This window comes from Stegostoma tigrinum, chromosome 17, assembly GCF_030684315.1.
Source record: "Stegostoma tigrinum isolate sSteTig4 chromosome 17, sSteTig4.hap1, whole genome shotgun sequence".
NCBI classification, from domain to species: Eukaryota; Metazoa; Chordata; class Chondrichthyes; order Orectolobiformes; family Stegostomatidae; genus Stegostoma; species Stegostoma tigrinum.
The window spans coordinates 5236071-5293616 of record NC_081370.1 but is presented as its reverse complement, the minus strand read 5'-3'; the positions used below and the strand labels follow the sequence as shown (position 1 = coordinate 5293616).

Genomic DNA, 57546 nt, shown 5'->3' with positions numbered 1-57546 from the left:
ATGGCCTGCTGATAAATGTTGATACAGTCGCTTGAAAACATATTTTGAAAGTTCAGCTACTTTATTTTCTCAAATCTGAACAGGTATTCAGCCCAAGTTTTCAAAACATAAGCGATATTACGTAGTCTATTGGTCACTACCCATGTCTACCTAACCGGTATATTGTGAAATTCTCGGTCGCAAGAACCAACAAACGAGTTATTAGTGTTTTGATGGTTTGGCTCTTAGTGTAAATCAATGTCTCAAGGTGCATCTTGACGGTCAGCCAGAGGAGGGTGACTGCTCAAAAGCTTGAATCAGAAGTAGAATTATGGGTGTCCTAAGGGCGAGAGAAAACAGGAAGTGTAGAGAGAGAATTCCTGATCCTAGCACCTAACCGGGCCGACTGTGGGAATCGTGAAATTCTCGTGAAGGAGCTGTACAGGAAGCTAGAATCGTGTAACGCCGTGTTCTCAAATAGTTGTATGACAGTTACACTTCACTGAACAAGTGGCGAGTTTTCCAAGATTATTGTTTTTGTTCGGTGAAAGAGGGAGGGAGTTTCAGCTAATGCATAGATTGCTCGTTGCACTCTGGGGAGGAGCATAGATTCACGTCTCCTTCCAGACTTCTGCATTTGCGTGGCCTGCGGAAATTGCTGTGAGTTTTGTGGTAATGGTAATTAAACACTCAGATTGCTATCAGTCCAAGTGCAATATCTGTGTCATTGCTTACTTGGCGACTGGCACTGAAATCGAGCACCTGGAATGGAGTTAGGAGCTGCGGGGTCCCTCCGTGTCAGCAACTTCGTGAGAGGAAATATGCGTATGATAAAACGAGGAAGTAATGATAAATTCTTCTAAAGTAAGTTTCACTTTAAACAGGTTGGACAGAAGTATGTCATGAGACACATGGAGGAGAAACGAATTTAGGAATAATTTATCTACAGTCCGGGGAGATACCTGCACATCCAATTTTAACCTCTTGGCCACTTCCGATTTTAATCCTTTCCGTGTTGGGCCTTACCTGTAAAGTCTGGAGTGTTTTTTCCTGACCAATTTCCTCCTGCAACCTTGGAATCTACTCATGCCTTTGGCTACAGAAAAGTCACAGCACGCAATGAGTCTATTGGGCTTGCTAACTTCAGGCAAGGGAAATCTCCTCATTCCTTGCACAGCAGTCCTTGCAATTCTCTGTTCAGTTGTTCGTCCAGAAATACCCAAAGATGATAATATCTATATCGGGAGCTGAATGCACAATTCTGCTTTGTAAACATCTCTGTGAAGTGATATGGGACCTGCGTATTAGGTTCCGGAGGGAGAACAGCCTGGTGGTATTTTTACTAGAGTGCTAATACAGAGACCCGGGTAACGATCTGGGTTCGAACCCATCATGCCAGCTGTTGGAATTTGAATTCAATAAAGAATCTGGAATTAAAAGTCCAATGGTGACCATGAATCCAGTCGATCGTGGTGAAAACCCAGACGGATCACTGATGTCCCTTTTAGGAAGTGAAACTGCTAACTTTGCCCAGCCTGGCTAGTGACACCCACCCCTCCTCATCATCTTGTGAATGAATGAATTAAAACAAAACGATATAATATTGCTGCAAAGTGACTTGGATCATTGCACTGTGGGTTCCAAGTGCTCTGTGAGTCGAAATGGTTGTGGGCTGACAGGATTTCAGGGAGGGGCGGTAACAGTAATTGGTGGAGGGGGTGGGGAGAAGCTGCTGTCAGTCTGGGTGTACAGCAGAGCTGATTGGAACAGAGGACAGAAGAAAACAGACGGGATAGCGGGGTGGAAGCAGAGGAGATGCTGCTGGAAAATGTGAAGCAGAGCGGTTCCTTGTCTTGTCCCGCGAAAACGCTGTTGAGTGAGATGCTGCTTCCCGAAGACTCGACCTCCTGGAGCATCTCGTTCGCCGGCTGCGGGTTCCTGGGCATTTACCACATCGGCGTCGCCAGCTGCCTGTTGGAGCACGCCCCGCAGCTGGTCCACAACGCCAGCAACATCTACGGTGCATCGGCCGGAGCGCTGACAGCCTGTGCCCTGGCCAGCGGAGCTTGTCTCGGTAAGTGCTCGCTTCTCTCTCCCTTAAGAAAACACAAACGGCCCGGAGATCCCCTCCCCGAGAGCCACCGGCGTAGGAAGGAAGCTGTCAACTCACGGAAGGGAAGGAATCCAACAACAACACCTCTTGTTTTAAGGTAGCGCCTCTCGTCATTGCGGGGACACTTCCCAAACTCTCTACAGGCGTCCCCTTTGAAGCTGTTGTTCCCTGGCGCGCACAACTGCAACTGCACAAACGATATTGCTGAACGATGTGTGGCACCAATGTGAGATCCTTCCCCAACTGAGAGGACAGACGGGGCCCCCTGTCAGTGTCCTTTGCCGTATGGGGACCATATCTACCTGTTAATGTGAACGTGGTTATGGTAAACAGTGTTATTCCTTATCAAATTAGTGAAATGTGTAGAATCACGGTTATGAAGTTGGAACGTCCTTCCTTAAAACAAGCGTAGGGTTTGCTAGCCAGTCAGTTAATTGTTCAGGCGTTCAGTGAGATTTTGGATCTGCACCTTGACTGCGTGCAATTGCCCTGAATTTACATAACTCTTGATTGAGTTGCAGATTTATTATACTCTATTCAATTCTATTTAGTATACATGACTTATGGCCTCGTTAAATGTAGCCAGTGTTATTACTGAATTAGGTTTGTAGAAGTGCAAACTCGAATGCTGATAGACTGTCATGGTGCAGATGAATATTGTTAACCAATTAACTTAATATAACAACTAAAGAGGAGATGTCATGAATGGTCAGCTGGTGGGAAAGAGATTTTCTAATGTTCTGAATTTTTTATGGTTGCTGTTGTGTGCGGGCTAGAAATGTTTGATTGTCATCGATAGCATTGTGGCTACTGTGTCAAGATTACTGTCATTTTGTTGATTTGTATGTTTTGTCTCATTAAATATAATTTTTTATGGTGCTGCTTCATAAATGATTTATTGTGACATTATTGATTATGGTTATTCAAGGGGGTTATTCAAGAGGATTGGAATAAAAAAGGGAGAAACATCCCCTGTTTCAATTGTTTGTAGCCTTGAGCAGACCACCTTGCAGCATTCAATTTTGGCAAAACGCATCAGCAAGGGTGTCATGATTTCAGGAGAAGAGTGTAAATTCGTAAGCCCAATGGTGAGGCATAAAGTTTTTTAAAATTATTTAAAAAGAATGCATTATTGTGACTTGAAGGCTATGTGGTGATCTAATCAACCACCACCTCAAGGGCAACTAGGAATGGGTGATTTTGGCTGGAACAGCATTTGACATACACAGCCCATGAGTGAATTTAAAAAAGTCTTCACAACATGAAGGGATTCAAGGACCATGTGGACATTATAAGGACTAGAAACAGGAGTAGACTATTTGCCCCTACCAGTCCTCGCCACTAATCAACTAGCCCATGTCTTCCGTTACAAATCCAACTTGCTGCACCATTTCTTCACAGAATCACAGAACCCCTACAGCGTGGAAACAGGCCCTTCGGCCCAACAAGTCCACACTGATGGTTGGAGCATCCCACATAACTCACCTAATCTACAGACCCCTGAACACTACGGGCAACTTAGCTTAGCCAATCCATCTAACCTGCACATCTTTGGACTGTGGGAGGAAACCTGAGTACGCAGAGGAAGCCCACGCAGACGTGGGGAGAATGTACAAACTCCACACAGACATTTGCCCAAGGGTGCGATTGAACCCGGGTCCCCGGCGCTGTGAGGCAGCAATGCTAATTCATAGCATTTGTCTTGGTTCTTAATTCTATTTCTAGCCAAAACTCTATTGACTTCTGTTTTGATTTTGCTCAATAGCTGAACATTCACAACTTTCTCAAGCAGAGAAGTTCAAAGATAATGACTGTGGACTTGAGGCATTTTTCTAAATTGTAATCCTAAATGGCCAACTCCTTTTTATTCTGAGAACGTGACCCTGTGTTCCTGATTGCAAAAATACCAAGGGAGTCCATTTCCTGTGATAGAATCCATTACAAAAGGATATAATCTTAAAAACTACAGTTAGAACATTCAGGAGTGAGATCAGACAACACTTTACACAGACAATGGAGATCTGCAAAAGACTGCAGTTGCTGGGTCTTTTGAATAGTTCAAGACTTAAATCAGTTTTTAAACAAAACAAATTGATCCATATTTCTTATGAAATCTATGGGTGGGTAAACAATGATGACCATATATCGGTCATCATCTGGTGAATAGTGGAGCAGACTAAATAGTCTCCTGTTTAATTACAGGGGAAAGGATCACAACATCCTCTTCTCCATTTATGTATTTTAATTTAACCTATTTAGACTTGTTGTGACACATATATCTGGGCAGGTGGGATCTGAAAGCAGAACTTATTGTCCAGAGGTAGGGACACTACCACTCTGTCACAAGACCTGTTCTTCTCTGTTTTGAACAATGCTAGTTGACTCTTGATCCTTCATACTGGCCTTGACTGATAACTTAGTTATTCCACAGTTCTTTTATCCTTCATCTAATTTTGGGGAAAAAAAAACGCAATGATTCAAACTGCTCAATTTCAACTCTGGAAAATGATTTCAGTTCCCCTCTTTTTCAGCATTCTTAACAAAACTTTAATCCTCATGCCTTTATTGATTCAGATTACTGTATAATTGTAGTATAAAATCATGTTCATTATCCATTGTACTGTATAAAAAAAGTGTTTGTACAGCACCCTTCAGTCTGTTTTAAAATGGTGTCTACAGCCGACAAAACATTGAAGTGTAATCATTTTCAACATAGAAAGCTATGGTTTCAACAGTGAATGAATACTTCTCTGAGAAAATCAGTTTGCCACGATTGATGTATTTTAAGTTTGTGGAAATCTTGTTAATCTGTCTCCCAGACAGATAGTAAGAAATTTCTTGGTGTGGTAATAATTTTAGCCTGGATTAAAATTAATGTGCTGTGCATAAGAAATTGAGAGACTGTTAATCTGTTTACAGAACTTGAGCAAAGACATATTATTTTTCCCTTATCATTTGTACTCAGTATGATTTAGCTGCTCCTACTATGTTTTATTAGCCAAAACTTTATAGCAGATGATATATTTGAACATATTCAGCTGGATACAAATGTACTTCGGCATTGTCAGCTACTGGCCAGATAAGTCAGGAGCAAGATAGTTTTTGTGCCCCTTTTGCAGCAAAGCACACTTTTTAAATAAAGCATTTTCATTAGGCAGCATCTTCCCAGATGCTTCTGATTTGGAATCTAGAATCTAGATTTCTTGAATGTGCCTGTTTAAATAACTCCACAGAGGCCACTGTCCTGTCACCAAGCCCCACTTTAATTACACACAAATAGACCTTGATTTCAGTACTGCCCGTTCAGAATCAACTATCAGTGTGTCAGTATCTCTGATCAGGGAGATCTGGATAGTCAGCCAGGGCTCCCTGACTGGGGCTGTTAATCTGTTCTAATCATGGAACTCATATTTTAGGATTTCCAGCTGTCTGACCTTGTTACAATCGCTACCAAATGATGTGCTTTGAGGGTGGCGCTGAAGCTGTACATGTTAGTAGGTTAGTGAAGGGGATTTATTGTAAGGGAAAGGTAGCAGAGGATCTGCTACTGATATAAAACGGTGGAATTCTGAAATGCAGTTGTTTTACATTTGAAACAGTCTTAGAAAGGGGAAGTTCCGTTGGTGATGCATTTGTTGCAATAAGAATTTTAACTGTGTTTAAGTGTGTGGGTTATGAGTGAGTAAAATCTTGCTTTCTGCAGTTTTGTGGCGATGGTGCTGTCACAATGATGTTGAGTAGGGCATTTTTGAGATTTTGCTCGGCAACACTAGGCAGTAATTTACTGGATTAGATGGTCCATTTTCTTTTTCTGATTGGACATACCTTACACATTATTGGGGTGATGCAAAAGGCTTTGTTGCAGTGATACCTTTCTTCACGAAGCTAGCTCCATCACCAAACTCTCGAGCATTACAGCTACGATGATATTGATATCATACTCCTTTCCAGGTGGTGTGATCTGAATAAACAGAACACTGACACCCATCATGGTTGGAATTTCACGCAGACCCCAAACAGGATCAGATAACCCTGCATTATCATTATGGCTTTACTAGTTTGCTTCCTGATTGAAAGGTAAACCTGGGAAGAGATATTCTTATTTTAATGCTTTGTAGCTATACTTTTCTGTTCAAATACAGCATTTTGTATGCATATGGTTTTTGGTGCCTCCTGTTTTTCAGTTTTGAATGGTCACCTGTAAAATTTGAGGTGCAGTTTGATTCTTTGATCTGATAGGCCCCTGCTGGCCACTTGGTTGTTTTCTCAATCCGCAACGAAGCATGGGCACTGCATGCGTACAGGCACAAAGATTACTTTTGGGATTTGTACCACAGTCTAAAATGTGTACTGAAGCACAGTTCTTTTTGATTCAATCATGAGGTTATTTTGAATGACCCTTTTATTGGCAAAGGTTATTATTTACCAGCTGGTAAACATGTCACACAGGGTGGAAACAGACTTCTTGGTCCAAATTGTCGATGCTGCCCAAATATTCTAAATTGATCTAGTCCCATTAGCCAGCATTTGACCCATATCCCTTTGAAACCCTTCCTATTCATATACCCACCCCAATGCTATTTAAATGTAATAATTGTATCTGCATCCACCACCTCCTCTGGCAGCTCATTCCGTTCACACTGCACCCTCTGTGTGGAAAAAGTTACTCCTCAGGTCCCTTTTTAAATCTTTCCCCTCTCTTAAACCTATGCCAACTAGTTTTGGACTCCCCCACCCTGGGGAAAAGACCTTGGCTATTTACCCCATCCATGCCCTTCATGATTTTACAAACCTCTATACGGTCCCCCCTCAGCCTCCAATGCTTGTGTGTGCCCTCGAATTCTTGCACAATCAGTAACTGTGCATGCAGTTGTCAAGGCCTGAATGTAGAATCTTCTCCCTAAACCTTGCCTTCCCCAACTCTTGCATTGTTTTTAAGAGGCTTTTTACAACCTACTCTTTGACTCACCTGTTTGAATTTTACCCTGTGGCTCACATTGTGTTGGATAATCAGTTTTGTGGAGCACCTTCTGGATATTTTGGTGCTATATAGAAATGATGGTTACTGAACAACAGCTCCAGGAGTATGTAAGTCTCACGGAACACGGGCAAGCAAAGTGGGTTAGGGCATTTTTCAAAGTAAACCTTGCATGTGGTTGAGTAAACTTTTGTTATTTCTGGTTTTCAAAGCGCTTGTACCATCCACTCCCAGTTCAGTGGTACTAGTGATTTGAGCTATTTTATTTCTCCTGTACCTGTCCCTTATCTCCTTGCCATCTCATCAAGCATACCATAAATTAATGCACTTTGTTGCTTTGCCCACTTTCTGATTTTATAATGTTCTCATGTTAGTGGCCTATTTGTGCTGACCTCTTAGGGAAGAGGGATTAAAAAGGCAATAAAATGTAATTGTTTCATTTGCTCATTCAGTTTTACAGTGCGTCAACCTCCATGGTTACTTAGCTGTTTACCTTCGCCGTCAAAATGTATTCATGTGGCATAACAGGTGTGACTCTAGCCAATAATAGCCAACCTGTGTTGGTGTGTTGTAAAATTAGCAGGCATCGTGCAAGCACTTGCTTACTTTGGGTTCAATTTGATTGCTTTCTAAATATTTAATTCTCGTCTCCCTCCCATTCCCACATATTGCGTGACCTGCCTCTGCCATTCACTGTTTGCTGACATATTAGGAATGATTTATAGTTGCTTCGGTGTTTTGGTTTTGGTTTTGGTGATTCAGCAATTCTGGCCTGGCTATTGCCATTTACTCTATCAAGTCTGTTTTCTGTATTGCAAGAGAAACCAGACTGAAGAATTGTTAGGCGGCTTCAGATAAATGGATTTCGTAGCAGAAACATGAGACGATAGGTGGAATAGGAGATGCTGGGTTTCTTGAAACCGTGTCAAATCAGCCTTTGTTTTCTGTTTAACAGAACTTTTTGAAGTGAGCAGTATACATGCATGTTTCTGGAAAAAAACTGGATAAATTGCCTACTGTTAGCAGTGCCTCGTGTTTACTGAGCAGAGAAATTCAGTGCGCAATATAGTTTATCCACTGGGTCCAACAGACAAAAGAAAATGGCAGTACTTGTTATACAAAATATTTTCTGAACAGATCCATTCAAAAGGCAGTGCCACATAACTTGTAGATCAATGTTGTGTTGATGTAGAAGTCTGAGTTTAAAAATAGATATCAAGGGGCATGAGTCCATGCCAGACTACAGTTTCACAGCTGGTTATTCTTGGAATCAAGCAAATTAGAGGCTTTCAAAGATGATAGCCATTTTGCCGGTATAAGCCTAGAACCATAGCTGGCCAAACTAATTGAGCGTGGAAGGCCGACGGTCATTCTATTTTCAAAAACTTGTACAAATGTAAGTGATTGAAATGAAATTTGATACGCCGTGGTGACGTTGGACGACACGGAACAGTTAGAGTTCAGACAGAAAGCTGCTGTTGATGAGATCACAAATATTAGTCTGTTGTCCACTTTAATACATTTGCGTTTCCACCAATTGACTGATCTGGTTCTGAAAAGTGGGCAGTTTGCCACTCGGTGGGTACAGCCCAATGGCAGCAAGGAACATAATGTGCTACAAAGCATGGCCATGCCCTGTGACCTCTCTCTGTCGTTTTGCAATGTGCTTTCATCTTGGGTGAGAAGGGGGTGGATGAGGGAGGGGGAGAAATACGTTCTCTTCAAAGAGAACACTGAGCAGATAACATGCAGTAAACAGCTCAGAATATCCTATTTACTGTTGAATCTATGCCAAGCATTGCACTGGTTGAAATGTGCAGTCATTAGATACTATACTGGCTGGTTGGGGCCAAGATTTAGTGGAATTTTCAGTACTTCTAAGAATTGCATTACAAAGAAGAAACATTGTACTGAATAATGAAGATGTTGCTAAATACGACATGTGGAAACCATGCAAAAACGAGCGGCCTTCTGAATACCATTGCAGAAGATTGAGTTTGTTTTTGTTTTAAATTCCCAGACACAGGAATGTGCAATTAGTGTGGATTCAGTGTAACTTTAAATGATCATTCAGCTCATTCAATACCACCAATGAGATAAAGGAGAGCAAGTACCTTGTAGTCTGTTCTCCAAGCTTAGTTGCTTTATGCCAACTATCAGCTTGGCTCGAGGGTAGCACACTGTTCTCAGCACCATGCCAAGACGTGAATGTATAGTTTGTCAATTCCGGTGTGATGCTGAGGCACTGCTGCTGAGCCCAGGGTGCTTTCTTTCAAATAACTTATTTTACTACCCCTTTGGGTGGATGTAAAGGATTCCAACGCACTTTTAGAGGAAAGTTAGGGAATTTTTCCTGGTTGAACAAAACCAAAAGTGCTGGTTAGTTATCTCCTTGCTGCCTGTTGGATTTTGCTCTGCGTAAATTGGTGTCACTGCTAACCAACTAGCAGTAGTCACACTTCAGAAATAATTTGGCTGTGAAATGCTTTGGGACATCAAAAACATCATGCTCTTATATGGGGAATTATTGTTGATATCTGCCAAAGGTAGTGTAAAGAGATCAATCCTCATATGCAGGGGTAGGCACTGTGACTAGAGACATAGAGCTGTCCAGCATGGAAACATACCCTTTGGCCCAACCCATCCACGCTGATCAGATATCCAATGGTTCAACTTTCTTTCAAGTGCACCTGCTCTTTCTCATGAGTTGTGCCTTCTGGTAACTTCTGGAGAGCAGGGGAGGAAACCACAATAACGTTACCTTTCAACTTAATCAATGTGTCAGAACTGATGAGACTATGAAAAAAGGCCTTGTGACTCGTAGAGCAGCCTCTTTGTGAGTGAAGGGGAAGAGGTCTGTAATTGGAACTGAAGCAGTAAAGGATCATGTGCCAAAGGGTTTTTGAAATCTCCAGCTTTCAAAGTGCCTCTCCTTTGTCAGGTGACGAAAGAGCAGCGCTTAGAAAGCTTGTGGTTTCAATTAAACCTGCTCGATTATAAGCTAGTGGTGTGTGACTTCTGATTTTCCCCACCCGAGTTCAATGCTGGCACCTCCACATCATGGGCTAAAACACGTGTGATGCTAACTGATGAATAGACCTGCAAGTATTCAATGCTTTTATTTCATGCTTGTGGCTGCTGGACTTGTGTTCTGAATTAGGTACTGTGTCTTAGGTTTATTATGTACTGACTGCACATGACATTTTGTCAAAAGAAATTTCTGTCTCCACCCACCCCAACACCAACATTTGCTGGATAAAGGGATATCTATACCTTTCATGAGCTGGAACAAAGCTGAAGCATTTATTTAGCTCTGAAAAGTTCAATAAATGACACAGGCGTATAATAATGGGTTTACATTATAAACAGAGATAGGAGGAACTACCGATGCTGAAGAATCTGAGATAACAAGGTGTAGAGCTGGGTGAACACAGCAGGCCAAGCAGCATCAGAGGAGCAGGAATTTCTGAAGATGGGTCCCGAACCAAAACGTCACCTTTCTTGCTCCTCTGATGCTGCTTGGCCTGCTGCGTTCATCCAGCTCGACACCTTGTTATCTCTACATTTAAAACAGTTTGTGATAATTTACAGTAGATGCTAGTGCGTCCTATTTATTACATTAACTTCAAACTTGTACTGTTGCAAGTGGATACTGTTTAGATTGGACAAAGCTAGATTCTGCAACCAGCAGGATTAAAAATAAGTTTTAGAGGTCTGATGAATTGACAACGGAATTGAATATTTATGAATGATTGATTTTTTTTTAAAGGCACCAAGCCACAGAATACACATAATATATTATTTTCTCAGGCTTTTTTTGCTTTCTATGATCTACTTTTCTGATGAAGAGTTATCTAGACTTGAAACATTAGCTTGCCATGAATGCTGTCTAACCTGCTGTGATCTCCAGTATTTGTTGTTTTCTGCAGTTCTTTTATTTTATATTGATGTGACACAGGTTAGCTGTATCTTTTTGAGAATTTGTGAGCCTGACATTGCTGGTGGACATATTGTTGGAGAGAATCCTAAGGGACAGGATTTACGTGTATTTGGAAAGGCAAAGACAGATTAGGGATAGTCAATGTGGCTTTGTACGTGGGGGAAATCATGTCTTGTTAACTTAATTGAGATTTTTGATGACGTAACCAGGCAGATTAATGAGGGCAGAGCGGTGGACCTGATCGATTTGGGATCAGTAAGGCGTTCAACAAGGTTCCTCATGGTAGACTGCTTAGCAAGGTTAGATCAGATGGAATACAGGGAGAACTAGCCATTTGGATAGAGAACTGGCTCGAAGGTAGAAGACAAAGAGTAGTGGTGGAGGAGTGCTTTTCCAACTGGAGGCCTGTGACCAGCGGTATGCCACAAGGCTCGGTGCTGGGTCCACTGCTTTTTGTTATTTATATGAATGATGTGAACATAGGAGGTATGGTCAGTAAGTTTGCAAAATTGGTGATGTAGTGGACAGCGAAGGATGTTACCTCAGAGTACAATGAGATTTTGATCAGATGGGCCAATGGGCTGAGCAGTGGCAGATTAGATAAATGTGAGGGGCTGCATTTTGGAAAGACAAATCAGGGCAGGATTAATACACTTAATGCTAAGATCCTGGGTAGTGTTGCTGAACAATGAGATTTTCTGAAGAAGGGTCTAGGCCTGAAACATCAGCTTTCCTGCTCCTTTGATGCTGCTTGTTCTGCTGTATTCATCCAGCTCTACACCTTGTCATCTCAAGGAGACATTAGAGTGCAAGTTCATAGTTCATAGGTAGATGGGATAGTGAAGACGGCATTTGGTATGCTTGCCTTTATTAGTCAGTGCATTGGGTAAAAGAATTGGGAGGGTTATGTTGTGGCTGTACAAGACACTGGTTAGCCACTTTTGGAATACTGTGTGCAATTCTGGTCTCAATGCTATAGCAAGGATGTTGTGAAACTAGGTAGGCTTCAGAAAAGATTTACAAGGATTGCCAGAGTTGGAGGGTTTGAGCTATAGGGAAAGTCTAAATAGGTTGGGGCTATTTTCACTGGAGCATTGGAGGCTGAGGGGTAACCTTTATAGAGGTTTATAAAATCCTGAAGGGCGTGGATAGAGTAAATGGACAAGGTATTTCCCTGAGGCGGGGGAGTCCAAAAGTAGAGTGTTTAAGGTGAGAGGGGAAAGATGTAAAAGGGACCTAATGGGCAACTTTTTCATGCAAAGGGTGGTGTGTGTCTGGAATAAGCTGCCAGAGGAAGTGCTGGAGGCTGGTACAATTGCATTATGTTCCAAATGCTGGTAAACGGACCTAGATTGATTTGGGATACCTGGTCGGCATGGAAAAGTTGGACCAAAGGGTCTGTTTCTGTGCTGTACGTCTCTATGACTCTATAACTGAGAGGTGCAGTTGACAGAGGGGTGGAAGAGTGAATGGAGCAGATTACAACAGTGCCCAGAGCACAGCAATCTGCCTATCAGACTTTGAGACCTGTGTTTACTGTCAGCTAGGCTCTGCACAGGCAAATAACCTCAAAAGTTTTGAAGTGTACACTTCGATCCATTGTTGTATTTGGGAACTTAAAGCACTGTGCTAAATAATTCTGCTCCAAACAGTCTCTTTAAAAGAAAATCTATCAGGCATGTAAACTCTAAAATGTGTCCCTTTTAATTCTGTTTTGAACATCTTCCTCTCGGTTGCTTTGGCTTTGAACAAGTGAACTAAGCTATTGTTATGATTGCTGAAGTCAAGTATGAAAATGCTGTAAGGAGCTGACAGGATATTGTGCAATGATTGTTAGCAGCTGAGGGGAAATTGTGGAAAACAAAGGAACAGTTTTGCCATCAGATGTTAAGGAAGTGAAGGCACAGTGTTCAGACAGTTGACAGACTGGAATGTGAACAGAGTATAATAAAATTAATTTGCATGTCATGGTGCTTTCGTGGTTATGAGAAAAGTACTTGTTACCAACCTAGATATGACACTGAGCTTGCACAGTGTTTGCTTTTATTTTCCCAATCGATTTCTGATTTCTTTCTTTAGCTACAGTCTTATGGGTGGTGTGGTTTTGGTTAGTACAAACTGCAGTCAGGTTGTCATTCCCTAATGTACATTTTGTTTTGATTTGCTCCGACTGAAAGGTCCATATAGAATAGAGATAAACCACGTGGAGGCTTGGGGACCGCTTTGCAGAACACCTCCGCTTGGTTCGCAATAAACAACTGCACCTCCAGTCGCGAACCATTTTGACTGCCCCTCCCATTCCTCAGACGACATGTCCATCATGCGTCTCCTGCAGTGCCACAGTGATGCCACCCAAAGGCTGCAGGAACAACAACTCATATTCCGCTTGGGAACCCTGCAGCCCAATGGTATCAATGTGGACTTCACCAGTTTCAAAATCTCCCCTTCCCCACCGCATCCCAAAACCAGCCCAGCTCTTCCCCTCCCCCCACTGCATCCCAAAACCAGCCCAGCTCGTCCCTGCCTCCCTAACCTGTTCCTCCTCTCACCTATCCCCTCCTCCCACCTCAAGCTGCAGCTCCATTTCCCACCTACCAACCTCATCCCACCTCCTTGACCTGTCCGCCCTCCCCACCTATACTCTCCTCACCATCTATCTTCTCCTCTGTCCATCTTTGGTCCGCCTCCCCCCCCTCCCTATTTATTTCAGAACTCTCTCCCCATTCCCCTCTCTGATGAAGGGTCTAGGCCTGAAACGTCAGCTTTTGTGCTCCCGAGATGCTGCTTGGCCTGCTGCGTCCATCCAGCCTCTCACTTTGTGATCCATATAGAATAGAGTTGTGTCGCACAGGCCAAGCCATTTTGTCTGTGAGCCTGTGCTGACTCGATGGTAGAGCAATTCAGATCATTCCACTCTGTTCACTGAATGCAACCCTGCAAATATTGTTCCGTATTCAACAAGTCATCCAGTTTTGACTTGAAAATTATTATTCTGCCATCCTTTCAGACTATGAATTCTAACTAATTTGCTGCATTTAGAAAAAAACACACACAACCTCATCTTCCTTCTGTTTGAATCATATCATCTTAAGTCTCAAACAAGAAACAGAAATTGCTGGAGAAACTCAGCGGGTGTGGCAGCATCTGTGGAGAGGAATCGGAGTTAATGTTTCAGGTCCAGTGATCAGTCCTCAGAACGGGAACTTGTGACAGTTCTGAGGAAGGGTCAGTGGACCTGAAACGTTAACAGTGCTTTCTCTCTGTAGATGCTGCCAGATCTGCTGGTGAGTTTTTCCAGAAATTTCTGTTTTTGTTTCTTATTTCCAGCATCTGCAGATTTTTTTGTTTTTTTAATTTTAAATCTGTGATCTCTCCTTTTTTGTATGACAGATCCTATTAATTTTAAACACCTCAATTAAATTTCTTCTTAACATGTGTTTGAATGCTTTTTTGCAGCTACTTTTTCCGCTGGGCGTGGTCTTGTTTCTCAATGGCCACCACTTCCTCTGGACTCCAGGTATCCTGTCTCCAGAGGTTCTTCACCTCCGGATCCACTTGGATCATATCCATCCATCTCTTTGATCTTCCTCTTTCTTGGTAAAGTCCACTCTGATATCCTTTTTGTAACACAATCTTCTGATCTTTGTCAGGCATGCCAGTAACATCCCAGTCTGTCTCTCAAGCCTTTCTGGCAACTCTCTTAAATAATCTATATGCCATTGCTAATAGTTGGTGTCCTCAAATGGGTGTAATATAGTTGTTCCTTTCATCCTTAATATGGATTGTAAATAGTTGAGACCACAGTCCTGATAATGTGGCACTTCAGTAATTGTATTTGCCGTTGTGGAAATAACTAATTTGTCCAAATTCATTCTTGTCTGTGAGCAAGTCTTTTATCCATGATAATTTTCACCCTCCTGAAGCTTAAGCTTTTCTTTTGTGTTGTAACTTTTTGACATGATGCCTTATCAAGTAGCTTTTAGAAATGATATCACATCACACTTGTTCTTCCTTATCCTACTGTGCTTATTTACATCCTCTACTAAATTTGTCAAGTACAATTTTCCTTTCACAAAACCATGTTGATTGGGGAAAATCCTTACACTACCTGGTATAATGTCCCATTGCTATCCCTTTACTAATAGATTCTATCATTTTCCCAATGATGGGCTTTAGGTTAATATGCATGATGTAGTCCTTCAGGTCCAGGGGATTTATCAGTGTTAAGTTCCATTTAATTTTCCCATTACTTATTCTATAATTATTTTAATTTTGTCCCTTCCTTGATCTTTTTGCTGTTAATCTACACATACTTTTAGTGTCTTCTACAGTGAAGATGGATAGAAACTATGCACAAAGTCCATTCCATTCCCTTTCTTCCCATTTATTGAGACCCCAGCCGCATCCTCCGAAGGATTGAACATAATCTTTAACGACTGTTTTAATACTTGCAGAAGCTTTCACTTTTTTTTATATTTCTTGCCAATTTTCTCTCATTCACTAATCCTTTACTGGTTTCTGCACTTTGTCCCAATCTTCTGACCTACCACTAAGTCTTGTAGTATTGTATGCCTTTTCTTTCAATCTTGTATTATTGTTCTTAGAGATATCTTCATTGGTGTGTCTTTGTTAAGAATTTATGAATTATCTCATTAAGTGTCTTCCAGTATTTCTCTACCTTCTTCCCTTTTAACCTATTTATACAGAAGATTTTAGCCAACTCTGTCTTGTATATTAGACTTAATTAAAGGCATTTATTAGTTATGGGCCCACTATTGTCACCATCAAACTGAATTCTACAATTATTTTTGTCTAAAGGATCCTTTACTCTGAAGCTTTCATTTTAATTCAATCTCATTACGCATAACCAGTTATAGTCTTAAATTGACACTTTCTGTTGGACTGTAACCCTGTGTTGAATGACTTCTGACTTTGAACTCATCCACCGGGCTACCTTTGGTAATTAGATTTTTCCAGTCAATGCCAAGGTTGAAGTCAGGCATGATATTGTCACACCGTTCTTGCAAGTCCACTCTATTTCGTGATATATATCCTGCTTGACTGCTGGGGCCATGTAAATGCTCACAACAGTAACTTCTTTCATTTTCCAATTGCTTATCTCGACCCAAACTGATTCTGCATCTTGAATTTTGTGAACTAAGATTCTTTGTCACTATTGCACTGATCTAATCCTTTTATTAAGTGAGCCAGCCCACCTCCTTTTCATATTCCACCCACCCCTCTGAAATGTCAAACACTCTTAAATTTTGAACCCAACTTTGTTCACTTTGCAACACAGTCTGTAATGGCTATCATGTCATATTCACTTATTTTCAGTTTGCTATCATTTCATCCATCTTGTTCCAAATGCTGAATGCTTTCTCATAATGAAGAGACTTTAATTTTTTTTTACTATTGATTTGCAGCAAAGCTGAAAAATGGGGGTCCCCAATGCTGGTCCACTTGTTTAGTTGAAATTGTTCTGTAGCATTCACTTGTAGAATGTACTCAGTTGATCTTACAGTCTTTACTGAATGCTAAGAACCAGCTCCTGGGTATGTTTCAAACCACTTCCCTGAAATTACTAACAGAAAGCCTGGAGATTTAAGCTAGGGTTGTGAATTTATATTGTTTTTTATAATTTAATGTAGTAACTGTGTCTAGACTCAGACTGAGCTAGTACTATGTTGGGATGTGTAGAATTATGTGTGCAATAAATCAATCATGAGCATCACCCAGGCCTATTTTGAATAGTCCAAACAAGGGTTGGAAACAGAAGCAAAGTGCAGAAAACTATGAAAATGTAGTTGAATGTACCTTATTGAATTCAGGCAAGCAAATTTGTTGAATCAGCAGAAAAAGAACACCAGAGAACTAAATTTTATTTATTACAAAATGGCCTCTTACCTGTGTTCTTTAAGTATTGTTGATGGGACTGAATCAAGGGCAAGTGTTTTGTTTGGTTTCTACTGCTGTTTGCAATTATAAATGTGCGCTATTACACAGATCCTTGTTGCATACCACATTAACATGCTAACAAGCCGCAGCATTTATAGGTAAAATGCAAGCTTGCACCTTAAGGTCACACATATAAACTCATACTGAGTTGGGTATTTGTGATCCTTGGTTGACCCTGTTAGCAGTGCAGAGGGAAATGTAAGCATTGAGTTGAATCAGTTCATTAGTACACATTGCATTTACCAAGTAGCAAAGCCTCGAGATAAAGTAATCCACTTGAGTGACTCATGGCACATTTGAAGGAGAACACAGAGGAAAACAAAAATTGGATAGAGATGCGAAGATGCATCATTTTGAGCTTTCTTTATCTTTTATATCATCTGTCCTTATTGAACAATTATTTATGTTCCAGAAATAGATCAATCAAGGGAGCTCATAAGAGTGAGCAGCCTAGATTTTTTAATATTAAGAAGGGGAATTTAGAGGCAGAAAGGAGTTTCAAACTAAAACATCGTCTGCTAAAGGCAAAGTTGAGAAATTTCTTCCGTCAGAAGGCTGTCAATATTGAAATTCTGTACCCAGAGTACAGTGGAGACTGGATCATTGATTCTATTCAAGGCTAAGCTAGACAAATGTTTCACCCACAGAGAATTGATGGTTATGGGTGCAGACACAATGGGCCAAATGACCTAGTCATGCTCCTATTTCTGATATCCGCTCAGAGAAAAGCATGGAAGAAATTCTTCAGGTCCTAAAAATCAACAAATCCTAAATACCTGAATACCTGCACCTAGCTGTAAAGTTCTTGATGAAAGGCAGACACATAGGTGCTACTGCTGTGATAGAGTTGTTCTTTCTCTCTGTTTTCTCTGCAATGCCTATTTGCACACACTGTGACATGCTGCATGCTCAAATGGACCAAACAGCATTCAACAGAGTGATACATAACACTATGGTTTTAAAAGAGGTGCCTGAAGAGATATGGATGTGCTGGTTATGATTTTCCAGAATTGCTTACAGCAGTGCCAGCAGTTTGAAGTTATTAAGTGGTAATATTTTCCTTCAAGAAAGCAAGGATGGAAAGAAATGAGAGGCACAGGCCACATCAACCGTCAGAAAATGCTGGAATCTATAATTAAGGATGCACCTAGAAATACATCGTGTAATCCAGTGAAGGTACTATTGTTTTACACAGGGCAATGGGGTGGAGCCAGGAAATGTCCTCACTCTGCAGTCTCATCCTGCTTGTTAAAACTAAGCCCAGCGTATCCCATTGATCTTAGATAAACATTGAAGTGTTCAAGGCCAATGGAAATTCTCATGGTGGGCCTAAAGGCATTTTCAGAGAAACTGTTGTGAAGAATTAATTAGCTTCTTATTTGGAGAGGAAAAAAAATGCTTTCAATGAAACATTTTGCCATCTGGCATTTCTAAACCAGACCCACCTGAGAAAGGTAAATGAGTTTCCATTATTTGTTTCTTTTGCGGCTGATGTTGAAACAGGCATAAATTTAATATTGCTGCTGCTGTGAAAACTAATGTTGGGTCAGATATTTAAACAAAGCTTTCATCTTCTATTTCATTCTCTTGTTACACAATTGCAGTCATGCAGCTGCCAGTGTAAAGTTTGAACGTGGAATTTAAGTTGAATTGTACTTATTGTTTCTACCTGTAACTTTGCTTAATGTTGAGAAACTTTTTATGGACTTGCACTACGTGTATGTGTACATGAGTGAGAGAATAATCTTAAGAAGTCCCCAGTTTGCTGGTACAGCTGTAAAAGGATAGATTGTCCCATGAAAATGGCCTGGCTTTCAAGACAAAGATTCACTATTTTTGTCAAATGAGCTATTTTGACCTTGAATAGCTTCATGGTTGTGTCCAATTCTTTTTCTTTGCTAATGCCTGTCCAGCAAGCATCACAAAATCCAGATTTGTAGTAGTGTCTGCTGAATTAATTTTCCCTTTGATGTGCTGATTGCACATGACCACTATCCTGTTACGCTTAGCTAGCAACTGGTTTTGGGAAACTATCTTTAGAAATAGGCTGCAGGTTAAGAGCTCTTGATTAATGTGGCACATGGCAAAGCTTATGTGAAAGATACAGTACGTTCATGCTGTCCAAACCTTTTTTGAATCGGCAGGAGAATGTGGCGCAAATATCATTGATGTTTCCAAAGAAGCACGCAAGAGGTTTCTGGGTCCACTCCACCCTTCCTTTAACTTGATAAAGATCATCCGAAGCCGGCTTCACAAAGGACTTCCAGACAATGCACACGAGTTGGCAACAGGTCGACTGGGCATTTCGTTGACCCGTGTCTCCGATGGCGAGAATGTTCTGGTGACGGTTTTCAACAATAATGAGGAGCTCGTCCAGGTGAGTCAAAATGCATCGCTGTTTCTGTTCCAAATGGGTGGGAGCAGTATAATAATCCCTAGGGCCTCCGCTATTTTTGTACTTCAAACTCTATGTCATGCCTACACCAGGTTATAGTCCAACAGATTTATCTGAATCACAAGCTTTCAGGGTGCTGCCCCTTCGTCAGGTGAAGTGTGACTTCATCACAAAGAAGCAGCACTCCGAAAGTTTGTGATTTCAAATAAACCTGTTGCACTATAATCTGGTGTTGTGCGATTTCTAACCTTGCCCACTCTGGTTCAACACTGGCACCTCTCACATCTATTTCATGCAATTAAGGGAACAAAGACCTTCTCACGTCTGTGCGGCAGAAGCTGAAATCTGGTTTCTTTCCAAAGAAAAACATTTTCTGTCCTCTGCTTTCCACCAGTCAATGTACTGTCCCATTCTACCAAATCCCCTGGACTTCCCGCAGATGATAGCACCGTGTTATTTTTGTACAGCCATAAAAATTGCATCACTGGCAGTTCACATAAAAAAAAACTCCTGATCTGTTTTGCAGGCCTGCATATGCAGCACATTTATTCCTGTGTACTGTGGACTAATACCCCCAACACTGCAAGGAGTGGTAAGTTGAACTCTGACTGTAAAGCATGAAGCTATTGATCTGGAATTTGACTGAGATGATAAATAACATTGCATCTTAATTTGCTTAGCTAATCGAAAGGAATCTGGGCTTAGCTACCTCCCTTTTCCAAACAGGCTGTACCTTGAAATACTACATACATACTATCATAACTTTCTTACTTTTCCTGCCAATCCTGCTTTCATCTCCGTACCCTGAAGTTCCCTCTCCCTGCAATTCTGTACTGAATTACTGTAAATTTTATGACCTGTCTTCAGATGCTGTCTTCCCCAGTTTTCAAAACTTTATCAAGAAGAGATCCCACACTTAGCCCTGTAATCAGCTATGCTATCCTATGCTTCCCTGATTTTGGAAACTTCCTCAAAATTGCAAAACAGACTGTGTGCCTGTTAAAGCCACCCATACAAGGCACCATAATACAGTGAATATCAAAAGAATTGGCAAAGAACTGGCGAACCAAAGTGGCTGAGTGGTTAGCACAATTGCTTCACAGCACCAGGAACCTGGGTTTGATTTCACCCTTGGGCAATTGTGCAAACTCCACATCATAAACACTCTCCCCTGTGTCTGCATGGGTTTTTTCCGGGTGCTCCAGTTTCCTCCCACAGTCCAAAGATGACCTGGTTAGGTGGGTTGGCCATGGGAAATGCAGGGTCCCAAGGATAGGGTAGGGGGATGGATCCAGGAGGGATGGTCTCTGGAGGGTTGGTATGGACTCAGTGGGCTGATTGGCCTCCTTCCACACTGTAGGGTTTCTACGATTCTATGAAAGGCGGCTCATTCACATGAATAAAACAAAGAACTGCAGATGCTGGAGATTTAAAACTAAAATAAAAATTTCTACCAAAAGTCAGCAGGTCTAATGAGGAGTCATGAGACTCAAAACATTAACGTTTTCTTCCCATAAATACCACCAGACCTGCTGAATGTTGCCAACAATTTCTGGCTTTGTTCCTCATTCACATGTTTATTACAAATATAACATCTTTGTGGTGCTACCGATTATAATTGTGATTTTGTGCATGAGTTCATAAATGCAGGCTTTCATGAATGATTGGACATTTGAAACTAATGAAGTGCAACTTTTAAGCTCCTGATTTGAACTACAGTGACATATTGTTTCATGTCACGTTACAAAGCAAATGCCTCACTACAATGTTATACAACAGTGCATAGGTTCAGAGAAAGTTATTTCTCAGTAAGTCCTGATTATTATCTGCTGATCTGATTCTAACTAGATGAAATGTGACACTGTTTGTCTACACTTGCTCTTCCCAGTCACTGCATTCATAAACTCCATAGACAAATTCAAAATCCGATGTTAAAGTTGAATGACATGGCGAAAATGCAATTGTTTTTGAAAGTTTTAAATAAACTTTGAACATTGAAGGAGTTTAGGTTTAGCATGAGTCACTGTGTAAACCATTCTGGCATCATTCTTTCTATTGAACATCAGTGAATCCACTCGTGTACAAAACAGCCTTGTGCATTCCATGGTTTGTTTGTTTGTCTCTCTCTTTTATTGAGGGGAGTTTGGCTTATGCCAAATAACAGTCTTGATAGAGTGCAAAGTGCTCTATGATCTAATGTCCATTTCTTCTGCTTGTTCTCCATGTCTCGGCAATGCCTCAAGACTAATCACTCTGGTGGATAATGGACCTGCCCAACTTTCAGTGTAGATGGGGAGATTAGCAATTTTATTTTGAATTGCAAAATTACTTTCACTAGAGCAAGGCTCCATAAACACAAGTAACTTTCCAGTAGTTCGCCAAAGTGTCATTCTTAACGAGGATGGACCACAACAAAAACTGACGAAAACATTGCGAAGTGTTTCACAGAGATGGAAGAAAGGCAGAATTGAGCTTGAACCAGGAGTGGCCAAAACAATTGAAAGCATCTTGAAATAGAGAACAGCAAAAAAAATTAGGAGGGCACCAATACCTTAGCTTTGACTTTATAGACAGGAGATCTTGCTCGATGAGCCTTTGAGAATTTCATTGAGTTAGTTACAGGACAATGTTTTAGCAGAGATTCCAATATGAAAATGAACAGAAATTGAGAGAGATTCGGCAGCTCAGAGGTTATGAAAGATGCGATCATATCTGATCTTTGTGTAACAGCAGTCAGGGTTTGTATTTTCAGCTTCCTGAAATTCATGCAGCTAGCAGCAAAGTGAGCTTTAGTTTATTCATCCCTGTACCTATGACTTTAAATTTTCCTTTTAGCTCCAACTTTTCCCATACCCCTTCTAAATGGCTAATCCAGGCATCTGCTTTCTGCTTTGAATTGCCAATCAGAAAATATGAAAGATGTCATGAAATCTTCTGAGATAATAAAGTGTGAAGCTGGATGAACACAGCGGGCCAAGCAGCATCTCAGGAGCACAAAAGCGGACGTTTCGGGCCTAGACCCGTCATCAGAGAGGGGGATGGGGTGAGGGTTCTGGAATAAATAGGGAGAGAGGGGGAGGCGGACTGAAGATGGAGAGAAAAGAAGATATGTGGAGAGGAGAGTGTAGGTGGGGAGGTGGGGAGAGGATAGGTCAGTCCAGGGAAGACGGACAGGTCAAGGGGGTGGGATGAGGTTAGTAGGTAGGAAATGGAGGTGCGGCTCGGGGTGGGAGGAAGGGGTGGGTGAGAGGAAGAACAGGTTTTGGGATGCAGTGGGGGGAGGGGAAGAGCTGGGCTGGTTGTGTGGTGCAGTGGGGGGAGGGGACGAACTGGACTGGTTTAGGGATGCAGTGGGGGAAGGGGAGATTTTGAAGCTGGTGAAGTCCACATTGATACCATTGGGCTGCAGGGCTCCCAAGTGGAATATGAGTTGCTGTTCCTGCAACCTTCGGGTGGCATAATTGTGGCAGTGCAGGAGGCCCATGATGGACATGTCATCTAAAGAATGGGAGGGGGAGTGGAAAAGGTTCGCGACTGGGAGGTGCAGTTGTTTATTGCGAACCGAGTGGAGGTGTTCTGCAAAGTGGTCCCCAAGCCTCCGCTTGGTTTCCCCAATGTAGAGGAAGCCACACCGGGTACAGTGGATACAATATCCCACATTGGCAGATGTGCAGGTGAACCTCTGCTTAATATGGAAAGTCATCTTGGGGCCTGGGATAGGGGTGAGGGAGGAGGTGTGGGGGCAAGTGTAGCATTTCCTGCGGTTGCAGGGGAAGGTGCCGGGTGTGGTGGGGTTGGAGGGCAGTGTGGAGCGAACAAGGGAGTCACGGAGAGAGTGGTCTCTCCGGAAAGCAGACAAGGGTGGGGATGGAAAAATGTCTTGGGTGGTGGGGTCGGATTGTAGATGGCGGAAGTGTCGGAGGATGATGCGTTGTATCCGGAGGTTGGTGGGGTGGTGTGTGAGAATGAGGGGGATCCTCTTTGGGCGGTTGTGGCGGGGGCGGGGTGTGAGGGATGTGTTGCGGGAAATGCGGGAGACGCGGTCAAGGGTGTTCTCGACCACTGGGGGGAAATTTTCTGAGCATTGTTTTAGTTACCCACTTGTCCTGTATCAGCTTGAGACACCCCTAAGTGCTGTGATCAATATATAACCTTGTGAGAAAATGAGATATAAAGCTGGAACTGACTGAACTGCTCGTGCACCACTTGTTTCCTTTGTGAATCCTGCACATTTTTAAACAGGTGATAGCCCTGCTGGAACTGTATTTGCTGAACACTATTTAATTTCAATTACAAGCCAAAACCAATGGTTCATTGCTTTTTGAGCTGTGGATAAAGGCCTATATCCAATGACAAACCAAATAATTGCAATGAACTAAAGCATTAAACATGATGTGAACTTTCAGTTTGACTGCATTTTTGCTGTCAAAACCAATGCTAGTTCTAATAAAGTAGCTCTTAATCATGCTTGAAGACAAACGTCTTTTATTGTTGAAATAATTCACAAGTTGTTTGGACTGTAAATTAAATGGGGGGATAAAACTACTCCACATCAGCTGTAATTTTAATGTTAACCCTGTGACTCTGTTTAGTGAGTTCATTGCCTAATCCAATTATTCTGCTATAATGTGAAGAAAACATGAGGATTGTCCCTTATAACTGCTGAAAAACATAAATAAACCTTCTGTCAAGACATTAACTGATTAACTTTTGTTTTTTTTAAAAGAAGAAAGAACTATCTTTCTGCTGAGCCTTTTTGGGGCATTCCCCAAAGTATTTTACAATTGTACATGTTCAGTCACTGTTGAAATGTGGCAAACATGGGAGCCAATTGACATTGAGCAATATTCCATGAAGAGAATGACCTAATAATTGCACTTTAGTGCTGATGGTTGAGAGTACGCAGTAACCCAGAAATTCATCTGATCCATTGCGGCATTCCCTCAGAGTGTGTTAGCCTGGAAATGGATGCTTACATCTCTGGAGGGGACGTGAATCCACAACTCTGAGTAGAGTTGTTAGAAATTATACTGAGCCACAGCTGCCTGACTGTGATATCCCAGATTTAGAGTTGGGCTTAATCTGGAGTTTTTTTTGTGCAGTCTTGCCATTATGGTCATTCAATTAATCTTTACTCTCCTGGACTAGAGGGAAAAAAATTGGCTGGGATTTTGGCCTTTTGACGCTATCCAGCTGCTCCAATAAGAAGTGGGCATTTGAAAATGGGATTGATTTCTATAGTGATATTTGCTGTTCGCCCATAGCATTGTTGAAGCAGTGCAGCAGAAGTATCCAAGGAGCCTGTAGGAGAAAGAAAAGTTACGTGGCCAACAGGAAGAAGAAATATTTATGCTAAAATATACTTTGATTTATTTCTGAGAAGCCACAGACGGTTAAAGATTTTGTTTTGAATTCACCGGGTTTTGAGTCAGTTGTTTTGTTTATTGGAATAGAGTATTTAGCAGAAACAGGAACAATAAAATTTGATTCAGAAACCAAATTGTTACCTAAAATTGCTGTTTAATTAAACCTGTAACATAGATTTGCACTCCTAGACCAGCTGTGGTCATATACTGCAACTATAAAATGTTGATCTGTTTATGTTGGGGCATAGTAACTTCCATTTGCGTCGTCTTCACCCCCTGCCTCATGGTCAGTTGAGATGACCTTATTTAGTTTACAAAGTCAGAAGTCGCACAGCACCAGCGCTATAGTCCAAAAAGTTTATTTGAAATCACAAGCTTTTGAAGCATTGCTTCTTCGTCTGGTACTTCACCCAACAGAGGAGCAGCGCTTCAAAAGCTTGTGATTCCAAATAAACCTGTGGGGCTATAACCTGGTGTCGTGTGACTACTGACTTTATGCCCTGTCCAACGTTGGCACCTCCACGTCATGACTTATTTAGTGTAAGTTGCAGAAGAGCAGTGGCCATGAGCAGCTCTCTATCCTCCGCCAAGCTAGAAGCATATTCCTATTCCTGGACTATGTAGGACTGGTATTGCAGCACAAATATGGAGGCAAAGCGTTGGGGCACCATTCTCTTGTAATTTGAATTGCAAAAGTGTCAAAGCACTGTTGGCAGATTATTTGTCTCATCTCATTTGTGCTTTGTATTGTCATTGTGTTGATTGACTTCAAAATTTTCTATCTTTTTAAAAAAAACCCTCTTGAATATGCCCTGCTTTGCATAAGATGAGGTGTACTAGATTGAATAGCTATAAACACACACATTAGTACTTAATTTATAAAGTAGCCGCAATCCTATTGGCTGCTGTCTCATTATAGAGATGACTGGCGGTGTTTTAACCTGAGGGTAACCACATCTCCGACGAAGCGAGAGGTTGAAAAGAAGAGACCTTGAAAGTAACCTCGGGCAGTGTGGGAATTGAACCCATACTCTTGCCATCACTCTGTCTGTCTTTGCAAAGCAGCCATCCAACCATGTGAGCTAACTGACCCCACCTATTCTGTCATGTCTATGCAAGGTCAGATTTTTGCAGTCATTGGACAAGGATTTCAACTCCAAGTGAATTCTCTCCACTGTCTGTGAGATGAGCGAGTAAGTCAGACAAGTGGCTGTCACCTAAGTGGTGCTGTTCTGTGCTGAGAAGATATGAAGTGCAAGTCTATAACTGATGTCTCATTAGTGCATAAACAGAATATATTGGACATGCTCATTAAGTTAGTGCAGTCCCATTTGAGTTAATGGTATTACTGTAGGCGATAATTACTCATGTAAATAATGCAGACATGAGAATTTCTTATGGACTTTTCTAATGTATCTAAGACAACTGCTAGCAATTACAGCCTTTTAATCTTCTGAATGGGTCCTTGGTAATTGGGTTATAATGTTAAATTGATGCTAATAGCTAACGTGCACGGCATATAAAGGTAATGTATTATTATCTCATTGGTAATACCTTTCAAACCAAGCCTGAGTTTCCTCGTTTCATTCTGTTTGAACTTGTTTAAAACAATAGAGATAACTGCCAATGCTCTATATAAATCCAACACTTTGACACCGTTTTTTGTTGTCCATTATGGCTCTTCCTACCTCCCCGAACAATCTCCCTTTTTTTTGTCCTTTCGCCTGTCTCACTTTCTCGCTGGCCTTCTGCACTGTAATCCCCTCAAGCTATATTTCTTCTGGCCTGTGCCACAATTTCCTTGTCCTGCCTGTTTTTACTGGGGTACCTGTTCAGCTTGCCAGCTGAGCATTGAAGGGATTGTTGTGAATCAGCTCAAGGCAAAATATTGCAGACGCTGGAATCTGACTCAAAAACATAACGTGCCAGAGAAACTTTGCAGGTCCGGCAACGTCAGTGGAAAGAGAAAGCGAGGTAGCATTTTCAAATCCAGTCTTCTATGCAACCTCAGTTTGTGCTTACCCAAAAAAATAGTTCCACCATCTGATTGTGGAAAGGGGGAGATTTTCCATTCTCGGTGTATAGCTGTTGGTGGCAAAATGGGGAGAACCATCATGGTCGTTTATAATAACTTCACTGTGCTATTCTCCTTGTATAGAGGAGAACAGGAACACCTCTTTTATTTCAAAAATATACTTTATTCATTGTAGGAATTATAGGAAGACCTCCGACAAAGAAGACACATTGGCTGGGCTAGCATCGCAAATGGACCAAACTGGGTAAAGATGGTCCATTTCCTTTTATGGAGGATATTAGTGTAACTTTCTGATAGTACCAAAAATCCAACAGATTTGTAGTCGAGAGCAAATCTCTGAAATCAGTTTCTGCTACAAAATTCTGGATATTAGTCTGGACTCTTGTGATTACTACTCCAGGAGCGCAAACACCATGCACCTTCTTTTGTTTTAATCTTTGGCAGGGAAGGACAGTCAGCATTTTACAGAGCACTTTATTTTTCTGTTCACCAAATGTGAATTTGAGGTAGTCCATTATGATGTGGAAAGAGGACCGTGAATTGACTGATGGGCTGTTGGTAATCACCATTTTTATCAGATTAGCGGTAAAAGGAAATTTTGTTTGTTCAGCAGGTGTTGCTTGTGCATCCTAATCCCGTTTCCACTGACAGCATCAATAAGGCAACCGCATGGACAATGCCTCAAAGTTTTATGATGTGTTACTATTCAGAATTTTCCAATCCTCGGCACAGTGTTTCCATCAGGTCTCTTTTTTGAGTATGTGGGTTGGGGCATCTCAATTTACAATTTGGTCTCTGCAGAGCCTTTCTGTGAGTGAGGGTTTCCTAATATTTGGAGTGAAACCACCTATGCTGTACAGTGTGTGTACTCGGTGGGTTAATTTACCTTTGTGATTAAAAGCGCATATTGATCCTAATGATCGGGGAGGCAATGGCTTCTTTTTATTACGTTCCCTACAGTGTGGAAACAGGCCCTTCGGCCCAACAAGTCCACACCGCCCCTTGGAGCATCCCACCCAGACCCATTCCCCCTATAACCCACACACCCCTGAACACTATGGACAACTTAACACGGCCAATCCACTTAGCCTGCACATCTTTGGACTGTGGGAAGAAACCGGAGCACCCGGGGGAAACCCACGCAGACATGGGGAGAACATGAAAACTCCACACAGACAGTCGCCTGAGGCTGGAATCGAACCCAGGTCCCCAGTGCTGTGAGGCTGCAGTGCTAATCACAGAGCCACTGTGCCGCCCCGAGTGGTATTATCGCTGGACTGTTAATCCAGAGACCCGGATAATATTCTGGGGACCCAGGTTTGAATCCTGCCACGGCAGATGGTGGAATTTGAATTCAATAACATATCTGGAACTAAGACTCTAATGATGGCCATCTCATGTGACTCCCACAGCAATGTGGTTGACTACAAACTGCCCTCTGGGCAATTGGGGGTGGACAATAAATGCTGCCTGGTCAGCATCCTGTGAATGAATTTTAAAAAAATGCTGCTGCTTGGTGCAGTCCAGATAACTGAAGTACATTACGCACAAAAAAAAGGACTCTTGCAGTAGTCTGATTGTCCACCGTCCTCATCGTCATGTGATACAACAATCTCAGCGTTACCTGGAAATGTCATTCCTCAGTAGGCTTCCAGGTACTATTTGAAAATGAAGTAGTGAGTTCAGAAGGTTCATTGTTTGGAATGGTTTGGAGTGATAGTAGTACCTTCAATCATTAACCAGGGACCTTGGTGTTACAAAGTTGAAAGACAGGACATAGCTGTCACCCCTGAGTCATACTTTGGAATGTAACATTAATTCACGGAATAGTGCATTTCAGAAACAAATCAACACCATGAAAACATCCGGCAGCTCTTTCTCTGTCACTGTATTTGTTTTTTTTCTGGGGGGTGGGGTGCATGTATGGTTTTGTTCACTGACTTTGAGTTGTTGGGGATCTGTTTTGCGCACTACATTCGTAAATATGGAATTGACGTTTTAGGAGCTCGAGGTTAAAGTGACACCATGCTAAAATAACACAACTTTATGTGATGTACACAAAAGGGTTCATGATGACACTCGTCAGTCTACTTGGCTGCTATGTATTTATCTTGCAACTTCAGTGAATAGTGGAGCTTCAGCAGTTTGAGCGTTATGTGTAGATATTCGTTTTATATCTGTCTTTCGAGCATGAGATGTCTACAGGCTTTCTCAGTGCAGAGATGTGGTACTTCTTGAACTCATCTACAAACTGTCTCTATTAACAAAACAACACTTTTAAAAAGTTTCACTTGTCATTGCCGTTCTAAAGTGTAATGTGTTTTTTTCAAAAGCTCGCTCCTAATCGAAAGGAGATAACCTGTTGGTGCTTCTCAGTGGGCACAGCAGTATCTTGCACAAGTGGCCAGTCTTTGTGACGTGAACTAGTGCAGTTGTTATTAACAGGGTATCCAGCATGTGTGGTGGAAGCCAGTTGAGGTGGTGCTACCCACCACCCCCCGTCTGAAATTTAATCCATACTTCATCTGTACCCAGCGATGTGAAGTGGGAGCACTGACCAGGTTTAGTTCCCTGTTCCCCGCAGGAAACATGCAACATCTTTCTGAAATTACCCTTTCCATTAAACAAGGAACAAATTGGCATTTTGAAGCATCTACTTCCTTTTTTGTTAATTTCACTGACCCAGATGAAGCTGTACCCCAGTAGTATAAGAGCATAACAGAAAAGGGAGCAGTCATATAGTTCCTTCATAAAACATGCCACTTAATAACTTTACTGACTGATTTGCCACTTCAGTTCTGTTTTGCTGGCCTTAATCCATGTAAATGAATCCCGACAGAAAAAAGTTACCATTCCTGAAACCAATATTAACAAATGGTGACCAGAGAGACAAATGCAGAGGTGGTGCAATCTCGAATTCCTGACATAGTAACAGGTGGATACTGTCTGTCTCCTAATGTTTATGTAGGATTGGGCTGGATTGGAGAGAGGCAGCTGTAATGCATTGTGTCATGGTACTATCGCTCTTTTATTCTATTTTAAGACTGCACTAGATAGCCTTGTCATCATTCTACTAATTCACGCTTCATTTTCTTCTTTTCAGCGATATGTTGATGGAGGAATTACAGATAACTTACCTCAATATGAACTCAAAAACACAATTACAGTGTCGCCCTTTGCTGGAGAAAGTGACATCTGTCCTCGTGATGGCTCTAACAATATGCATGAATTAAGAATAACCAATACCAGCATTCAGTTCAACCTGCAGAACCTATACCGCCTTTCCAAGGCATTATTTCCTCCTGAAGCAGAGGTGAGAACAAATAAATAGATAGATGTGGAAGTTCATAGATTTTTTTTTGCTTTGAACCAGAATGCAGTTTTATTTACAAATACTACTGAGTGCAGACTCATAGCAAATTCTTCCAAGAAGGCTTCACTTATCCCCACTTCGCTGGGTGAGCGACTCATGTGCACTTGAGATGCTATAAGACATGAACAGTGTAGGGTATGTGCTTGAAATTTTTCCATGCAGTAGAAGTGAAACTGGTACAAAGATCAGTAGAGTCTATAATGGCGTAAAAGTGATCTCATTGGACATGACATGCCCAGGCAGATGATCAAGGTACACGGGCTCACATTGCACCATGACACCTGATGGTATCTAAATCCATTTGATCAGTGTGGAATATAAAGCTAGTCTCAGTAATGGTGACCATGGAATAACTATTGCATTGTGTTTTTTTTGTTTAAAATCCCCTTCTAGTTCACTAATGTCCTTTTAGAGAAGGCATTCTACCGTTCTTGCAACTTCCAGCCTATTACCCTGTCCACTCAGCTCAAGGGGCAAGCAGAAGTGGGCAACAAATGCTGGCCTTGCAAGCAAGGAATGGATTTAAAAAAAAATGAAAGGTCAGTTTGCTCACAGGGCCTGTTTCCCTTGCTGCATTGATACTGAAGATATTCAATATAGTAATCCTATTTCTACAGGACCTTGTGCATATTAGTTGAGAATTAACATAACATGTTTAACTAATGAGTGGATATATACAACAGGAGGCGATAGGTACCTCACAAATAGCTTCACTGTAACTCCAGTCAGTGCTAAGTGGCTGATTTTCATGCAACGTGATTCTGCTGAGTATTTAAAAGAATGTACCCCTATTTAGAACAGAATGTGCATGAAATACACAGTGGTCACTAAAAGTAACAGCGTACTGTTTGGCAAGTGTTCTTTTGATTAAGTTCAAGTATTGGGAGGAGCAAAGAAATGAGATGTTGAAATATGACACTCCAGAGTGCACTCAGCGTTTCAGTGCAGCTTAAACATAAATGGGCCTGAAGTCTTGCTACGTCCAATTTCTTGATGTTATGTGAGTGAATCAAATTGGCTGTGCATGACTTTGTGATGGTGGGGTTGCTTCAGGAGGAGGCAGGAATGGATCATCCACCAGAAGATGGTTGTACCAAAGTCAGCCTTGCCTTTTAGCGTCAATCTCTGGGTTCCCCCTTCGTTAAGAATGGGAGTGTGCGTGGAGTCTCTTAATAGCTTTATATAATTGACCTCTGCTATTCATGACTGGATATTACGGGAGTATAGATCTTGGTTGTGAGATTGCTTAGCACTGTATATAACATGCTGCTCTAAATGTTTAGAATGCATGTTCTGCAATATGACTTCATCAGGCCAGTACCTCATGTTTTGGGTACGTTTGGTGCTGATCTTGGCACGCTCTTCTAACATGAATCAGGTTTGCTTCCCTGGCTTGATGGTAATGGTACTGTGAGGGTTATGCCAAACAATCACATTATCAGCTGTGTTTGAATAGACTTCTGCTCATGATGCCCCACAAAATTCATGGCTGCCCAATTTTGAGCGGCTAGGTCAGATTTGAAGCTGTTGGAAGTTGCACTTGGCAGGGTCACATGACATAATGGGGGGTGTCCTCAGTGTGCAAAGGGTACATTATTTCCATAGGGTTTTGCAGAGGTCGCCCCTACCAATACTTCATGAGCAGGTGCAGCTGTTGCAGGGAGATTACAGTGAATCATACCAAGTAGGTTTATGTTGTGAGCTGCTTCTCTAGCCAACTTCTGCAGGTCCAGAGTGTCCGTCAGGATTTGGTGAACGTTGGTGGAATTCGGCCATACTCGATGGGTATTGAAGACTCCAACTCAAAATATCTTTATCTTTTGCTTCCTCCAAGTATTGTTGGACATGGAGGAGTACTAATAATAGCAGCTGAGTGAGGTCAGTTGGCAGTAATCAGCAAGGCTTCCCTTGACCTGGTGTTGTGTGAGCCTTTGTGGGGTCTGGAATCAGTGAGTTCTCAGAAGGCTATACCTTCATCACTGGATATCATGGTGCTACCACCTCTGATGGATCTGTGCTGCCTTGGAGACAGAATGGACATGGAGTGAGCTGGTGATGTTGGCTAAGAGGTATGATCCTGTGAATATCACTGTCAAACTGCTGGATGGTTCTCCTAATTTCGGCCCAGTTTTCCACATATTAGTGAGAAAGGTCTTTGTGGGGTTGACAGAACGGCTTTTGCTTTTGTTGCCTCCAGTATCAGGGGACTGTCAAGAATTAACCACCTCCATTGTGTGGAGCCATGTACAGTTCAAACTGGGTAACGGCAGCAGATTTCCTTGCCCATGGATCACCAGTGAACCAAAAGAGCTTTTACAACAGTCTGATCGTACTCACCTTTCAATTTTAGACGTATTTAGTTAACTGATTAAAGTGATCCTAGCTCCCATGATGGGATTTGAACTCCCTAATAAGATAAGCTAGTCCAGGCCTCAAGATTACAAATCCAGTAACATATCTGCCAGTAGTATTGAGATCTAATAAGGAACTTCTGAGAAACTACCTGGGACATTTGATCAATGTTCACATTTTATACTCCTGTACATTTGGTACCAAGGGAATCATTGAAAGGAAGCTTTTTAAAAAATTTATTCAGGGGATACAGGGTACGTTGGCTGGACCAGAATCTCTCTCTCTCTCTCTCTCTCTCTCATTCCTGGTGGCTCTTGAAGGTGATGGTATGCTGCCTCCATGAATTGCTTCTGCCTACTTGGTGTAGGCCCACCCACAGTATGTGGGGAGTTCATGTGGCTCAATTAAGCTATACCTGACCATCATCTCTAAACTTGAAGAGTTGAAGGGCACATGTAACATGTTGTAGTCTGTGAGCTTTTCAGTCTGTTGATCTTTAAATTGCAGAGTGAGAATGACATTCAAATGGCAAAGAATCCTTATCCCTATTATTTTTTCTGACCCATCACTTGCTGATATAGCCAAGAGAGACAGGTGCCTAAAACAAGCACCTTCATTTACAAAATCCACTGCAGAATCTGCGTTATCTTGAGCAGGCAAACACTAACACTTGGTTTGCATGAAGCCAATGAATTGTCTCCTGATCTGACCCCAACGTTTAAACATAAAGGAGCAGGAGTACTGGAGTTTCTGACTGGAACAAGCTTTCCATTGCAACAGATACACAGCTATGTTATGTTTGCACAGTTCCCACATTTATCCTTAAGCTTTGCCACAGTCGGGCTGGTTTCAGTTCCACAAATGGGTTTTTGATGTCAGGACATAAATTAACCAGAAGCTGGACTGCTCTTCAGCAAAATTGAAGAGACTGATGCAACACCAAGAGATATAAAAGTACACTGGCAACTTGGATTAAGGTGGACAAATGCTACTTCATTAATTTACTTTTTATCTCAACTATTTACATTTTCGTGCAATAAAAAAAGTTTAATTAAATTTCACTGCACATTCCACAATGGGCATATTCAGTACTCATTAACAAGTAGGTGAATGAATTTATGTAAAATTAGCAATTGGATCTGTATTTCACTTGGACAAATTATTCACTCAATATGGTTGAATCCGTTTGGCAGGTGATGCGGGATATGTGCAAACAAGGATACAGTGATGCACTTGACTTTCTCCAGAAGAATGGTGAGGATGTTTGCCTATATCTTCCTTCTTTTTTTTTGAGATGCAGATTTATTTTTTTGGATTCTTTTTAAGCCTGTGAGAATGGTCGTCTATAACATTGTGACTGGCTGCATAATTAGATACAATCATTGCATGTTATGGTAGACTAAAGAAGAGTTGCAACTGAAACACTCCGTGTTGTGTCTACCTAATAAGTTGGCTTTTAAAGCAATGGCAACCCATGTTTAGAGACAAGAGGAAAAAGAAGTCTGAGGTGGTTGCTTGTGTCCTTAGAGAGATTAGTTTTGGAGCACTCGTTGGTCCATTGAAAATCAATGTCTTCCCTGGATAATCTCATTGCAGATGTTAAACTACATAGTCCCCCATTCCTGAAACCAGGATTCCACTTATCCAGTTTTATCCAGGCTCCTCTGGAGTCCAATTCAGTTGTATGTCCGAAATGAGAAGTGCACAGGGGTTTACGTATTGGCCACATGGTCCATTTTCCAAGTGTATTAACTTAGATGGAGCCAAATGATGTAATCTCTGTCTGAAAAAAAGATAAACAAATTAATCTACTGGAGAGATTGAAAGATAGAACAGGGTTTTGATGCCATGGTCACAGCACATGTGTGGTTCTTGATAAAGGCTGCATTCTTATGCTGCACATTTTTAGGTAAATTTTGAAAAGAAAAACTGTGTACAAGAATATATTTGCATACAATTGATATGAAAGTCCCCTCCGAATTGGGTAGTTTTAAGGTCATGGTGCTGGTAACTGGTTTACTTCATAGAATGCCTACAGTGTGGAAGCAGGCCATTTGGCCCATCGGGTTCACACTGACCCTCTGAAGACCATCCCACCCAGACCTACCCCCTACCCTATCTCTGCATTTCCCACCCTAGACCCTTTTTGGGCAATTTAGCCTGGCCAATCCATCGAACCTGCACATCTTTGGACTGTGGGAGGAAACCAGAGGAAACCCACGCAGACCCTGGGAGGCTGTGCAAACTCCACACAGACAGTCATCCAAGGGTGGAATTGAACCTGAGTCCCTGGTGCTATGAGGAAGCAGTGCTAACCACTGAGCCACCGTGCCATTGTGGAGGATTTTGAGGTATCTAATTGGTGCAGCCAGATACAGTATGCCTTTTTTGTTCATGGGATTTAGGCTTCAGAGGCTAGGTCAACATTGATCACCTATCTCTTACTCCCCTGGAAAAGGTGATGATGCACTGCTTTCTTGAATTGCTACAGTCCTGTCGATGTGGTGTGCCCACTGTACTGTTAAGAAAGGTGTTCCAGGATTTTTGGCCTAGTCACAGTGAAGGGGTATTGACACTTTTTCAAGCCAGGCCGGTGTGTGATCTGGAGTGGAATTTGCAAGTGGTGGCATCTCGTGCATCTGCTGCCTCTGTCCTTCCAGGTGGAAGAGGTTGGTGCTGTCGACTGAGCCTGGGAGGGTTGCTGCAGTGCACCTTGTAGGTGGGTACACATTGCAGCCACAGTGCATCAGCAGTGAGGGGAGTGAATATTCAAGGTAAATGACAAGGTGACAATCACACAGGTTCTTTATAACCCTGCTTGAGTTTGTTGTCCTGTTGGAGCTGCATCCATCCGGACAAATAGATAGTGGGAGAATTCCATGATGGTGATGGCGTAAAATGTCAAAGAAACATAATTAGCTTCTGTCTTGTTGGAAAGATCATATAATGGTTGCCACATGTTTCAGTAGTGCCCCATTGCAACTTAGGATACTGGCATGAAAAATCAAGAGGTATGCTCCTGTTGCAAACTTTCAAAGCACTTGACTGCGAGTTTCACTGTAACTTTGGTTGCCGTATAAAATAGCTTTCACGTGAACAGGAAACAAGTCTCACTTTGACTCAGCTTTGATTGTCTACAGTACTATTGTAAACTTAGCTGATGTTAATTGTAGTCTTGCTAGGTTCACCGTGGTTGACTTGGCTTCAAATTATAAATGGAAAAGAAATAAGAGGTGGCTCCTTGGAAGGGGAAAGGGTAATGCAATTTCACATTTAAATCTGCCTGCGATCGGAGCAACTGAATTGTGGCATTGATGGTATTTACGAATAGCCTCGCTAACTTCATACCTTTCAATTAAGGATCATAATGTAGACTTTTGGGAAGTGAAAGACAGATGAAGGATTATGCTCAGTAATTAATTAGAGTAATAAGGCTCTTCAACTTGATATATCAATACACTTTGTTACCAGAAGCTTGCTTCCAAACTGATTTTTGCCACCTTGTGGTGATGCTAGGCAAAAGCACCCCAAAGCCAGGTAAAGGGTCTAGGCCCAAAACGTCAGCTTCCCTGCTCCTGTGCTGCTTGGCCTGCTGTGTTCATCCAGCTCTACGCCTTGTTATCTCAGATTCTCCAGCATCGGCAGTTCTTACTATCTCATACTTAACTTGTGTCATTTTTACTGGCCCTCCTGCCACATTCAGAACTAAAGGCTTTTTGCTGTTTTCTGTTTCAGTGGGACATTTTCAGATAAATTTTAGCAAAGCACAGTCCATAGTTACTTGTACCTTTTGAACACTGCAGCTCTGTTTATAGGTGAAGACTATGAAACAAAATGTGGCTCAGTGGTTAGCACTGCTGCCTCACAGTGCCAGGGACCCAGGTTCGATTCTAGCCTCGGGTGACTGTCTGTGTGGAGTTTGCACATTCTCCCTGTGTTTGCGTGGGTTTCCTCTCACAGTCCAAAGATGTGCAGGTTTGGTGGACTGACCATGCTAAATTGCCCATAGTGTTCAGGGATGTGTAGATCAGGTGGGTTATAGGGGTGTGCATCTGGGAGGAATGCTCTGAGGGTCGGTGTGGACTTGTTGGGCCGAAGGACCTGTTTCCACACTGTAGGGATTCTATGGCTCTGTGAAAATTCTGTACCTGTTAGAAATCTGAAATAAAAACCAAGTACTGGATATATTCAGGTTTGACAGCCTCGTAGAGAACGTGGGATTAAGATTTTGAGTCAAACATGACTCTTGGAGGAAGAGGAGTTAGGTCTATTCAATTTGAATTGTTAAATCTTTTCCTCTCTCTCCAAAGGTGCTGCCAACTCCATTATGTTTCTCCAACACCTTCTGTTTTTCAGTCAACAATATCAATTTGTTTAGAGATAGCTGAACTAAAAAACTAATTTATTGCAAAGACATGAATTGAATGTAGCGCCAAATATCTCTACAGATGCAATTGACCAGGAAGCAGAATAATTTAACTTTCACTTCTGTTCCTGCAGCAAATGGCATTGTATTGTGCTGAAGAACAGAATTCAGGTTGAAAGTAACTGTGGCCTCAATGAGTTCAGTTAGCAAATTACAGTCTGTGGAGCAGAAACCTGAGATTATTTGGTCCATATGATTTAATGCTATACAGAGCAATGGCTATACAGAATGGACTTCTGGGAAGCTCAGTACAGTTAAATTTGTTCATGAGTCATATTGTGATGTCTCTGCAAAATCTACCAAAATCAATTCCATTTGAAAACGTGCCAGTTTATTTTGCCTGATGTGTTGGGACGATGAAATTACAATTGTTGGAATAATCCGTTTACTTTTCCCTTTCCTTTAATCTTTTGCATTGTTCTTGCCTGGGCCAGGCTGTAGTTGCTTTCTGAGAATACAGAAACGTGTTCGGATACAAATAGCTCCCAATTCTACTTTTCCTAAAACTTCAAGGGGAATCTGCTCCCATTGAATCGTAAAAGGCTCTGTTTTCCACCCATTTAAAGTGAGTGGACAGAAAATTAGCATCTGGTGGACATGCTTGCCAACCTCCGAAGCTAGGGTGGTACATGGCTCAAATTACTTGTATACTGTGGCCCAAAGTTGGATTGAATTAATGTAATCTTTTTTCCCATGATCTCTCTGAAGAATTTGCAACAACGAACCACAGACACTCAAAGTATGTTTACTGCAGATTGGTTTTAAAGTGATCTCCCCTCGAGATAGACAGTGCCCTCTGGTTACACAACTTGGAAATAGCTTTTAATATTGTGCTTGTGTGATTTGTGAGCTCATTTGAAGCTGTCTGTAGCCCTGTTTCTCCCATTGCAGGTCAGAGCTTTCAGGCAAGACAATATATCACCAATATGTATGCTTTTAATCAGACTCTGGAACCCTAGCTCACTTCCTTTTAGAATATACAGTTCGAGCTCGCTTGAAATACTTTTGTCTCCTGTCCAGCAAGAACTGTGCAGCCCTTCCACACGAAGGCCTTCACATTCTCTCTGTGATTTCAAATATAAAGTCACGCATTGTGGGCTGCCCAGGCAAACAATAAACCCTTTTATTATTACCGAACGTAGATTGAGTCCTGTTCACTACAGAAAATATATCATTAGCCATGCCATTCAAACTTTATATTGGACTCACCTCCCAAACAATTTACTCTCAGAAGCACAAGGTACTAAATAAACACAAATATCACAGTCTAGACAGCTCACCAAGGGCTGGATCTGGATGGGATGCTTTCCAGAGGGTCAGTGCTGACTCAATGAGCCATGTGGCCTCCATCTGCATAGTAGAGATTCTATTGTTAAACACCCAAACCAATCAGAATGGGAGCCTTTTGGAATTATCTTATTCTAAAGCACAGAATAAATACTTAAGGACTGTTTGGATGGATTGGGACTTCTTTTTTCTTCCCTAGAGTGATCGTGAAGAGTCATGAGGGGCATTGGTAGGGTGAATAGCCAAGATCTTTTCTCCCCTGGGATAGGGGAATCCAACACTAAAGGGCATAGGTTTAAAATAGGGGGTTGGGTGGGAAAGATTTAAAAGGGGACCTGAGGGGTAATCTTTTCACACAGAGGGTGGTGCGTGTATGGAATGAGCTGCCAGATGAAGTGGTGGAGGCTGTTACAATTACAACATTGAAACGGCATATATGAATAGCAAGGGTTTAGAGGGATATGGGCCAAATGCTGCCACATGGGCCCGGATTAATTTAGCTGGCATGGATGAGTTGGACTGAAGGGTCTGTTTGCTGCTGTGTGAGCAAACCTGGAGTATTGTGTGTAGTTTCGGACTGCTTTTCTGAGGAAGGATGTTCTGGCTAAGGAGGGAATGCAATGAAGATTTGCCAGACAGATGCCTCGGGCGGTATGTGAGGAGACATTGGATCAATTAGCTCCATATTCACTAGAGTTCAGAAGGATGAGTAGGAATCTCATAAAATTCTAACAGGACTAGACAGAGTAAATACAGGAAGGATATCCCAACACCAGGGATTACTGTCTGAACTGACAGGGTAGACCATTTAGAACTGAGATGAGACATTTCTTCACTCTGATAGAATCTCTACAGTGCGGATGCAGGCCTCTTGGCCCATCAAATCCATGCCGACCCTCTGGAGTGCGCCCCACCCAGATCGACCCCCAACCCTATTCCTGTAACCCTGCATTTCCTATGGCTAATCCACCTAGCCTGCGCATCTTTGGATCGTGGGCGGCAACCCGCAGTCTCCCCAAAGACAGTCACCCGAGGGTGGAGTCGCCTGAGGGTTCCTGGTGCTGTGAGGCAGGAGCGCTAACCATTGAGCCACTGTGCCACCTCGACAGTGGGGAGTCTGTGGAATTCTCTGCCACAGAAAGTGTCTGAGGCCAAAGCATCGCTTTCAAGGAGGAGATTGATGTAGTTCTTGGGGCTAAAGGCATTCAAGGCTATGAGGAGAAAGCAGGAATAGGGTATTGAATTGGATAATTAGTTATGTTCATATTCAGTGGCCTACTGCCTCTATTTTCCTTTTTCTTCAAATATTCCTCATCCCAGATACTTCATCAATGGAAATTGTCACCGGTGTTGTCTTGCCAAAGCCACAGATGAGTCATCTGTATCTCAACTAGTTGTTTCGTCACTAACCACACCCAGGCATTTCTGCATGACTTCAATTAATTGAAAGCCAGCATTTTCTTATTTATTGGAGTTCCCTTCTGCAAAAGGGATACTTAAAGTTATTGCTGGTGTGAGCTCAAATTGCCCTGTGCTTTTTCCTGCACTTGTTTCCAACCCGCACTGAATTGATCCACGTTTATCCGCGGGTCAGTAAAACCACCGTAAACATGTTTGTTTTTGTTTCTTTCAACACCCAAGAGCAGCCTTTTCCTACAAGGAAAGGGTCCTAACTAACGGCACTTCTTCCACTCCGACTCCGCAGCTCTGCTGAACCAGCGACAGCCTTTGCGCAGTCCTTCCCAGTCAGCTTCTGGTGAATGCGATACAGCTGATAATGTTGAGGAAGATTCAGCTGCTCAACTGTTGGACCGGGTCAGTAAGAACGATGATCAGATCCTGGAACATCTGTCACCGCGGCTGCACAAAGGTGAGGCAAAGTTACTCCAGGTCCAATGGAATGGTGAGATTGGCTGAAAAATGCGTTTCTCTTCCAAAGCGTGGCTCACTGCTTCTCGTAAGCTGACTGCTCAATGTCTGTTCTCATCCAGAGGCTGTGGGCTTTCACTGCAATGCCTACTCTAGGTTAGCTTGTCCCAATGCTGTCTTTACTCATTTTTCCATGTCTGGCAGGTGGGGGATAGACAGTGGTCACAATAGTAGTCCAAGGTCCACGAAGTGGATTTCTGCACTTATACTGCAGCCCTAGCTGAGATCAGTAAGCTTGCCAAATTGTGGACTAAACGTTTATTTTTTGTCTGTTCTGTTCACTCCAGTCCCTTTAGTTGGCCTCGCTGTTGGTGATGTCGTAAAGTTGACTCCTGTCAGATTATTTGGAACTTTAATGCCATGTTTGTGCGTGATACATCTCTGGGTTGACAGCTAGCCTGGGGGTCAAGGAGCTGAGCAAGGATAGAGAGCAGTAATGGTCCCAGAGTTTCAAAAGATGCCATGGCTACAGATGCACTGCAGCAATTGTAGGTACGAATGTAGCGGAATTCCAGTGGCCTCATTGAGTTGGACTACAGCGGACATGAGTGCAGGATTTTGTGAATAACTGTGATCAAGCATAAGGAGAGATAATGCACCACTCTTACACAGGATGCATTAAATGATGGCAGCGAGGGCCCTTTAAGTGCTGCCACAGTGAGAGAATTCTGAATGAGGATATTCAAGCACTTGGCTTGGGAAAAGGAAAGCTAGTGGTATGGCAAGAACGAAGTGGGTAATAAAAACCGAAGCGTCTGCAGTTCCTGTAAATTGGGAGCAAAAACAAAGTTGCTGGAGATGCTCAGCAGGTCTGGCAGCATCTGTAGGAAGAGACAGAGTTAACGTTTCAGGTCTGGTGACCCTTCCTCAGAACTGCACCCGAAATGTTAACTGTTTTTTCCTTCACGTGCTGCCAGACCATGATGGGTTTAATGTTGGACTATTGGAGGAGGATGACTAGTTGATGTAATTGTTCTATAATAGCTATGCAAAAACACCTTGCTTATTTGGCTTAAAATGCAAATATTTTAATGTACTCGGTGGGGGGCTGGGTGCTAATTGTATAAGGGGTTATTTATTCTGTGTGATGCGATTATTTGCATCTGCTTAATGCACGGCCAAGCAGTTTTCTACTCCCTGGGCTTTCAGAAAAGTCGCTTTGGGATAAGAAATGAAGCTGGGGGCTTAAAGACCAAAACCAGTTTTAAATCCTCGTTGCTCAAACTTCTCGATGCTGGTAACTTTCTGAACTGTGTCAAAATAGATCGAATTTTTGTAAACTTGTCAGTTTTTCACACAGAAAAAGAAAAGGACGTTGCCAGTGTTGGAGGGTTTGAGCTGTAAGAAGAGGATGAATACCCTGGGGCTATTTTCCCTGGAGCATCTGAGGCTGAGGGGTGACCTTTATCGAGGTTTATAAAATCACGACGGTGAATAGTCAAGGTCTTGTTCCCAGGGGAATCCAAAACTAGAGAGCATAGGTTTAGGGTGATTGGGGAAAGATTTAAAAGGGACATAAGGGGGAACTTTTTCATGCAGACGGTGATGTGTGTGTGTGTGCGGAATGAGCTACCAGAGGAAATGGTGGAGGCTGGTACAATGACAACATTTAAAAGGCATTAGGATGGGTATATAAATAGGAATGTTTTACAGGGATACGGGCCAAATGCTGGCAAATGGGACTAGGTTTGTTTAGGATATCTGGTCAGCATGGACGAGTTGGATCAAAGGGTCTGTTTCCATGCTGTATAAATCTTTGTATCATCAGCTCAGATGTTACGTTCTGTCCCCTCCTGTTTAATTGCTGCAATTTGAAAATGCAGGCTCAATCAGGTTACTTATTTCCCCGAGACATTATCTTCCTAATGTACCAACCTTGTTCTGGTGAAGGTTATTTACAGAGAATACAAAGGCGTGTTCACATATTTTTATTTCACTCTTGCCAGTTCACAAATTCAACCTTTCGAAGAAAACACAGCCAGCCAGTAACTTTTCCATCCATCACATGCCGCTTTACTTCTTTGCTGTCCCACTCAGAACTTGACTCTCTAGAGTTTATTGACACCATGGAATATTGTTTGTACTGCACAATGGAATATTTTTCCACATTGTTTGCCTCAGTCTCTCCTGCTGTTCCCCAACAGGGAAACCTCAAATTCTCAGCTTCAGAAGATGAGTTTTTCAGTTTCCTGTCCTAGCCAGCCATCCTGTGACCGATCGGTGTAAATTTGTCCCAAGATAGGAGTTGAATTATATTTTGAGCTCACTGGAGACTGAATGGTAGGATTCCACTCGATCCAAAGTCCTCAAATCATTTCAGTATTCTGAGATGGATCTGAAACCAGCCACACACATGCAACAGAAATATCCTAGTCTTCTGTGCCATGAAGTTTCTTGAAGATCCTTTGCTCTTTCTCTTTCACCACATTCTCACCTTTGCAAAACAAAAATCTACGTACATGTGTGTGTCAATCTGCTCTGGTAGCAATTTGACTGACTTTTTGCAATTGTCTGCTTTTAAACTCCAGCACTACTTGAGGCCTGTGCTGACAAACGAGGATTTCGTGCAGTCTTTGCAAACATGCTGCCAGTCCGCCTCGCCTCGACTCTTATGCTTCCTTACACCTTGCCTCTGGAATCTGCAGTCTCATTCACCATAAAGTAAGTTTGCAACTTTTACTGTTCCCTAACCATTGCGAGGGATCATTCCTCTGGCCTGTACAAGAAGATCATAAATATTTCTGATCAGTGGAAGTTATTCTGCCTTGCTTGTCCATTACCAGCTTTCCTTTTAGGTGGAGGACATCAGAATAACTGGTGCCTAACTCATAGAAATGGAAAAACGAAAGGTGCTAGTTTCCTGATCCTTTGCACCCGGAGCACTGGTTAGACGATCAGAATGCAATAGTATCATTTTTCTCTGGCTCAAGTTCCTATTCAACACCAGCTTCTCCAATGCAGCATTGAGTTGTAGGCTCAGCCTTAGTAAGTTTTGGTTTGCACAGAGCTACATGCCGCATAGCTGTCCAAAGGTACTGCAGCTAACTTTCCAGGAAGAGAAATGGGGACAAGCAGATATGGAATTATAATTCATAAGTATTTATTTATCTGGCTTCATACTGTATAACTAAACAGTTTCTTAGTAGTACCTTGCATTAGTTGGAAATTAAGAGAAAATCAGCTGGCTCAGGGAGCCTGAAATCTTTAAGGGGTTATGAACCGATCTGCCTGTAAAGCATGTAAGACAAGACTTTTCACTCTGCCTCAGTACACATGACGGTGATAAATCAAATAAAATCAAAATTGTCTATCATGGTTTATATTGGAACATTATTTTTGTTGGGATAACCAGCACACTTTTTAAAATTTTTAATTACATCTAGAACTGGTTAACTCAGTTGGCTTGGTGGCTAGTGTGTGATTCAATCTGAAACTAACGATTGCAGGTTCAATTCCCATTCCAGCTGAGATAAACTTGCCATCCACCTCCTCACTGTGCCTGAGTGTGGAAGGTAATGTTAAACTGTCATTTAATCAAAACATTCAAGCTGAAGCATTAACAAACAATTGGTCTTTGGGCAGAACATTAATTAATAAACTACATTTCCCTACTTTAAACTCTACTTTTTTCCTCCCCCTGAACCTGTTACCTCTTTTATGGTTTTCATATACAACCATAATTTGTATTTTTTGCTCATCTTCAAATATTACAAACAACCAGCATTAGTTGAGCTGTCTAGGGCTATGTTTATAAATTACAGGTTGTCTTCACTGTTTGATTTTTTTTGAACAATGCTGATTTAGATCACAAACTCTATCTTGCACTGCAGTATTCTGGTGCCTCTTCCAAGAGAAGAGAACTACACTGCCATGATAATAAAATGTGAGGCTGGATGAACACAGCAGGCCAAGCAGCATCTCAGGAGCACAAAAGCTGACGTTTCGGGCCTAGACCCTTCATCAGGGTCTAGTCCCGAAACGGCAGCTTTTGTGCTCCTGAGATGCTGCTTGGCCTGCTGTGTTCATCCAGCCTCACATTTTATTATCTTGGAATTCTCCAGCATCTGCAGTTCCCATTATCTCTGATACACTGCCATGACATCAATTTAAATTAAAAAGTACTTGACTAGAACTGGAATGTCTGGTATTGTTTGTCACCACGGCATTTCTGGAATGTGTGTTATGCAAAGTTTTATCATTTTAGCATGAGATCAGGGAGTGCTTTTTACCTTGTTTTATGGCTTGTAATTATTATCTACACTCCCCTGATGGCTTACTATAAGGAAATGTATGCAGGTGTTTAATGAAGCTTGTCTCTTTGTACTTGACAGAATGTTAGAATGGTTGCCTGATCTGCCAGAAGATATTGACTGGATGAAAGGCCAGTTTACCAATATTTTGTGTTACTTTGCTACGAATGCCAAGGCAAAACTGGGACGTCATCTTTCAACAAGGTACCAACAGTTGATCGTAGAATACCTACGCAAAAGTTGACTGCAGTTTTGGATGTTTAAAGTTTTCCATATAGACGTATACATTGATCTACCTGGGCAATTTTCCAGTCTGTTGACATCTCCATTTGTAAATGGGATTTGGACACAGAAAGAGCCGTGCTAACTTCAGAATCACTAGAGAGTGAGCCAGGACTTACTGACTGTTAGTTTTTTGTTCTTTTTCTCCCGTTTCAGGTGAGCTGAAATCAGTTGTAGCATTCAAACTACTATTCTGGCTAGATCAACTGAACTCTATACAACAAACATTACTTTTAGTTATGACAGTAAATTAGGCTTTGGTCATACTTGGCTTTCTATTGTTTGTTTCCATTTGGTTTTGTACCGTGCCCACCACCGCTAATGCTGTACGTGCAATGGGGTGAGTGCCTTAAGTCAAGTTGTCTGTAAGTTCAGCGCTTGCTCAGTCCCACCTTCTTGTGGAATTTTCCCTGACATCATCATCATTGGGAATTCTGTCACCAATCCGTGGTAATCTCTTTTTTTTTGGCAACTCAGCACAAATGATCCTTTTCCTTTACATTCTTAGCAACCCGTGAGATGAAATATAGAACCTCTGGGTAATGCTTGCCTCCCACCCCAGTCTGATGCCCCCTAACTCACTGCCAGAAATTAAGCTTGGAACCACTTCCTTTTTAAAAAATGCGGTGGTCCTCAGGCTGTATGTAGTGGTCTCACAGCCTGACTTGGCCTCGTGTGGATGTCCAGTCTTGAGGTGATACCAGAGTGGTCTCTGGGCCTCGTGAAACCCAGTGTTGTTTGGAATCTAGGCCCTTTGTGAACTGAAGCCTAGGTCCCAGCGTGGACTCGCTGGAAGACCGTTGTTAGGAACTGTGTGATTTTTATTTTTCTCTCTCTCTCTCAATTTTATAACTTATTCCGAACATCTGCAATGCTGGACTTTTTTACTTCCCTATTTTTCCAAGAACTGCAGCTGAAAGCTCTACCTAGGGACTTTTGTACCCGAAGAAACTGAAAGAACTGATGGATGCTGTCAATCAGGAATAAAAACAGAGATTGCTGGAAAAGCTCAGCAGGTCTGGCAGCATCTGCCAAGGAAAAAAAATTGGGGTTAACGTTTTGGGTCCGGTGACCCTTCCTCAGAACTTTTGTACTCAAGATGGCACCGAAAGCAGCAACTTATCCACTTTTTTTGATTGTATCGAAAGCTTATGCTCCTAAGATGCTGCTTGGCCTGCTGTGTTCATCCAGATACACTCTGTTATCTCACACTTTTTTGATTGTACTCATTTGAGTGCGTGTGACAATGCTCATTCTAATTCCAATGAAGTGGATGGTACATTAGTTCACGGAGCAGTATGGGGCTCATTCTTTGTAGTGGAGCTTTCCATGTGTGGTATATTTTTAAAAGGGAAAGTGGGATAAGAAGGTGGCTCAATTTCTATATTCATACCTGTTTAACCGCTTTAAACAAACAATTGAAAATGAGCAGAAGCCAAGTAATTTTGTTGCCTCTTTTCCATTCTAGGCTGCAATACAGTACAAAGTTACAAAGGACCCAAAGCCTTTTCATATCACAGAGACCATCTCCCTACACCTCAGTGAAGAAGTGGATCCGGAGCAATACTTCTGTGATGGATCTGATTTCCAAATGCGAAGCGTACCAGCGTCACCTCTGGCCCAGCATGCTGTCATTCAACTGGGAAGAGCAGGCCTCTGTCCTTCAGGATGATCTCAGTTCCGGCTTAGAGATGAAACCCTCGATCCACCATGGGGACCAGATCTGACCATGAGAAGGAGCATCCTTCCACACACTCATACCAATTCTTCCTCTCAGTGTCATGCCACCTGCAGATATTTTTGTTATACAAGTGTTCATATGTTTTTCTTATGCACCAGCATGCCGCATGGAAATGAACTGCTTGAAAACTTGTGGAATTATGCGTTCCATGCAAACCATGCCTCCTGACAAACTTCTTCCATTTGAGCAAACTATTTTCTATGAACCACTTTGCTGTTGTTTGCAACCACTAAGTTTGGGATACATCTAGTTTAGAACTTCAATAGAGCAGTACCCTGATAAATAAATGTGTGTAATTACTGTTTTTAAGGTAATTCTATAAATTTAAACATGAAGTGAAATTTTACAATTTTTTAAAAATATCAAATTTATTCAGAGAAATAATGTATACTAATACAAATTATTTTTTTAAAAAGATAAGAATTATAAAGCTAAATTTAGCTTTGGGATAGGGGTTTGATTTTCTTAATGGAATCATGAAATTTGTGGAAACATGAGCCATGCAAAGCTGAGAATGACCAAAGGTAAAGTTAATACCAGAAGTAATTTCAGACTGAGGGGAATCATATTTAGAAACACTGCAGTTTCTCGTGAAGTGGTGAACTGAAAATTGCATACATAAGTATTCATACCTCATTTCTTTACATGTAGGATCAATGCAATATTCTTATGCCAAATCAATGCAATTGTGAGCTATATATTTAAGTCTTTGATTCATTTTAGTTGGAACCTTTTGGCAAAAAAAAGTGGAACGTTTGCAGTGCCACTTCAAATCCTTTGGTTTAAAATTCTTAGTTTTAAACCTGTGAATGGATTTATTGGTCAGTTCTTTTCTATTTCAAAATAGCAATAGCTGTCTATATATTTATAGATTCTTTCCATAATTTTTCTGATGTACCTTGACTACTAGGTTCATATTCTCAGCTTATACGTATTTTATTATTTTGTTTGTATTTCACTTTTTATGTTTTGCGACTCCATCGATGTGGGTGTAGTTTGCGTAAATCTGTCAGCTGAACTTAAGCTATAGGCTTTCGGCTTCTATGTTAGTTACCTCTACCTGTACAGTGTTCTATTACTTATGACACATGCCTTCCCACTGATTTCCCAGTCCCAGACATCCAAGATCCCCAATAAGTAACATGTCCATCTTTTGATGAGCAAATAGTTTAGAGGGCTAAAGTTTCGCATTACAAATGTTCACCAAGGTGGAATTCACCTTGGGCAATGGCATAAAGTGGACCTAAAGTGAGCGCTGATGAATATCTGGTTGTATACAACCACCAAAGATAAATTTGCACCTTGTTACACAATGTCCTGAGAATCAAATCATTGTAAATTATCACTAGGCCACTGAAATAAAAGTAGTTTTTGAATGGACTGCATCTCCATAAAAGTATCTTCCAGTAACTCTTTACAGTTAATTGTAGTAGTCACAGTGATTACATGCAAAAGTAACATATGCAATCCTCCGAACGTGGGGGTTTATTTCATAACCTTTGTGCATGCACTTACTTTTAAATTTGCATATAAACGCATAATGTACTTTACAGATCCTTTTCCCTGCTCCACTTTGTAGAGACCACTGTAACCAATGTGGTTTCATCTAGTACAATGACAGTTAGAATTTATTCTTAGTTCATTAATTTCATAGAACTGAACAAAAAATTATTGCACAGTTGATTATTTTATGGAGCCTTTTCAATTGTTTCCTTTCTGTTTTAAGCATTAGCCCATCATTGAGCTACAAGTGATCTATTGCAGATGATGGAAGAGTGGCTTACTGTAACTCTCTGCCACTAATCTTCACATTCTTTCCAGTTGGCAACTCTGAATTAGACTCTGCAGCTTTCCCATGACTGTTGGAAACAAAGTATGTGCTTATGTCTTCTGTTTCCTGAAACCAGTCACTAGCTTGTTACTAGAGGTCTCAGCTTGAGGAGCCACTACTCCACATTGAGCATGGCTGACTAGGAGAAGATCCTGTTCTAACTATCTTTCCATAGGCATATGGGAAGGATTTGCAGCTTGACAATCAACTTGTTAAACCACATCATGAGCACACTTTTTGTGTGGCCATCAAGACCTGGAGTAGGACTCAAACCCAAAGAATCTAGCTTCGAGGTAGGCATGCTACCCACTGCATTACAAGATATCCCCATGGTCTCTTACTTATTGATCTACATAATTTGCAGCTATTGGAAATGAGGGGTTTAACGAGATGTGCATGCTCAGTGATACAGTGCTCTTCGCTAGCGGTGGTAAATGGATTTACCTAATCAGCCCACCCATTTTACAGCACACTCAATTTCTTTCCCCATTAAAGCCTATTCAACATCGACCCATCTCATGCCACAAGTTCAGATCCATTCTTTTGCCTCTCCCCTTGCTTCTATACCAATCAACTGCCCAGCACTAGCTGACATTTAAATGAAATCTATTATATTTATAATATATTACCTTGTATATATTATGTTTAAGACTATACTGCCCTGTGTGATTTATCTACATTATTTTATTATGGATTAAGAACATATTGACTTGCATAATTTATCTCCACAATAAGATGTTAAATTTTGAGAATGCTGATATAAACTGTACATAGGCTCCAGCCTAAAAGATGTGGATTCTACAAAAATGGCCAATTTTAAGTAGCCAAAAGGAGAATAGATTTATAGTATAATCAAATTATACTTATTTCATTGAGGCTGTATTTTATTAAGCTCTGAGGGAGCATTTGAAATTAGTTATTGACTGAGTTGCAGATTCGAGTGGGGATTGACTGTAATTTAAGGAGGATCATAGTGGTTTATAGGGAATTGAATTGCTTTCCACTCTCTTCCCAGTTTCCCCCTTTTGAGGGCACTGATCTTTGGTGGGTTATGTTTGTTTTTATATATAATAAGTAGCTGCGAGTAAACCAAAATGATATAATTATTCACCCATGGAGAGCATCATAAACAGAACTGATTCCGTAGGTGCTTTTCATGTCTTTATTCACTGGATAACAATCAAACATTAAACAAAAAGCTTCTTCCTTTGCTCCTTTTTAGGTTGGAAGTATCAAGGCCACTCTCATGTCCTGCCTAGCTTCAGCTAACTTGACACAAGCCTGTGCCCAAGCTTGGGAAATCTGGCCTCATGTAGCTGTAATTTAAGAGTTTCAAACATACTGGAAGGCATGGCGAGCAAACTAATAACCTTATGTTCCTACAATTCAAATGATTTTGCAACTGAATTACAAAATTTTAACATATTGGCACGAACTATAGAGTAAGCAGTACAGTGCACGTCTAGGGAGAGAGTCTATGCGAGATGTGATTTCCTGAAGGTCTCCTGCTGATCTTAATTTTGCACTTGCAGTAAATTAATGCTGAGAATAGAGGAGAGGTGATGCTGCTTTCCTCACATGCTGATTTTGAGATATCTCCATGACTGTATTAATTTATAATCTTTTTTGAGGGGCTATTCTCTTTTGATTTTCCCACTCCCAACTGAGCTAAAACCTATCTATAATTTGCATTAGACTATGAGGGATTATGCTTCATATTTGATACCATACCTTGACTTCATTTTTATAATTCATAGATCCTGATAAAACCACTGTACCATTTCGGAGCTTTCTCATTTAAACCCGAGCCAAATGACACTCATGTTTTGCCAGGATTGTCGGTATGCAGTGAAATCTGCATGTTGTATCATTTTGTAAATAATATCTTTGGATGATATTTATCATGACACAAATTCAGTCAAGATATTTTATTCTATGTTTTAAAAATTATACACTTCAACACGTGGAGAATGTGCAGTTTGGTGAGCAATATGTCCTTCATATTCTCACTAAGTTTCACTCTGCAGACCCCATTGAATTTGATGGTTAGTCTTGCTTTAGTTTATAGGGGTGATGGTTAGTCTCTAGTTTGTAGGGGTGGGATGGTTGCTCAGTGGTTAGCACTGCTGCCTCCTTGTGCTAGGTTTGATTATATCCTTGGGCGACTGTGTGTGTGCAGTTTGGACATGTCTGCATGGGTTTCCACTGGGTGCCCTGGTTTCCTTCCAATGTCCAAAAATGTGCAGGTTAGGTGGACTGGCCGTGCTAAATGACTGGTAGTGTCCAGAGACATGCAGGCTGGGTGGATGAGCATAAGGAAATGCAGGGCTGCAGGGATAGGTCTGGCTGGGATGCTCTTCAGAGACTAGCATGGACCTGATGGGCCAAATGGCCAGCTTCCACACTGTACGGATTCTATGATTAAATCTAATAGAGGTGTTGTAAGTGGAGGGATATTGATCAGATAATCTGAGAAACACCATTGCGAGAATACAGAATACTTTGCCAGAAATAATAAGGGAAGTCCATTGGATTTTCAGTTTGTTGAATTTAATGGAGTAAAGATTGGCAGATACGATAAAGAGCTGGTTATTAATTCTGTTAGATCACTTTCCAGGTAGTGGACTACTCTACTTTCTTCAGAACTTAAAGTAGATCCTATCTGGAGAATAGTTGTGCTGGGAGATTTGTTGAATTGTCTGTTGATATCTTTGTAATTCAGTGTGGCAAAACTGTACTTCCCACCCATGCCAATACAAAACTTGAATCGTCCGATATTTAGCCTATCATCCACAATGTAACGGGTTGGCTAAAGCAATGCAATTCAAAATAAAGAAGGACCTTGGGTTCCAAGTGGAGCTTGAGTTGCATTTGATCTTATCTAGCTAGGACAGCAGCTCGCATTTAAATAGCGCCTTTTTGAAGTAGCAAGATGTCCCAAGGTGTTTCTCAGGAACAAATATTTGTCACGGACTCTCAAATGGAGAGATGAAGACTTGATCAAAAGCTTGTTTACAGAGAGTCTTAAAGGAGGATGGAAGGGTTTGAGGAGGGAATTCTGGAGCTTGAAGGCATTGGTGTTAACAGTGGAATGATGAATGATGCAAATACTTGAAATTAGAATTGAAAAAGTGTGAAGATTTTGTGGAGTTGCTGGGCCAGAGGTGGCTAGAGAGATCTGGTTGAGTTGAGGTCATGGAGTAAATTTTAAAATGGGATTAAGATTTTTTTTAAAATTCCAAGTGTTGATGGATTTGGAGGAAGTGAATGACAATGTAGGTTATGAGCACAGGGTGGATTGTTCAGTGGAACTTGGTATGAGTTTGAGAATTTTGGACAAACTGAAATAAGATGCCAACCAACACAGCACTGGAACAGTCAAGTCTAAATGAACAAATGTTTGAGAGCTTCTACAGCAGAACAATTGAGATCATTCAGGATGTGAAATTAGGAAATCTTGATGTAGGAGAGGATATGGAAATTCTTCTCTGGGCCAAATAGAAAACAAAGTCCGTCCTCAGACTATAGCTGGAGAAAGGAATGGAATCAATGTTAAAAGAAGTGAGTTTGAGACAAAGGTTTTAGTCTTCTCAATATTGAAGTGAAGGAAATTTTTAACATTGATTACACTACAAAATTACTTTGGCTGTGAAGTTTCCTGGGATCTCCTAAACACAAAGGTATAACTATAGTTAATTGGTTACTTGTTAATAAATGCAGAGGAGATAGTGAATTGCATAGGGTTGGATTTTACACCGCTGCTTGCAAGTTTGAAAGTGAGGGTCATAAAATAAAGCACGAGGACTTCCTGCTGCCAGTCAGCCTGTCTGTCTGAAATCTTCAGCCTGTCCCCCCTTCGGCTGACTGAACCCTTAAAGTGACCAGTTGACAGTTGCCTTCTGATACATCTGCAGCTCTCCAAAGTGCACTTTTTATTGAGATTGGTGAAAGTTTTGTCTGTAATACAATTAACATTGGTGTTGAATTGCTGCAGGGTGGCTGTGAACATCACGAGTGAGAAACCCCACCTTGACCATTCTGCCCACGAATCCCTGGCTTTTCAGTCTGGGGGTTGGGCTTGATGGCATCTTCCCTATAAAATCCACCAATGCTGTCAACAAACGAAAAAAATTCTTTGAATCGGACATTGCAGTCCAAGAATGTTGGAATGGTACAGGAGACTGAAACTGGCTAAAGTGCTGCATTTAAATTCTCTGTGTATTGTGCCTGACAAACGGTCAGAAAATTATTTTTGTTACCGGTCTGCTCTCGTGCTCTCTCTATTTGCATACTGTCCTTTGTAAATAATTCCTGTTCTTTGGCAATCAATCAATAATCACACACAATGTTGCTATACAGGATTTTAAACCTGTTGGGACTTGATAGCAATTATGAAGCCTTTCCTGTAGAAAACTTCCCCTGAAATCTGTAAACCATCCTTATTTATATATTTTGCCAAGTTTCTCCTCACTCTGCAGATGCACTGACCCATGCTTCATAAGTCTCTGGTCTATTTCGACAATGCCCACACTCCAAGTGTTTGCATTTTTCACCTGTCAACGGCACCACACAAAAATGTGATCCTTCCTCCTGCAGTTGTGTTTGCCCTTTCTCGTTCATGTCCGAACACACATCCTTTTCTCTTTCCCTTTCTCATTTCACTGTACACATTCTGTAGATTTGATTTTTAAAAAAAATTGTTCCCTAAATATTGCACTAATTCTGCCGTTCAACCCCTACACCACTAAACTATCTTCAGTACAGGAAAATTACTAATCGCTAACCTGGGGCAACAGTGTAGGAATCAACATTACGAATTTCTGGCATGTATGATGTTGCTGTCAAATTGTATAATGTGTAAAGCCAATTGTGATCAGGGAAGCATAGTTTTATATAATTTGTGTATTGATTTAGATCTGATTCAATTTGCTGTGTTGTAATATTTAGCCTGTCTTGTTAATGATTATTAATAAAAATGTTGTAATTAATTGGTGTTTGTGAACCTGTTCTTGTGATTGATCAATTTCCTAGATTTATATGTAGCTTGGCCGAGCAGTTTAAGACACTTGGTTAAGGCCTCAGTCTCTCTGGAGTTGTGGATATGAATCTCATCACTGCCAGGTTACTTCGAGGTGACACAGTGGCTCAGTGGTTAGCACTGCCATCTCACAACTCCAGGGACGCGGGTTCAATTCCACCCTCAGGCGACTGTCTGTGTGGAGTTTGCACGTTCGCCCTGTCCTTGCGTGGGTTTCCTCGGGGTGCTCTGGTTTCCTCCCACAGTCCAAAGATGTACACGTTAGGTGGATTGGCCATGGAAAATGTGGGGTTCCATATAAATGTGGCATGAATCTGGATCTGGAGGGTTTGTGTAGAAAGGGCCGAATAGCCACTTCCTGCACTATAGGGATTCTATCATTTACATGTTATTTGTGACTTGTTTGGGTAGCGCACTGTGTCAGAAGTTTGAGGGTTCAAATCTCACTCAAGGACTTGAATAAAAAAAACCTGCGGGCTATCATTCTACCAAGTTCAATTCCAGCCTCTGGCAACTGTCAGTGTGGAGTTTGCGTGTTCTCCCTACATCTGCGTGAGTTTCCTCTGGGTGCTCTGGTTTCCACCCACAGTCCAAAGATGTGCAGTTTAGGTGGATTGGCCATGCTAAATTGCCCGTAGGGATGTGCAAGGTAGGTGGGTTAGCCATGGGAAATGCAGGGTTACAGGGGTTGTGAGGGTCTGGAGGGGTGTTGTCTGAAGCTTTGGTGTGGACTTGATGGGCTGAATGGCTTGCTTCCACACTAGGGATTCCATGTATGTTCTATGTATGATTCATCAGAATGACGAACAATGTTTTATTTAGAATTTGGCTCTAGCCTAGAGATATGTAAACGTGATTTATTTCATTCAACTTGTAGCCATTCTATTCCAAAGCACAAGGAGGGCTGCATGAGGAGGAAACATAAAGCATGCTGGCCAAGATCCAAAGATCTCGAAGAGTGGAGTGTAGAAGCAAGAGCCCACAGGGAGGACATTCCATAACACGGGACCAAAATGACTGGTGCAGCAGTTACGAACATAGGGATAAGGGATGCACATGTGGTTGCAGGAGTCAGTGGAATACAGAGTTCAGGTGAGTGCTACAAGGTTGGAGGAGGTTAAAGATAACGACAAGATGTGCTACCGTGAGATTTAAATAGGTAAATGATAATTTGAAACTGAAGAAGTTGAGCAGGAGTAACCGGTAAGCAGAATACAAATAGGAGAAGGAACAAGTGAATGTAAGTTCTAATTGACTCTAAGTTTCAGGAGGTTGGAATACAGGAAGCTGATGAGGATAGAATTAGAATGATCTAGCCTGGAAGTGGCATAAAAACAGAAGAAATAGGAGTAGGCCATTCAGCCCTTTGCCTCCACCTCTCTGTTAATTAATCATGGCTTATCCTCAACTTCAATACCATTTCTTGCACTATTCCCATATCCAATGATGTTTTGTAGGTGCCAAAAGCTTGCACAAGGATTTCACATGCAGATGGCTGAACTGGGGGTGAATGTGAACAGTATAGAAGTAGAGGCAGGTAGACACAATGGAGGATGGGATATGTGGTCAGAAACTGTCAGGGATCATAATAAGATTTCAGATTGACTGGTTTCGCCTGAGAAAATGGCTTCAGTGACATTGACATACTTGCTGAGTCGGTGGATTTGGTTGCAAATGTTTCATCACCCAGCGTCGGTGCACCTCCAGTGAAGTGTTGGTGTTCTGCCCTGCTTATTGTTTAGATGCCTCTGTTTGCTGAGGTGTTTGGTATCACTTCCAGTTCTGTTTCTCAGTGGTTTGAATGTACATAGGGGTTTAAATGTGTTTGTTGATTGAGTTCCATTTGGAACAGCAGGCCTCCAGGAATTCCCCAGTGCATCTCTGTTTGGCTTGTGCTGTTATGGATGTGTTGTCCCAGTCGAATTTGTGTCCTCTTTTGTCCATGTGTACTGAGGCAGTGAGAATTGGTCATGTCTATTGGTGGCTAGTTGGTATTTGGAAATCCCTATTGTCAGTTTTCTTCCAGTTTGGCCTGTGTAACGTTTCTTATAGTCCTTGCATGGTGTTTTGTATATTACATTAGTTTTATTGGTTGTGGGTATGGGATCCTTTACATTCATCAGTAGTTGTTGCAGGGTGGTTGTTGTTTTGTGGGCTACCCTGTGAGGGGTCTGTGAGTAGTCTTGTGGTCATTTCCTCAAATGTCCCTGATGCACGGTGGAGTTTTTAGTGAGTTTGGTCGCATTGTGGTCTGTCTCGGAGGTAACAGCAGATTGTGCTTCTCGAATATCCATTCCTGTTGAAGACTCCATATAGGTGCTCCTGTTCTGCTTTGCGTAGTTCTGGATTGCTGCAATGTAATGTGGCTCGTTCAAATAGTGCCCTGATACAGCTCTGTTTGCGGGCATTGGGGTGGGTGCTAGAGTAATTGAGTATCTGGTCTGTACGTTTGGTCCTTTCTGTATATGCTAGCGTGTAGTCCCCTGTTGTTTTTGGTGTTATGTCCATTATGTTCAGGAAGTGTAGTTCGTGGTTGTTCTCTTCAAAAAAGCCCACAAACCAACATCCACCCTGTGACAGCTAATGTTAAATGTAAAGGATCCCATACCCAATATTGGCAAAACTGGGGTAATATATAAAATAGCACCCAAGGACTAAGAGAATCACTTCAGAGGCCAAACTGGAAAAGAATTGACTTTCCAGATACATGAGCACCAAGAAACATAACTAATTCTCAGTTACCTCACGACACACTGACAACGAAGGACACAAATTTGACTGGGACAACATATTCGTAATCGTAGAAGCCAAACAGAGACATGCCTGGGAATCCCTGGAGGCCTGGTATGCCAACTGGAACTCCAACAACAAACACATTGAACTGGACCCGAAACACAAACCACTGAGAATCAGAACCGGAAGTGATACCAACCACTCCAGCAAACCGAGGCACATAAATAACAAATAGGATAGAACAGCAATGCTTCACCAGAGGTGCACTGACTATGTTACCTAGCAGGGTCATGAAATGTTTACAACCAAACCCACTGGGTCAACGAGAATGTCGAAATCCTCATTCACAACTGAAGTTACAAATCTTCTCAAAAACTTTATGCATGACTTTGGTAAAGGTACACGGTTCATGGCAGTGTTTTCTGTCATCATAATGTTTAATCAGGGGAAACTGTGGCTCTTCCAGTATTGAATGTTGGACAGACAGTGTAGCAGCAAAAAAGGAGCTTGATATTATCAGCATGTACTTTGAATACTGACCACATATCTGCCACTGACTCAGCCAGGGGTCAGAATGTAGATGAGGTGGAAGGATGTTGAATGAGTTAAGTAGACAGAACAGAAGCTGTTGACAGAGATTCTGGCTGCAATCAATTCAGTAACAGCGAAATAGAGTGAAAAAAGACTACTGAACTGAAGTGATAATGGGAACTGCAGATGCTGGAGAATCCAAGATAATAAAATGTGAGGCTGGATGAACACAGCAGGCCCAGCAGCATCTCAGGAGCACAAAAGCTGACGTTTCGGGCCTAGACCCTTCATCAGAGAGGGGGATGGGGTGAGGGTTCTGGAATAAATAGGGAGAGAGGGGGAGGCGGACCGAAGATGGAGAGAAAAGAAGATAGGTGGAGAGGAGAGTATAGGTGGGGAGGTAGGGAGGGGATAGGTCAGTCCAGGGAAGACGGACAGGTCAAGGAGGTGGGATGAGGTTAGTAGGTAGGAGATGGAGGTGAGGCTTGGGGTGGGAGGAAGGGATGGGTGACAGGAAGAACAGGTTAGGGAGGCAGAGACAGGTTGGACTGGTTTTGGGATGCAGTGGGTGGAGGGGAAGAGCTGGGTCCCTATTTATTCTGGTCTGGGCCTGCTGTGTTCATCCAGCCTCACATTTTATTATACTGAACTGAAGGACAGAGGAATGTTGAAAGAATCTGATGTGGTTGACTTGCTTCAAATTTTGATTGAGATGCTTGGTCTTAGAGAAAGTAAATAATTCCAGAATAATTACAGCACAGGATATCCATTTCAGCCTGTTGGATCTCTACTGGATTTCCAAATAAGCCTTCACCCTGAAATGTGATGTCCATTAATACACTCTGCCTTTTGGGAGAGGTGGGCACTGTAAGAATGGAGTGCTTTATTTTCCATGTAGATAGTGGTGTTCCCATGTATCTCCTGCTTTTGTCTTTCTAGATGGCAGCGTGGTGGGTTTGGGAGGTGCTGCCCAAGGAACTTGGTGAATTCCTCCTCTCCCTAACCTCCC

At 41.8% G+C, this 57546-nt stretch overlaps 1 protein-coding gene across 2 annotated transcripts; it reads left to right on the top strand.

The window, feature by feature from the left end:
- The first annotated feature begins 355 nt into the window (after window positions 1–355).
- Window positions 356–53223, top strand: pnpla2 (patatin-like phospholipase domain containing 2). Of its 2 annotated transcripts, XM_048545478.2 has the most exons (10): window positions 356–639; window positions 864–2053; window positions 19113–19345; window positions 19890–19955; window positions 29868–30077; window positions 33683–33743; window positions 39908–40072; window positions 42660–42792; window positions 44463–44585; window positions 46132–53223. In XM_048545478.2, the coding sequence occupies exons 2-10, from the start codon at window positions 1795–1797 to the stop codon at window positions 46388–46390; spliced, it is 1509 nt and encodes a 502-aa protein (XP_048401435.1). In that variant the 5' UTR covers window positions 356–639; window positions 864–1794; the 3' UTR covers window positions 46391–53223. The 2 variants fall into 2 exon arrangements, with proteins under 2 accessions (XP_048401435.1, XP_048401434.1); XM_048545477.2 differs by having other exon boundaries at window positions 356–2053.
- The last annotated feature ends 4323 nt before the right edge of the window (window positions 53224–57546 follow it).

Coding starts and splice junctions, on each gene's coding strand:
- pnpla2 (XM_048545478.2), top strand. CDS start 1,795: ATGCTGCTGGAAAATGTGAAGCAGAGCGGTTCCTTGTCTTGTCCCGCG. Junction 2,054..19,112: donor GGCCAGCGGAGCTTGTCTCG/GTAAGTGCTCGC, acceptor TTGAATCGGCAG/GAGAATGTGGCGCAAATATC. Junction 42,793..44,462: donor GCAGTCTCATTCACCATAAA/GTAAGTTTGCAA, acceptor TGTACTTGACAG/AATGTTAGAATGGTTGCCTG.